The sequence below is a fragment of the Blennius ocellaris genome (assembly GCF_963422515.1).
Source record: "Blennius ocellaris genome assembly, chromosome: 13".
Lineage (NCBI taxonomy): Eukaryota > Metazoa > Chordata > Actinopteri > Blenniiformes > Blenniidae > Blennius > Blennius ocellaris.
The window spans coordinates 6,370,438-6,421,143 of record NC_137662.1 but is presented as its reverse complement, the minus strand read 5'-3'; the positions used below and the strand labels follow the sequence as shown (position 1 = coordinate 6,421,143).

The 50,706-nt window shown below is 40.5% G+C and overlaps 1 protein-coding gene across 1 annotated transcript; it reads right to left on the bottom strand.

Moving 5' to 3' along the window:
• Positions 1 to 1,424: 1,424 nt before the first annotated feature.
• opn3 (opsin 3) lies at positions 1,425 to 9,044 on the bottom strand (the record flags this gene model as incomplete). Its single annotated transcript, XM_080507383.1, has 4 exons — positions 1,425 to 1,700; positions 2,221 to 2,472; positions 6,456 to 6,775; positions 8,726 to 9,044. The coding sequence occupies 4 exons, from the start codon at positions 9,042 to 9,044 to the stop codon at positions 1,425 to 1,427; spliced, it is 1,167 nt and encodes a 388-aa protein (XP_080363509.1).
• Between the last annotated feature and the right edge of the window lie 41,662 nt (positions 9,045 to 50,706).

Genomic DNA, 50,706 nt, shown 5'->3' with positions numbered 1-50,706 from the left:
GATAGTGGAAATGCTGCTCCTGCACATTTGCCCAGGACTGCAGTGACTCCAAGTCCATATCCAAGTTTTATAGTCTATATTGGAATTTTATAGTTGAGATTCACTACGAATAGCATCCAATTGATTATCTGTCCATATGAATGGTCCATGCTCTCGACTGTTATTGTTTATAGCGTATTATTCTCTGCACGCTTGCGTGTGGTTCCATTACAAAAATAATTAACAGCACCAACACGTGGCCTGTCATTCTAACATTGTTTCCTTTTATTTCTTTGTAAAGCACTGTGAATTGCCCTGTGTTTGAATGGCGTCCTCTCAATAAATTTGCCTTGTCTTCAGTGTTTTTGCCAGTGCCCTGTAAACGGACATTGTTTTAAAATTGTTGCAGTGTAAACGCAAAACTTTTCTGAAACAAAAATGCAAAAACGATGTGTTTTCAAATGTTGTCGTGTAAATGGGGCCTTGAACAGTTCGATGCTTTTCAACAGGATTTATTTCATTAAAATGGCACATCGGGGAGTTTTTTTTAAAACATTTCTGTATTTTGCACAAGAACATTTAATTAAAATTGGCTTGTGTCAATCTTTTCATCTCATATCCAACCTTCTTTTTTTTTTTTTTTTTTTTTTTTTAAACCTACAAAAATAACAAACCACTCTCCATTCCATAGTAAGAAAAGGGTTTTTTATCTGCCCTGGAACTCCATCCATCAGGTCTATTCCTAGCTGACAGCCCAGGAGATAATGAAAGGGTTGTCACACCGGAGCACACCGAGGTCCAAGTCTCATCTAATCTAATTACATCCCTGTAGACCTCATACATAAAGATCCCCCAAATGTCATTCTCGAGGGCTGTTCTCATAATATGAAATCTTTAGTCTGGAATGAGATAACTCACACAAGCTAGGTAGCTTAAAATAGGATCTCTTTATTGAATCCATACACAATAATGCCAGTTTGTGCATCATGGTTTATGGCTAAAGAAGCTAAGGCTTATTTTCCATTTTACACTCTTACAGTTGGGTACCAACCAAACAAAAATAAAAACCCTCATGTTAATCCAAACTCAAATCAATAGATGACCCCTAAATACTCAACACAGTCCTGCACTTGTCACATATATTGTATGGCATATCCGACAAAGAAGTGTGAGAAACCCTACAAGCTGTGAAATATGTCTTTAAGTACTGAAATCACCACAGTCGATGTTGGATGACGACGTCACACTGAAACATGCTCAGCTGGGATCTTGAGCTGGCAGCTGGATATTTACACAAAGTTATAACAAATCTGGAACTGTGTTTGGACGAAGTAACATCCGAGGGAAATCAGACGGGATTGTTTTGGCTTGGAATTGCATGTTAAGGTCCTAAGGCATACGGAGTGGCGAAGGGAGTGAGAAACAAGTCCGTTGCCGCCGGCAGATCACTGCGGCCTCACTTGGATGACGTTGAACCGCGTGGAGGACCTCGCCCTGGAGGAGACGTCCAGCTGCTCCAGGTCGTCGCTGGTGATGATGAAGACGATGGAGGAGGAGCTGAAGGTCACCCTCTTTTTGGGCCGGTTCCGGCTGCCGCACGACGCGCCGGACATCACGATGGGACGGATGGGGCGTTCGACCGGGGTTAAGGGGCGTTCCTTGAGGTTGCGCTGCAACCAAGACAGCCTGGAGCAGAGCAGCTGCAGCAGACAGCGGCGGAACTGTGAGAAGATGAGTGGGAGGGGAGAGGAGAGGATAGTGTTTAACACAGCTATGAAATAGCACCCTGTCCTCGTTCACTTGTCCGTCAAAAACAAACTATATCATCCTCTGAGCCTCCAAACTGAGCCTAGTACAAGTGACATTTTCACTCCCACACACACACACACAATTAATACACTCTGTACACAATACAGCTTAGAAAATGCTTCGAGATATAAATGTGTGTAAAATGTCCTCAACATTTATGTGAATTCTCTCCAAAAAAAAAAGGCAAACAGGGCAGCAGAGAAAGAGAACAAACACCCCCTCCAACCACTAAATGAGATGCCATTGATTTGCCCTATTTATTCATATTAAACTGTGGTTCAGTTATGGTCACTGGAGGGAAATAAATCGCCTGATCACACAGGAAGCGACTCTTCACAACTCTCAAGTGAAACACATAATGTATTCTGGATGACAAGTGGAGGTGGCCCACATTAATCCTTGAGCTTTCGCAAAAAAAAGACGAATGCTAACCTTTCTGCTCATGAACACATAGATGAGGGGGTTGTACGCCGTGCTGGACTTGGCAAAGAAGGAAGGGATGATTGCCACAGTGGGAGAGACCATGCTCTTCCTGCCGAAGGCCTCAATCATGGAGACGACGGCGTAGGGCGTCCAGCAAAGCAGGAAGCAGGAGATCATCAGGAGGAACATGACGGCCACCTTCTTCTCATAACGAAGGATCTTTATGATCTGAATCGTCTGGAGGTCCTGGATGGAGCGCAGCTACAAGAAACACAAGAGGCGGAATGGATAGAGTTTGTGTGTAAACGGGCATTCATCGGCTCTTTTTTAAACTACAGCATTGGGCGAGATAAAAGTGGAGCAGCGCTTCTCAAAGTTAATCCAGGTGCAAAGATTCTGCAAGTCTGACAAGGATTTTTGTGAAATAATGGCTGGATGTCCATCTTTACAGCCAATTTGCCTCCAGTGGACAGGTTAGGAATTGCAGTTACCTTCTTAAAAAATGTGTTATTCTGGTTAAAAACTTCAATCTGAAGTTAACTGGAAACTCGAATTGGACTAATAGTCGGCTGGGATTGGCTCCAGTAAACTATCATGTTAAATTGGAATAAATAGTACAGAACATGGATAGATGTTTAGAGTATATGTTAAAATAAAAAATTTTGGGAAAACAAAAGACCATTATATTGATATTCATACAGGAGCCAAATTCTTGTCACAACATTGTTGAGGAGCTCATTGTAAATAGAAGTTTTTTGTTGCGAGAACATGTGCTTATCAAATATTTAATGAAACGTTTGTGGGTTTTGATAACTTTGAAGAATTACTAGGACCATAAACAAACACAAAGTGGGTTCATATTGTTGTTAAGGCGACCTCTGTTGTGCACAATAAGTTAATTCACAAAAAGCACAGACATTTTATCTTTGATCAGGAGAAGTGTCGTACTTTTTTTTTTTGCAGTTGTTGTGCGCAAGGCATTGAAAAAACATCTGTTCCATAAAAACATGGACTTCTGCTCAAAATGCATGGAAAAAGAAAACAAACTAAAGGCACCATGACAGCAGCAGTGAAAATGCTGTGTTTGTACGCCCCCACACAATCACATTTTTTTCCAACTTCTTTCTCTTTATCATTACCAAATGCAGCTTTCAGCAAATAGAAAACACCTTGCATCAAACCTGCTTTTCATTCTTCCACAGCTGTTCTATAATGTCATCTCAAACCGGCTTTTCAGTCAAATCTGATTGCCATCACATTAAGTGTTGTTGCTGCCGTCATTAAGATCCTGATTGGAAGGGCGCCCAGTCGGGCTCTCCAATCAATCCCTGTGGTTGTTTAAGATGCAATGTTTGTGATTCGGAATGAGTTCAACACATTTGTGGGTTGTGAATCTGTTTGTGAATCCGTGAATTAGCAACTATCATCCGTGAGCTGCTTGTGAGATTACATGGGAACATGGAGATGGATCGGTCATACAACTGCGCAATCATTTGGATAGGTAAATAATAGGAGGGTTGTTTTTTTTTAGGTTTATTTCCCTTGTCTTAAGCTGGTATATATCATCTCTCTAAGAGATGACAGCTTAAAAGGAAACAATGTGGTAAATCCTCACTAATCAAGCGGTACAGATGAGAGATCACCTTCAACTTCACTGATGAGAGATTGTCTATTTTCTAGACCCTCTCAAGACGGAAGACAATGGCTGATTTAAAGGTCCCATATTATACACTTACTCAACAGTTTCATGAAGGTGTCAGAGATCCCAAAGTGTATTTCCCCAAATCCAGCCTTGATTCAGAATTTCAGCCAGTCTAAAAGTCCCTCTACTGGGTTCTACTGAGAACAGGCTGTTTCTGTCCATGCCCAATTGGGCTTCTTGGGGAGCCTGTTTGTGTTACCCTTTTCTTTCTTTATTTAGTGTAGTTGTGTGCTTATGATGTGTTCTTTATGTGCATGTGGGTGGGTTGTACGTTGTGTTTAGGCTGAAAACAGAGAGTCGGACCTGGCAACCCTGAAGAAGCTGCCGTGGCTTTCTGTTACCATGGGGACACATATGACTTTAAAAACAAAAACAAAAAACATTATGAAGTGAATTTTGCACAATATAGGACCTTTAAACAATGGAAGCATCTAAAATCAATCATGGATTCTGAGTTTTATTATCTTTTAAGTTATGAGCATCCAAACTTTAACTACTATTCTCTGCAGGTCTTCAGATATCTATGAAGTGGTTATACAGCTATGGCGGAGCAGGGTGTCTGGTGTCAGACCAGAAATACTCTGCAACGTTCAAAGTATTTCTCTTTGAAGATTTTTCCAATGTGTTGGGAGGTGTAAAAACTTTTCTGAGGTGCTTCAAGGAGTTTTGCAGCCCTCTGGCTCAAAGCTCTCGGGGAGTTTTATCTCACACTGTCTACCAGGAGTAAAAATACAACACCCAAAGACATCTGGGTCATTTGATTCCAGATGAGTTGAGTTTGTTTCACACTCATTCACATGTTTGCTTGTTTATGACATCTATGACATGTTCTCACTTTCTCCTGACAGAAGAAGGCTGCACATGATTGTGTTGGACTCATTAGCATGACTATAAATGTTCAGGACTTACTGTATATGAACACAGTTCGTGCACTTGCCCTTGTCACGGTCAGTGATGCCTTCAGGGCACACGTCTCAGTCCAAGCACCAGAAACAATGAACTTTTCAAATGATTTTCACTGTACAAGACAAGTCCTCAGGGCACAGAGGAATATTATGATAATAGAGTCGAAAATTAAAGAAGAGTGAAAGGCAGTACTTGAACCAGTTAAGGTCAAGGACTTTCTTTGTATTAAAACAAAAACCAGAGACTATCTTTTGGTCCAGCCGTCACATAAAACTGTCAGACTTCTCTCCCAAGATAAGTTCTGACGTTAAAAAGTGTCCACTTTTAGGTGGAAAAATTAATGCTGAAGTGGCTGGTGAGACTGAGAAAAGCCAAGCTGAAGAGCTGAAATGTTTAATCATTGTGTCTAAGAAAACACTTGGAAGTGATAACAAGAACTAATTGTGGTTGTACAGTATGTGTGTAAACTGAAATAGAACAACGGCATGAAGATTGAGAGCAGTTCAAGTGTGCGTGAGCCCATAAAGGTGGAAGAAAAATCGATCCAGTGTGTAGAGGAAATTAATTGTCATTTGAAGAACAAATAACAACCGCAGCGAGAATATTATCTATAAAAGTTTGTGAACTGTTTTGACAGAAAAGTACAAATAAAGTGAAAGTTCTGCATCATTTTATTGCAAATCCATGCTATTTAACTGATATCAATTTGGCAAAAATGTTTTTTAAGGAATCACCAACATGCTGTCCTTAACAAGCTATCAACTCAACAAATTATATTTTTTTAATAAATACGTTTCGAATCCATTTTTTTTCTATCTCTGTGTTGCACCAAATGTTGCACAAAAGACATTGTCAGTATGAGTAAGAGCTAAAAAAGAAAAAAAAAGATTGCATTTGTTTGTTATGCATTTGAAAAAGATCTACTCAGCTTGGAGGAGAAATGCTGATGTTATTGTGATGACAGGTGTTTGGCTCCCCATGAATTTTACATGCAGTCTTTAAAATGAGATATTTTCTGTGCTGTGCCACTTTTTACATTGTAGATTCTTTTCTGAATCATACGTGTGTCAACCGAGTGCAACGCAATCATTTCAATACTCTTGCAAATTGATGACGTGCCAAAATGCAGGTGAACTGTTTTTGACGAGTGTGCAATCCGGCACACTTTAGTGAACCGGGACTTCACAGATTCACGTAGCCGGCATGTCGGGGACAAAGTGGACAAAGAGAGTTTGAATGTAGAAATATCAGTTATATTTGATGCAGATGTGAGGAAGCTGTAGGAAAGCCCGAGGAGGCCCGTGGGCCAATATCAACCCATCACCGCTCCAATCTGGCCAAACCAACAAGCAAACTATATTTAAAAAAAAAAAAAAGAATTCTTAAGAGTAGCAGACCCACGTAATGCAACAGCTTCAGAAGTAGTTTGGGGATTTTCACTGTATTTTGCACCAGAAAATGTCATCAAAATGGATTTCACGATGAGATTGTAGTCATTTCCTGTATTAAATGTTCAATTTTGCAAAAATACAGACTTTTTTTTTTTTTTTATCATGGATTGGCAACACAGCAAAGAAAAACATGCACTGGAGGTCCCTGAGCAAGACCCTTGCCCCCAACGCTCTTCATGCCTTACCATTTGCACTGTGTAGAGAATATTGCCGTAGCAATAGATCATGATACCCACAGGCACAAAGAAACATGCCAGCAGGAATAGGAGGATGAAGGAGGCGTCATTAGGGTCCTTGGACGCCCAGTCCAGAGAGCAGCCCAGCCGGTGGATCTCCAGCGTGTAGCGGTTCCACCCGAGCAGCGGCGCCCCTGTCCAGGCCAGCGAGTAAAGCCAGATGTGGGCGATGGCCCGCCATGCCCAGGGGAAGTCCACGACCTGAGCATGTACCACCCGGATGTAGCGCTCATATGCAAGGGCCGCCAGAGTCATGATGGAAACGATGCCTGGCAGCGGAGAGAGACGAACACAAACAAGAGCTGAGTAATGTGCTGCGGGATCTGGGTCATTTACTGCTCAGCACCTCTTTGGACAGAGTTTCATCATATACTCTGAAAACATCTTGAATGCAGAGCATCCTATTCAATCTTTTTTCATCAGAAAAGCCTCGAAAACTCATGGAGCGAGACACTTTACTCCCACGCACGCAGGAACACACACACACACACACACACACACACACACACACACACACACACACACACACACACACACACACACACACACACACACACCTCTAAGAGCTGCTTATTCACTACACAGCCCACTTTTTTCTTCGCAGAGTGAAGAGGCTTGTTTTGAATGCTTGCAACTCTTGTGTTAATTGTTTTGCTCCGTCTTTTATAAATCATGTAATTTGGAAGGCACCTCAGCGAGCCAAATCTACACTGCGCACATTGACTCTGTAGTTTTTAATCGATACCCCGCATAAACCCATACATCTGTCAGTCCAAGTGCACGCTCCAGTGCCCTGCAGGGCTGCTTGCTTTCACCCAGCTGTTTGCAGTTCATTCATGAGCGTTACAAATTCTCAGCACTGATAAACAGGAAGACACGATGCAGACGGCCGTCGTCTCAGGTTGATGTACTGCGCTCGAGCCACAGCGAGCCAGATAGTGTTTCAGCGGCACAGGATGGAGCTCCTGTGGGTCTCTGCACTGGCCACACTGTCTCCAGTCTCCACTGAGTAATACATATTGATAAGTCTCCATCCGGACACACATTCAAAGGAACGAGAGGACACATAATACCGGCAGGATTTATTATACACTTTCAATCATCGCAGTGTGCTTAGCGTCAACAGAAATCTGTGCAGGAAATCTCCAGATATTGCAGCGCGGTGCCAGGGCCACTTTCACGACCTTGACATTTTTTTGCACGTGAAACAGAGGAATGCTAGGTATGCTGCGATTTGTTGTTTGGTAAAAGGTGAGGACGGGAGGGACGAATGGGAGGAAAGGAGAGTGGGAGGGAGGGGCAGGTGACTTCACGGTGACTAAAGCCCTCACACTTCTGCCAGGTACTCAACCGAGCCAAAGCAGCAGGACGCCTCATCCTTCCTGCTCAATGTCACATTCTTTATTGTAAATCACTTTAACTCAAATATAAACTGTACATCACAATGTCAGCTCCAGCTTTGCAGTTATTCCAGCTTGGTATATATCTGCAAGTGCAAACCACCTCTCAATACAGTCGGAAGTAATGGTCAGACCATGTGAAGAACAATGTCAGGTAAAGGACATTGAAGGGAAGCGGCTCATTCTTTGTTTAGTTTGCTGATGAAGCAGCAGAAGCCCTGGAGGCTGCCTGGCATTAATGACTTCATTATCACCAACCAGCCTGTCCTCCTGGAGCTGGGATTCCCGCAGACGTGGGGCCCTAAGAACGACCCTGATAAGTATTCATTCACACCTCACTGCTGAACATGCAGGTAATAAAAGAACAGTCATGGTACAGCAGCACAGGAGAGAGAACAGGCGCACTGGAGGTGGGGAATAAAGACTAGGAGCACTGAACAGAAGCCTACGTAATAAATTAAATAATGACGTTTAAAAAAAAAAAAAAACCTTCAGAATGAACGGAGAAAATGGTCAGTAACGGATGTGCGCGCAAAAAACAATATACATTTGCAATTTTTTTTTTAAAAAGAGGAAGGAAAAATACAGTCTCTCGTATGTTTAATGCATTTTCACCACTGCATTCATAATTGAAATTGTGGATTTGTTTTGCATATTGCGTTTTGATATTTTCTGACTGATGCCATCCAGTGGAACAATCACTTAAGGTCATTGAGGTTAAACTGCTTATTTCTGAGGTTATTATTATTATTAATAATAATAATAATAATAAAAAGTGAAACATTTTAAAAAGTCGCATATATGTCATGTTTCTCTCACCGAAGAGGCTGTTGCTGAAGCCGTCCCAGACGCATGTTGCCTGGCTCCAGATCCAGCCGCCTTTGACGCACGACGCGAAGGTAAAGTTTATCCCGATGACTGAAACCAGCAGGTCGCTCAAACTTATATTGACCAGCAGCAAATTCGTGGGTGTCCGGAGCCGCTTGAATTTACTGTAGAGCAGGATGACCACGACGTTGTTGCAGAAGCCGAACAGTCCGATGGTGCCGATGGTGAAGGCGAGAAGTTTGTACGTGCCCGTCGCGAAGAGGAAATTCTCCGCGCTTCTCTCGGCTCTGGTTTCGTTGGCAGGATTCATCTCGTGGAATCAAACTTGTTTTCCAGCATCGTGCATGATGCGGCGTGGGACTTCTGCTTGGACCGCACGGGCTTTCCGAGCGCGCGCCGCTCATTCAAACGCGCTCCAGACTGCTGGAAGTGGGTCAGTGTACCGGTCGCGTCACGAGGCGTCGGGAGGCGGTGACGACGTGGCGCATCACGCTCACTGCAAAAGTGTGTGTTTGACCTATATGTCGTCCCCCCCACCAAAAAAAGACTTATAACAGCGGAAGAGTTGTATCTATTGGTGAGCATTACGCATCTCTTTAGTAAAACCTCAGTTGTACACACTTTAAAGCAGGGGTGTTAAACATCGGCTAAAATCAGACAGCCAGGTATGAAGGTCATTGTGTCGTTGTTTGAGCTGTTTAAAAAAAAGAAAAAATTAATTAAACACATATGTATATATCCACCGACACATGGGCCCAAACACATCCAATCATACACCCATGTACTGTCCTATTTGCAGTGTTAGAGACACCCATTATACATTATAAATTCACCAAAGATTTAAATCCCTCTACTAGTTTACAATGACCAGTCTGAGCCTTTAAATAAACAGTCTATTTCTATTTTTCCTGCAGGAATGCTATGAGATGCACTGCTATGGCCTATGGGTGACACACAGGCATGTTGCATTGGATGTCTCATGAGAACTCCAGAGGTGAACAGTGACCTCCCACCTTTCACATGCAGAGTAATGCAAGCACACTGTCTGGGATTATTATAATTCATTATCTAGTTTTCCCCCCAAATGCCTCACTTGACATTTTGCGCTGCTCTTCTTCCGCACCCCGCCGTCTCGTTTTGTTCAGAGACAAATGTCACTGCGCTGAGCTTGGATTCCCACAGAAACATCCGTTTTGAGTCTTGACCTCATTTCTGGGTGCCCACAGGTTGATTCAAAATAGCCGAGCTCTTTCAAATCCCATGTGTCTGCCGAGGTTGCGCGCGATGCACACACCATCGAGGAATGTAGTAATTTTACTGAAATTCTCACACTGAGTCACCCGTGTGCCATTCATTCACAGTTTTAAGGCTTTTTTTTTATTCACAGCAAAGAAGAAGCTCTTTGTTCCTCTTGATATGTCCACACCTGCCAGGATTTATGCCCATACTTTCACTGCCATAAATTGCACCCTCCTCTTTACACTCAGGGGCATTTGATGAGGAAATGTGCAAATGCTCGGGGCAGCGGTTTGTTCTCATGGAATACGCTGCTACACATCACAATATTCCTTATGATTAATATTGACTTCTCTTTGTTAACGCTGCTGCTGGTGTGATTATGTTTTGAAAGTTTGACCCATCGATTTATAACCTCATCATTTAGACAAGCAGCGTTTAAAAAAAAAAAAAAATAGACAACAAAATCCAATTAATAAATAGGTCAAAAACATTGTTGTTTACTCAGGAAGGAGGCTATTGGTAATATGTCCTTTGGTGGTGGTGTTCGGGAGTTATCACTCCTTCATGTTGAATTATTGAATGAGCCCACTGGGTCCAGGCCAACGAGCCGGGAGTCCTCCATAAAGCCCCCTGGTGTTATTAACCTTGTATGTCTTATCACACTGTCAAAGACATTAGTAATTCATGTCCACAACAAAGGTTTTAAATGATTTTACAGTATGGAGTGAACAAATATGAGCATTATTTGACTACAAGACACTTTCTGTAATTGTTTCAATAACCTTCCAGGGATATTTTTTATTTGTTTTTTGGTGCGTGTTCAAAATGTGTTCACCAAGAACCATCAGAGTCCACCAAACTTTCATTAAAGTTATGGTTTTAATTCCCGCTGCTGCTACTGTCCAACCGCTGCGCTCCCTCATTGGTCAAGCAGGTGAAAGGAGAATTAAGAAATTTCTCGTTCAATTTCCCATGTAAGCAGACAGAAAATTGATTTTAACACCACCTCATATCAACGTGCAGCCTGGAGGTTGTTGTAAAAAAAAACAAACAAGAAGTATAATTAATGACTTATGAAGTCAGAAAATTAATAAAGCACCATCAGTGTAAGTGGAAACAACAAAATCTGCAAAACCAGAAATGCCAGAATTGCTGAAAATGATGTAGTTTGCATGTCATTCGAGTAGACATCCTTGAAACCGTCTTTCATTGTTGTACAGGCCCACTCAGTATTAGCTGTATGAAAGAAATCTGCCAACACTTCTTTCATCCAGATCATGGTGTCGTAAATATGCACTTTAATTTCAAAGAGAACAAATATCCTGGATTCATTCCTCCATCATTATTGTTCTCCTACTGGAGCGTGTGCAAAACTATTCTCTACAACTGTAGAGAATAGAGTGTATGTTGTACCCAGCGTTACAGAAAGGCATGTTTTCCTCGTTTGCACAGAGGTGGACAGCAGAGCATTTAAAAAAACTCTTGATTCTGGAAGCAGTTTTCAAAAACTGTGAGTTTGTGACTCCAGCAGCAAAACGTGGTGAAACGTAATTTTTCACACAAGATCCGCAGTCATAGGGATTTCAATTTGATCCCAATCCTTAAAACTCTTGTTTTGTGTTTCATCATTTGTATACTTTGATGATACAAATGTAGACAACCCTTAAAATAGTTTAAGGCAGTGATTTTAGCCCATCTCAAACAACCGATGTGCAATTGTGTCTATATCTGTCCAAGCCACTTAAAATGGCTCTTCTTGTATCGGACAGTGAAATGAGTTCATGGACAGCCCCGTGACCACTGATAGCGCTCAATAACTTTCTGACAGTGTCAGAAATCCAATGAGGACAAACTTAATACACCACTCAGCTACAACACACGGTGAATCACCAACCAGTCAAAATACTTTGGAATATGACGCAACAACCAAACAAGTTGAAGGATTGTGATCGAGGAGAAACACAAAAGAGAAGGTTTGTGAAAATTCCAGACAGCACCTCCATTCGTCTTCCTCAGACTCAATGGAGGTTGATATTGTGCAGTGAAATATGCGCCAGTTTTTGAACGTATCGGGCTGCTGAACTCACACGGTCTGTTGGAGCGATTAGTTATGAGGGTAACCTTGAGTTAGAGATACCGAACAACAAATTTAGAAAATCTATAGAAACGGTCAAATGGAGTGGTGGTGCACTACGTCTGAGCTGGGCATGGAGTGTTGTTTTCAAGCAGATACCAAGGCTTTACGGGATAAAGCCTTGCACACGTTCAGTAGATGGACAAAAACAACGTTTGCTTCCAGAGCGTCATGACTCTCAGTCCGTATTCTCCTGGGACTTGGTCGTTGTTTTAGTTAAGAGTTACCCCTAATAGCAACAAACTCCCTCGTCTGTCCATAAGAATGTCTGTGTACTCACCATCTTTAAAGTTTATATTGTTTTCTGTGCGTTGTGTAAACTAGGTCTAAATCTTTTGATTCTCAGTAGATGGAACAAATCTGTCCACAGTAAGTTCACCTTTTTACATTGCACCTTTGGGTATAGTGGAAAAGCTTCACAAACTTCCACAGGCAGGCTGAAAACACCCTCCAAGAGTTCCTATAAAATCGTCACTAAATACATTTCAGTGATTTGATCATCATCCTTTCATTTTCACCATCATATAGGAGAATTTCTAATATGAATGCAAAAATTGGCATATGAAACATTACTTGTTTTAATCTGTATGTACAGTATGTTCCATGCTGCATCCCGGTACATTGTTTTTCCATGTTGTGACAACGCTAATATCATGCCACTTACATAACTTCCCATCTCCCCACTTACTTCCTGTTTTGCCTTCACCTACATAATTAATCTAAATCTTCTTCCTCTTTGTCATTCCCTTGTGATTGTGATGTCCTCTAACTACATAATTATCTTACATGTTCTGTTCAACCGTGCCTCATTGTTATAGTTGACACTTTGGATAATTGTGTTCTGCTAGTTTGTTTTTTTTGGAGTTTTGTGCTCGGCTTTGTTTCCCTGCTGCTACTCCTGGACTCCTGGTTGTCAGGTATTACAACGTAGGCTCTTTTTCTGGCTTTCTGCTTCAAGATAGAAAGGCAGAGCTGTTGATTGTTAGCACCTTCTTGGGAACCATGACTATGAGGTCAAGCATATCCGAGCATTGGCCATGTTGATCAAGCCTCGACTTCGCAAGTATTATCCGACAACCCGCTATAATGTGATTTATGTGATCATTTAAGAAGGGATCAATATCGGAACAGTTAAAGTCATGCGGTTGGAAAATGTGAAATATTTAATTAGCTTATTTAGATTGATGAATTTACTGTCACTGCCATCCTTAATTTAGAATCACAGTGTGTGTGTGTGTGTGTGTGTGTGTGTGTGTGTGTGTGTGTGTGTGTGTGTGTGTGTGTGTGTGTGTGTGTGTGTGTGTGTGTGTGTGTGTGTGTGTGTAGGAGCTGAGCCTTTTCACATTATCTTAAGTAATGAAATGACACCGTACAAACGTGCTGTCAGGAGAGTCAGTTGAGATTGAAATCGTTCATCTGACATGAATGAAATTGCATCAAAGTCTCCATTTGTTAGAAGCATGTGATCCATCGCAAACACGGTCTGCTGGCAGCTGTCTTTATTATGCTAACATAATAAAAAAGGTCGAGACGACCAATGCATCAAGAAACCAACATACAGAGGTCAATTTTGACAATCATTAAACCATTAAACAACAACAACAACAACAACAACAACAACAACAACTACTACTACTACTATCCATCTTCTAAACCTTCTTCATCCAAGTCAGTGTCTCGGGGAGCTGAATCCTTTTGGCGGGGTACATCCTGGACAGGTCACGTTCATAACAGGAGCCACACAGAGAAACACACAGCCACACACACGTTCACACATAAGAGCTATTTACAAAATGTATGACTAATCTTACAATGTCAGAAGAGAGCCATGGAAAGCTTGCTTAGTGGGTCGTCAAAGGTAAAACCCTGCAAATTCCATTTCACATTATATCCTTGCCACCTTCTGTCTGTGTTTACTTGAATAGGATCATTATCATTAGCAGCAAAGACTACAGGTTTACCCACTACTGCTAATGATGTGATTCACATTCAGTGCAAAACATCAATACTATCAAACATTAGGCGTAATTGATTGAAATGACCTCATCTTGTTAAGCTGCTCAGTCTCAACTGTATTGTATATATTGTATGTATGACCTGAGTGGGTCATGATCTGCACATCTCTTCCAGTCAACGCCAAAGCTTTTGGTCTGAAATTTTTTCTTCACTATATATTTTCAATGCTTTAAAAAAAAAAAAAAAACTCTGATCAGAGCTTCTGCAATTGGGCCAAACTCACAATAAATGTACTTCAGTCCTTCTGTCCATCTTTCTTCCTCACCCTGATTGTTTGTCTTTCTTCCTCGACCAATTTAATAAGAGCCCATAAGCATGTTAGATTTTATTGCCTTGAGTCTTATTAAAAGTAATCTCTCAGCATATGAGCCGGGGCTCTTTAGCAAACCACATCAGCTTGTATATACATAATCATCTACTGCTGTCTTCTCCCGTGAGACGCAATTACTGTAGCATTAAACTCGGTGCGCTGGGAACTGGTCCTATAATGAATTTTTAAGTAGCTTTTTCCTGTCACAAACACGTACACGTCAAATGTGACGAAGCTCTGTACTAGATTCTTTGTACATCAGTCATTAACTTCAGCCGGCGCGCTGCTTCTCTTAGTAAATGCCCTCCTGCTTTATGTGATCGAGCCACTGCTCGCCACTGGAGGAGAGGTGATATTCATGCTCCAACAGCCCCTTCAATCACTGCAGCCACTTTTATGCACGACTACACATTTTTACAGTGACGCTTTTTCCCATTTTGCACTCTGGCTGCGAAGGCATTTCAAGGTATTTATTCTTTACAGCAAAGCTTAATCGTTATCTGAAATGGACCGAGCAAAGTGGCACCAGAAAGAGTCCGAGCAACCATTTATCAGTTGTTACCTGTGTGCATACAGCCATAGGGGGGTATTGAGGGTTCGCACAGGTTTGGAATCAGATAATGTGTGAACACTCTTAAGAAACCGTTTTGATGATCATCCCTCCGCAGAGTCGGCTTCAAAAGGCTTGTTTCCCTGAAGCACTCCTCGCTCATTAAACAGGAATCAAGTTTCCATCAAACAAATGCGGCTCACAAAAATAGCACCAGTTACAACATCTAAACACTGTTGTTCTGCAGTTTATAAAAAATATTTCCAAGCTTCCTTTTCATGTCAAAGTTCATAACGTGTGCACTGAGAGCGGTTTAAGGCACAGAGAAACTAAAAGTGAAGTCTGGTTTTGCCACCAGTGAAAGAACCATTTTCAATATTAAAGGTGTATTTCTTCTTTCTGCTGAAATGTGTTCTGCTTTTAAAGCTAAACTTTTAAAGCTAAACAGATACCTACATACCTGTACTTATCATATGTGCTCAGCACTGCCTCCTCCAGAGAAGCAGAGGTACTTGGTTTCTCTATCATTGACATACACTGCATTAATTAAAGGTCCCATATTATACAGTTTTTCAACAATTTCACAAATGCGTCAGAGGACCAACAACACTATATTCAAAGCCTATTGTCTCAAATCCAGGCTTGGTCCTGAATTTCATCCAGTCTAAAAGTTCCTCCAGTGAACTCTACTGAGAACAGTCAGTTTTATCGTCGCCTGCTCCAGTCCATTCCTGAGGAGCAGATCAGTGTTGGGCTACTATATTTGTATATTTTATGCAGTTATGTGCTTATGAGGTGTTCTTTATCACGCATGCAATATACGTTTATGTAAATCTATGGTTTTAATATGAGTTTCTAAGAGATTGAGATCTGAGCTTTTTTTATTGAGATGGCCAGGTTTTACGTTTGTGCTGGAATAAATGAGTCATATCTGCCAACCCTGGAGAAGACAGGGCTTTTACTGAAGTTTACGTTGGATTTATCACTATGGATCATATCAACCATTAATATTTCAACCATAAAAGTTTGAACCACAATCTTACCCAGAAGGTGTACCATTACAAAACCATTATAAAGTGAATTTCACAAGATATGGGAACTTTAAATGCTTTGAGGAAAATGAGGTCACAATACTTTCTACAAACATTACATTCTTAGCAAACAATATAACATGATGATTGAAAGTTAATTTATTGAACTAAAAATAAAAATTAATTTTCAATAAAATAAACTTAATGAAATTAAACTAACAAAAAAAGAAAACATTTTGTTTTGTATTGTTTCTGTAAAGTCATTTCATTTATAGAAACTGCATGTTGTTTGTGAGACAGAGCCAAAGACGAGGATTCTGGGTTTCGAGGTATATTTAGAATAGCAGAGAATACAAGAATAGATCAACTGACTGAGAGCAAGACAGCGGCTCTTGAACAGAACTCTATCTAACTTATTAGTCTTCAGTCTAGTCGTTAATTTATACTGTAGCAACAACCACCCGAATAAAATCCGCTGTCTTGTGATGGCACCCAGCGTTTTGAAGTCTATTATTATCCCAAAGTTCAAATATAGCAGGGTTTGGAGCAAAATCATTGGCATACTTTTAAAGACCCTCTCAGTCTGCCCATTGTTTAAAATCAGCTGTCATAGATGGAAGCAGCTCTGCAGCATCAGCCACAGCCAGGACAAATATGCACAGGAATTTTGACTGACAGCCTAAAGACCCACAGCATGGAGACAGGCCCGATACCACATTTACCACAGAGACGTATCTCTGATGACGAAAAGCCAAAGTCCGGGCATGACAGCCCTCATGGACAGAGGCGTTTACTTTAGTGTGTCAGAAAAGCATTGACATGAACGATGCTGATGTTTGACAGCTGTGTCTGCAGGCATGGTGAGGGACCATGATATAAGAGACGACCGCGGCTGCTTTGAACCTACTGTCTGTGGTTTTTAGTCAAATTCTACTGATGTTGAAAGTTTTTTTTTGTTTGTTTTTAATGACGGGAAGCAATTAAAAATCCAACCGAGCCAACTGTTCTTAGTTGCTTTCCACACAGGGTTTGTTGTCATAGACATCTATAAATGGACCCATAAAGATGTATACTATAGATTATAGAGATAGATTCTATACATAGTCTCATCATTGATGGCCACTGCCTTTTGGACATGATGTATCAGTGAGGACACCATCGACAACACATTTTCACCTGGCGGACATGTGTTTATCATCCTGCATTCTTTTTGACGTTAAAACTGGCTTCTCATAGTACATTACTTGATGAGGATAGTATCGATATCTATACACGTCACAACACAGCTTCTCAGGGCCCATTTACATGGATTTGAAGTGAAAACGCAAAACTTTCGGTTGTGTTTTGGGTTATTGTTTACATGACAACAGTCCTCGGAGCCACTGAAAACGCAACTATTTGGAAACGGCTCCCAATGTGGAATCTTTGGAATAGGCTCCAAACTGTCTGGAAACGCTCGGGGCTTGTCTCCTTGTCGGCGGCGGAAATGCACAATGTATTGTTATCTGCGTGCATGTGTGTAAGGTTTCGTTACAAAAACAAATGACATCACCTACTAGTGGCCTGGCATACCAATTACATCATATTCAGAATGTCATGTAAATGTGCAAACTTTTCTAATAAAAAAAACAACGCAAAAAGGATGCATCGTCACTTGAAACTTTGAGTAAACAGAGCCTCAGTCCAACAAAAATGCTGCATCCTGTTGTTGATATTGGCTACACCTTTCCATGTGAACTTTGCTGGGGGGGAACATTCCTAAACCGTACTTTAAGACACACAGACCTTTTCCCTATGCTTCAGTTCCTCACCCAACAATGAGATCGCTGTCTGCTATCAAAAGCTTTCATGCCAAGCTTACAAATGTATGAGAGTCGTATTAACCTCTTTATCCAGCTCTCAGCAAGAAGCCTATTTTTCAAGATGTGGTATTATCCCCGGAAAGTTGTTGATGCTACAGGACCGGATTCATGTTTAGTCCTTCATTGTGTTCATTCCAGCAGTGAATGGCTTCAGCTTTGCTTGTCAAATAAACCAAATAATGACTTCAGTAGGACCCTGATGAGCTACTTAACCGTTCTTGTCAGATTCTGACTGATTTGTCTGTGAGCCTTCAGAGAGCAAATGAAGCAGATGGAAAAGAGAATGCTGGAGAGCAACCTCATGCACGTGATAAAATGTTTGTGTGATTAAAATCTTTGTTATCTGACGGATCAACATTCATCAAAAGTCTACATCAGATGCATTGATAGCTATATTAAATATAACAATCAGCCCCTGAATGGATCCAATCTTATTTTGCCTAATTTTACAACTGACAGCATAACATCATGTAGGTCCACTTGTACTTAATCAATTCTAAATCTAACATCCACATTCATTATAATATCTCAGAGAAACACTTTGCATGTTTGAGCGAGAACTAAAAAGGGCCAGACAATGTTTCTTCCTATCACCAAGCACAGTAATAATGCTCGTACTTTGTTTAATGTTGTGGACAGACTAACTAATCCCTCTCCACCAGTCGCTCCTGATCTGTTATCTGATGCAGCTTGTAATGATTTTGCATCTCATTTCACCCCAAAAATTACACAGATCATTTTTACAAACGTTTACAAATGTTTACAAATGCTCTAAAGACAGCAATCTGGATGCTTCAGTGATAAATAACTATAAAATCACATAAAACCTGCCTTTCCTCGGTAAGATTATTGAAAAGGTAGTTTTTACACAACTTGATGCTTTTATGGCACAAAACAATTACTTCATTCTTTTCCAGTCTGGATTTAGATCAAACCACAGCACAGAAGCAGCTTTTATTAAAGTGATGAATGACAGCTACATGAGCAGTGACACTTACAGAGTCTCAGTTTTAGTGTTTCTGGATCTTAGTGCTGCTTTCGACGCAATTGAGCAACATGCTCCAGGACTGACTGGAAAAAAATGGGTGGGAATTTCTGGCACTGCACTAAGTTGGTTTAAATCTTACTTGCAATATTGCGACTGTTCTGGGTCAATGAGTATTTATGAATCTGAGCAAATGAAAATCACTTGTGGAGTTCCTCCGGCTTCTTTCATTTAACATGAACATCCCTCTGGCTCAGATCATGGAACATTACATCACTAAACATAATTACGCAGACGACACACAGCTCTATATACCAGTGTCAGTGAATGACCACACTCCCTTATACCAGAGGAGTAAATGCATACATGAAATGAATGAGTGCATGTGTCCAAAACCTTTACCACTCAACTCAGAGAAAACTGAGGGTATTGTTTTTCGACCCAAAAAAGAAAAGGTTAAAGGTAAGTGCTCATCTTGATTCCACAGACATCAAATCAGGCCAGAAATCTGGGTTTCAGAAGAGATTTATTCAGTGTTCTTAGAGTCAAAAGTGAACAAGCTGAAGCAGGTTTTACTTCCTACGCTCCTCACCTGTGCAACGAACTTCCTGACCACCTGAAGACCGCTGACACACTCTTCTTTTAATTCACGTCTTAAAACATTTGAACAGGCTTTCATATAAACAATAGACTTTACTTATTTTATTACATTTATCTTAATAAAGTTCTTACCTTCTTTATTCTCCTTTTTATGCAGTTTCTAATCTATTCAACTCTCATTTAAACAGTGACTGACTTTGAAATCCATCTTCTTTGAAAATTGCTTCTTGAAATTCATTGCAAATGAATTTCTGAAGCGGTACCGTGCTTCTTTCCCTGATTTAATGCTTTTATTACTTATAAAGCTTTAATGTTTTTCTCTTATCAATACATATTCTTCTATTTCTTCGTAGAGCACTGTGAATTGCCTTTTGTTTGAATGGGGCCCTGGCATAAATATGCTGTGATACTTCCAAGGCCCCAGGAGCTGCGGAGTTCATTGCCCGGCGCTGCCGTCATGGCTTGTCGGCCACGATGGCTGACACCTGTGTCGTCTGCTCACCTACATATACTGCTGTAGTGGCCAGCAGTGACCACTTCATGAAGGCTTCCTGGGTTTTACATGGTTTGGTTTTTGGTTGATTTCGTGAATTAATACATATTCAGAGCAGTTTTCATGAATCAATTTCAGTTAACTTGAAATTGTCACGAGAGGTATTTTGTCCATCCTCTGAGCCAGGTTGTGACACTATAGTGTGCAGAGGTGTGACCCAATGGTGTGTTGGTGTTAAAGTGAGATGTGGTGAGGTGTTGTTATTGGTTGACACAGCAGAATTTCCTCTTCACTGAAATCCGATTTTAGGCAACTTGAGTGGCACTAAAGGTGAACACAAACTCTTCAAAAACAGAGAAATGTTATTGTTTTCTCAAGAATAAGAACAAAGTTACCTCTGTCCAGGATACCTGATACTTAACGTAAAACGTACCTGATAAAAACTTAACCACAGGCCTTTCAAATTCAAGCCCGATCATGCAATAGCCGCTGGACTCCACAAGAGAAAACATGAGCTCACAACAAGCTGTGAAAAAGTCCCGAAACAAAGAAAAGAACGACTCTGTGGAGTCCAAACAATAGACAAACACACCATCAAATATATTAATGATCAATAGGTGGAAGGAGAGAAAATCTGAAGGTTTATGTTTCTGTGTTGGCCATATCTCACAACTATTTCTACAAAAATGTTTGTTCACAAATAATTCAGTTAAGTGAGTTGGAGTGTTGTAATGTCTGCCCATTAGTAAAAGCAAAGTTACAATATATTAGTGCAGACTGACTACTTTTTCCAACTTTCATGAAAACTACTTTCTTGTTTAATGATTTTAGTTCTTTAAGACTGACTTCTGACTTCCCATTTTCCCAATGGAAAGTCAGACTTGCCAGTTCTTTATGGATTTCTTGTCTGTTTGCCCTGTTAAAGGTCACAGCACCTTTTCCAGTTGTTTTAAAAAAATGCCTATCTTTCTCCTGGACTAATACCTGCATCCTTCCGATCATTATCTCCTATTCTCAGCAGCTTTGTTCTGTTTTCTGACCTCGTCTCTCACCTGTTATTTGTTTTCATCTTTAGCTTATTTCCTGGTTTAAGTATTGGAGTTTTGACATCAATTCAATTTAATTTGTTTTGACCTTCATCTGCATTTTAGCCCCCCTTGCTTGCAACCTTGATGAAAATTACACCTGTTTGTTGCTGCAAGCTGTTTACTGCCCCTTGCCCTGAGTCTTCAAAAGAGTTTTTGGAGGCAATTGAAGTGCAGTCCTGAACCATACACCATTATTTGCAGTCAAAGGAAATGTTTTGCTATGATTGCTCAGGCATTTATCAGAATCAGAAAGATTTTTTTATTGCCAGGTACATACGGTACTCTTAAATGACATAAATAGCTCAGAAAAACAACAAAGGTGTCGTCACCTTTAATGCTTCTCTCCAGAGCTGACAATGTTTTTCCAAGGCCTGGCAGTTGGTCGTTGAATGCTGTTGGTTTATTTGTGTTTATTATTATTTGTGGGCGGGGCTTAGCCAAAAGTCATTTGGGTGAGAGAATGTTACTGAAGCTGGTTTATGGACAGGAAAAGTAGAACCTTTTTAAATGGTTTGGAAGTTGTTCAATATGTTTTTGTTTTCTTTTTAGAGTCTATTAAGACAAACCTCATATATGACATTCAACAAAATTAAGCTTTTTTAATCTGTTTTGCAGGATGACTTAAATTTTGTCTGCCCAATTCCAATGCTTTCACTATTCTATTATTTTTAGGCACAAAAATAGTCGGGGCAGTGGATCGGACAGCTGACTTGTGTGAAAACATCACATGATTGATTTTTACATGTATACCCATAAGAAAAGGCAGTTAAGCAGTAATATTGTGTTGATTAGACTGCTGCTGCTCAATGACGATGACGAATCCACTCAGGCCCACAGTGACCTCACAAAGCAGTGCAAAGGAAGGGTGTATGTATGTTTTCCAACCAAAAGCATAAGAAATCAGTGTAAAGAAGACAACCTCTGGCTCTAGAGCGGCTCTGCTGCAGACTCACAACGTATGTGAATCACTGATACAGCAGCTGTGTTCAGCATTTATTTACTTTCATTTTTTTCACTCTGCAGAATTAAACCACGTGTGTCAAAACCAGCTTGTCTCAAATGCCCGTGTGTCCGATCATGCCTGCTGTCTGGGGGATTAACAGAGGGGACACAGTGAACCCAGAAGAGGAGGACGGGGGGGGGGGGGGGATTTAAAACTAAGTGTGCTTTTATCTTCTCACATCTGTTCTCACCCTTCTGTCACTGGTACAGAATCACAGCATTTCCCTGCTTGACACTGTTTGAACTTAACAAGTTCAGCATCCTCTAAAAATGTAAAAATCCATTTCTCTTCAGGTAGAAAGGGTTTTTATCATTAACGCAGTGGGCGTCCACCGGTGGAGACATTAATCTTTACATCTCATTCCGCCGCGGTGTCACTGCAATTTGTCCTTTAGGATTTGTCAGAGGAGTGCTTCTGTCAGCGGGAATAAAAATGTGTGAACATCTGAGTCCTGTCGCATCTTTGTCGCTGACATTTAAAAGATGGATTTGAGGTTGACTCGGGGTAAAGCAACGGACATGTCAGAAAAATCTCCAAGTTATATGTAAATGTTGAAACAACTATCATACCATTTTTTCTAGCTAACGCATCTTTTTTTTTTAAAGTTCTTGTAGTGACTCAAAAACAAATATTGGCACATGCAGATTAGGCGTGTGCGGCGAGACCGCGGTGACTTCATGTCAGAATCTTCCGTCTAAATCGTGTAATCGCTTTGTTTTAATGTTTCATGAGACGCTAAGTCCAATTCCTTGTGCAGCTACGAGGACAGACAGAATTACACTCTAATCACCGTGAGCCACAGATTGGTGGCCCAATTCTGCTCCGGCAGAAAAGAAACTTAATTATGGCGAGTGATCATGTCAGCTGAATTCAAGAAATAATCTTTTGAGGGGATTCAGAGGGGTGGGCTCCAGATTAACATGCTAAGCTTTTGTGGTGCATCTCTATTGAGCCATGAATAATTCATTACAGTAGATGTGCGTGAATAAGAATTGCATCTGATCTTAAGTGGCAGAAATGTATACTTCAACATGTGTTAGTGTGCCACGGCGAGACACAAAAGGTTATCCTCGACTCAGACTACTCTGGGAAGCTCGGGATCGGTTACCCTCCCCCTGGAGGTTTGCCTCCTCAGCTGAGGCAGAGATCCAAAGCGTCTGAGTAGCTGGGTTGGTGTCTGGTGTGTGTAACTGTGTCTCGCTGGTGTCTTTCAGCCGGCGGAAGGATTCTGAAATGCTGCACATCGAAAGCATCTCTTATTGATTCCTGGGATGTAAACAACAGATCAGATGACCATGTATGACACAAAATGGAGCAAATGTAAAATAAAAAAAATAAATAAAAAAGGCCCCAGTGAAGTATTGTCACTCTGCATTTAACAGGTTTAAATCTTTATGAAATAGTTTTTGGATCAACTTAGGCTCTGTTTACACAATAAGGTTTCAAGTGAAAATGCATTGTTGTTGCGCTTTCGTTTCTAAAAACGTTCATGTGGACACAGCGACGAAAATAGCAGAAACACTGAAAATGATGTGAGCGCTGTTGGTTGTTTTTGTAATTAAACCTCGCACAGAGAACAATACGCTATGAAGTTCAAAGTTCTTTTACATACACAGAAAATGCAACAAAATATTAACCCCCATTCTTGGTCATTTATTGAAATCTCAAAGACACTAACACTGTGCATGGTGGAGGTTGTTCATGTGGGTATCACTTTCATCATTTTCCTGATGTATTTATTTTACAAGTGGGTCAAGTAGCAAGTGAACATGTATGTTGCAAGGCCAGGCATGGCAGGTTTATTTATAAGGCAATATCCAGGCACAAGACAATTCAAAGTGCTTTCCAGGCAAACATGATTGTGTTGAGATAAACCTTTATGAAATGCTGTCATTGAAATGAATCACCGTGAGCAAGGTTAAGCTGGCAGTACTGAAAACAGGTGCGTACTTTACATAAGGATGGTAAAAATAATCCTTTGTACCATAAAATCTTTATGAGAGGTGCTAACATGTTGAATAGTCAATATTTAGTTCTGTGGAGCGTCGTTAACCACAGAATGGTGTTTGTCCACAGCAGTTTATGATGCAGCGTTTGTGTACATATTTCTTTATTCCTCCAGCTTCATGTTCGGAGTCTCAGTGGCCTTGAGATACGTTTGTGTTTCCAAGGGCTCGAATGGATTTTTTTTTTTTACTTCTTTTTCCCTTTTGCACACACACACACACACACTCCTAACCTCGATCTCCCCGAATGGACTTACTTTGAAAGTTGTAAAATCTGTGCATCAACGCAGGCTTTCTGTGTGCGTCTCTCATTTCTGTTGATCTCTCATTTGAGCGCTGACTCTGTCCCGCTTCGTCTCAAATGTTTTGCCCACCTTTGTCTCAGGAGTTTTCTTTTTCTAAGCACAACCTTACAAAAGCTTTGAAGTTGAGGGAGAATAAAGCGCACACACACTTCCCAACAGTGGCTGACTCACGTATCAGCAAAAGTGCCATCGATTCAGCTTTATCTTTGCTATTAGTTGGGTGTGCAGACGCTGTCTTCATATGCTGCGCCCGTGGACATTAAAAGCGCTCACCACACAGTGGGACCCGTCGGTGTCAGCCGTCTATTTTCTGCTTGACTCAATCAGCCTCATCCTCACCTTACCGCTGTAGAATCTCCTGCCAGCCCGCTTGCTACACCAGAGCTGCTGTTTATCTCTCGGCTGACTTCTTCTGTGGTGGTCATCATTATATAAGAAGCATCTTTGCTGACACCGTCTCCTCACCTCACTTTGAAGCGCGCGCTGCGAGCAAAACACCAAGTGTCAGCCTTCATGTCCTTCCATGTCATCCAGAGAAATGCTGATTCAAAGGCCTTCACTGTCCTCACTCCTCATCACGCTAATTGGATGGATTTACCCAGCAAAACATGGACACGTTCATGTTTAAGTTCTTAAGTTCAGAGAAGGGGTGCTGCCGTGTGGGCTATTAAAGGTTGAAACTTTGTGCAGGGCATCTACAGGAAGCTCCCCTGAGAACCACCAGCTATTTAAAACCGATTTATTGCAATTTCACAATTGGTCTGAATAATTGATGTCCTTCCTAATTACTTTCTGTCCTGTGGTACAGGAAATCACGTCACACAGGTCGTTATGACCGGTCATACATCACGCTAATTCCAGGAGTGTTGTGCTTCACCCTGTTCCAGGAGATTCGCGGAAGATGGCTATTTGGAGAAAAAGTAGTGTCTCCATTAACATGAGTGGAAATATTAGGCAATTGGACTGATTCATGGCCTAATTAGCTTGTAATAGCCATGAATCGAACATACAGAATGAATTGTTGGTGTAATGCACAGTGCGTGTTTTATCTGGAGTGAGACAGAATCACTGCAATAAACATGATGATGAATCTGCTTCAAATGTGAAAAGGGTAAAAGGAACGGTGTGATGCTTTGGCGAAGATCATTTTCACAGGGATCCCAGCACATACGTCCCATCACATCATTAACACATTGTTTGCAGTATTTTCCGTCCGTAACGCAGCACATGCAAAATCATATACATAGTGTTAATGAGAAAACATGCCTGAAAGGTGATTTGCTTGAAATAGTGAGGCTGGGGAATTAATTTTCCGTCGTGATCATATTTCAACAATTTACATTTTATGAGGTCCTTAAAACCTTGAAATAACATGCATATATGACCAAAGATGGCTTCAAAACACGTTATATATAACCTGTGCTGTGTAACAATATAAAAAGCTCTTATGGAAAAGTTCCCTGATTTTGTTGACTCATACGTTCAAGCTGAATCAACACACGATTCCGCCTCGACAGCATCAATGTTGTTTTTACGTCATACTGATAAACGGATTCATTGACTTACTGGATTCTTCAGGTTGTTGTTGTTTGCTTTTAGCTTAGCGTAAATCAAAAAATGTGATTCCACACAGTTAAAAAGGTAAGCTTGCTGAACAAAACACAGGTTTTGGGTTGCCATGTTGTTCCCATGTTGTTTTTGCATTTATTTTGTCACAGTGAAACCTGAATATAATGCAACTTTACTGACAAGGACTTTTAGTCAAATTAATCTAAAACAGATATTAGTAGATGGTTGTTATTCTAAGTCTGTTTGAAATCCTGTTAGATGGAATACTTGCGGTTTGTGCCCCAAACACTTCTGGTTTTTAAAATGAATGGACATACAAAAGATACTAACATGTCGATATTTACAGTATCTACACAGTAGTAAGTGTAGTAAACTACATAATGTTCACAGATGTGCCACAGTCATGATGGATCAGTCCCAATGTGACCATGATTGCTGAATTTGCAGCGCTAAAGCACACAAGAAAAAGAGAGTCCTTGCTGATTGTGTTTAACTTTGCTTCCCCGTCTTCTCATTTCCTCTCCGGCAACACCTCTCTCGGAGGACACACTCCTCTCTTTGACTGATACACTTTCAAAAAAGAAATTTGTTTTGTTTTTATCTTCTTCTGTGATCTCTGTTCTATTTGTGATCGTCTCAAATGAATACTCGGCGCTCCCACCGATAAACAACATTGACTGAGTAGCGTGTGTACTCCATACAAATGCTCTTTTATTACAGGATAACACAAGTATTTGTCTCGGTTGAGTGCAGATTTATTAAGGCGCATTGTCCTGCAGTGTCGTCATGTCCCTGCGAAGGACCTCACACCCTTCACTGCTGTGAAAACTCATAATTATGAGATCCACTGCAGGTTAGAGGAAACAATGTCCTGTGATGAGGAAGAGGCTCGTGCCATTCTCTGAGCTCAGAGTGATCACAGCCAAGCCTATAGTTTATCTGTGCAATTACATCTGCTGATCCTCCAGTAGAGAACCCTGTATTTACAAGCCGCGGTAAACATCACATAGTCACGTCTCCTATAGACAAGCAAGCGGGTGTAAAAACTGTGTTTACCAGGAGTCACAACTTTCTGAGCACACTTCCAGAGTTGACTGAGGGCTAACATGCCCATTAGATTGCTTTCCAGATGACAGTGTTTAAAAATCACTCATTTTGAAATGAAAAACTTTGTTAGAACAACTTCTGTCAGTTGATTCTTTTTAGTGTTCGGTATGTTTGTGTTTGGCGGCACAAAAACATCCAACAATCACAACTATACTCACACATCCTAATATATTTACAATAACATAATCAACACATAAGTGATAACTAATGTTTGCAGGATCTATAAGGCAATTCTGCCTTATAAGATAGGGATTAACCCAACAATGTTATGAAAGAGAATAAAAACACAAAGCTTTAGTTTCCCGGCCAACCCACGAGGTTATATTAGATGTTATTCATAATCACACATAGAAAGGATATTTTGGAATCTTAGACAAATAGTCATCAAATATGTTTTATTAGAGTCAATTTCTATCAAATAACTTTCTTTTGTCTTCCAGTAAAACTTGTCCATTGTCTGATGATTTTTATCGTATTTGAGGCGATTCGCCGATCCTGGCGCCAGGAGAAAAACCTCTTTGCAGGTGTCTCTTCTCAAGTGAGAGCAATGATGACTTTAATTCTGGCTTAAAGTGGCTATACGTGCAATCACATGGAGTAAGACCGATGAGAATGTCAATTGAATACATTATAAATGCTTTTAACTACACAAAAGGTGCATCACAATGCAGAACCAAATATCCATAAGAGCTCTGCTCTGCACTACCGGCGCTGCATGAGGGAGTCCCAAGACAAAAGGTCAGAGCAGACAAAATGACAGGCTGCTGTAGCAACCGGGACTGCAAAATCATGGATTAAGTGTTCGTCAGTGTCAGATAATGCAGCGCTTCTGTATTTTATTTCCTGCCGGGACTGTCGGGGGTGGGGAGAAGGAAGGAAGAGGACAATTAGAAATGATGGTGAAGGAGGAAGTGATGCACCAGAGTTTTAAAAGTCAAGTAAATGTCATGTGGTGTCTGGAACAGGGCCAGTATTGACACAGGAGCTGCTCTTGGAATATCTGATCACGCTTCTGGAGAGTACCGTGCAGGAACTCTGAACCGGGTCAAGAAAAAATGATTTCGAGGATTTCATGAAGCAATGAGTGTCTTTGTTAGTGTCGATTTCGTCATCTCAAAAATTTGAGAAGAATTACAGAAGGCTGAAACATGAAGACGTACAGTACGCTCCCAGAGACCGGTCCAGTGCGTTTACCTTCAACAGCCGAAGTGAACGCCACACCGCTACCTGATATGACATCGTCTCCTCGCTGCAGGGAAGCTGTCGACAGCTGATGAACAGAACCCTGGGCGCACGTTTCCAATCCCACTCAGCAGCTCCCCCGTGGGCTCTGAAAACGTACAGGTGGAGGTGAAAGCAGATCACGCTGTCGGAGAAAAGTGACAATTACCAGACTATCTGGTCCTCTCCGAGCCGCCGTCACTGTCTGGATCATTTCACAGTGAGAACAGACTGGCTGGTGAGCTTCCAGGTGGATGGAGGTCAGGTGGAGGGTGCGGCGGACACAACCGCCCTTTGTACTATTCAAACATTTTCTTTTTCTCATAGAAAAGTGGAGAAAATACCGATCAATCTTTGATGACTCATAATCTCACGTTACATGGATTAAAAAAAGCTCCCTGAATGCTATTAGAGGTGCATTGAAAGAAACTGCACACCGCAGGGCTGAATGAAACACATTAATCTGAGTGGCAGAGCCCACACACGACGATATCCCTTTACCTCCAGCGGGCACTGCTGGGTGCTTTCAGAGATACACCCTGAGAGGAAAACAGCTGAGCTCACACTGAAGGAGGTAAAGAAATGCTGAGCAGGGTCCAGATACCATACAGCACATTTGGAGCCCTTTATCTGTGATTGCACGTCGCAATCTGATGACAGCCTCGCTGAATGATGAGCAAACAGTTTAGTAAAAAAGACGGAAGATGAAGGAACTTCAGTACTTCCAAGTACAGCAAAAAAAAAAAAAAAAAAAAATTGGGTTGGATAAAGTGTCCTTTCGAGAGGTAAATAAACAAAAGTTGCCGTCAAAATAAAGTACACAAAATTTCCTTTTAACCATATACTGAACTGCTTCATTATTTCTATCATTGCTGTTAAAAAATGAAGAATTCTGTTGGTGGCTGGTAAAAAGCCTCGCATAACAGAACCCAATGCAGACGGCAATAACAAGGAACGCGTACAAGACTGAGAAAATAACAACATATGTTATTTTAATGAAAGATTTGTTTAAGTGAGAGAAACTACTGAGCTTCTCTCCTTCCTCACTCACCATGTTTCATTATCATATACTGTATGAACATTTTCTCTCTCTCTCTCTCTCTCTCTCTCTCTCTCTCTCTCTCTCTCTCTCTCTCTCTCTCTCTCTCTCTCTCTCTCTCTCTCTCTCTCTCAATGTTCTCTACTTGCTCATATGGAATTCTTGGTTTCTCTCCAGAAAAGTTCATGGAATTTAATTAAATCTTGGATTTAAAAATGGATTGACACGACACAGGCCGGACTTCTGCTTTACAAATCTGGTTATACAACAGTACATAGGTGTATGTTAATGTATTCACGTATTTATTTGTGTTCATGTCCATACTCAGCAATTTACCCTCCATTTCTTCCTCCTCTATTTTTGAATGGGAAAAAAAGATTAAATATAAATAAATAAATAAATAAATAAATAAATAAATAAATAAATAAATAAATAAATAAATAAATAAATAAATAAATAAATAAATAAATAAATAAATTTGTGAAGGTGAACATATGTAAAATAGTAACAAAATTGGATGTTCGGTCTTATTTCTGTCTGTGAAAAGCAAAAAAAAAAAGTACAAATAAAAAGTGAGTGGAATTTTTCAAGAAAATTATTTCAATTTGAGGTTCCAATAATTGTTTTATAGAATCAGTTGAGAGGACTCATGCTGCACTATGTGCCTGTCAGCCATTCAGACCAGAGGATTTCAACCCGAGTGATGACACTGCAACCTACTTTTGTGACTTCGTGCAATGTCACAAGTGAGGCTGTGACCTTTATATGAGGTGGTGCTTCATTTTATTTTTGTATTTTTGTATTTTTTTTTTTTTAGATTTGGCATGTCTCAACGCATCAGCTGTTTAAAGGTTTTATTGCTCAGTCACTAAAGGGCAATAGCTTCCAATTCAACATGCGACAATGTGAAGTGTCACATCTTACTTTCTATAATGTCAAACATGAATCTAACTTCTTCCCTGGCATTAGAGAACAGAGGCATACTCAGGTTAGGAATAATATGCATCCCATGTGCAGGTCCAGAGTTCTTGAGAACTTGAGAGTGTCAAAGTTAGATGAACCACATCTATCCATTCACCTTCTATCCTGTTTTATCCAATCCATGGCCGAAAGGTTCTGGAGGCCATTTCATCTCACCGTGGGTAAAGGCAGCACAGATTCTGAACACGTCGACAATCTATCAAAGAGGAACCATTGAGAGACAACCCACAGCAGCTCACGGTCATAGTTTTGGACAGCTTATTAACCGCAAATACACGTTTCTGGAAACTAGCGAATTTAGTTGATATCCGTTACATGATTTAAAAACTTGTACCTGGTACACGAAGGCACCATTTACGCAACGTTACAAGTGAAAATGCAGCTTTGTTGCGTTTTCGTTTCACATTTACAAAGTTCTGAAAACGATGTCGGTTTCCATGGCAATGGCTCAGCTTGATGGTAGGTCCTGTGATGACAGAATCATTATGCTTTGTTTGAGACTCGGGGCCATTTGTTTTTCTGAGTGGTTTGCGATGTCATTCATTTTTGACATTTCTGCTTAAACTATTTATGGATCTGTCGGTTTTCCAATTTCCTCATTCCTTAATGATTTTTGGAGTCTTCAACATGTACAAAATAAATTAAAAAATTAAGCATTAATTACATCTCCTCTGTTACCCCAAAACTATGGAACGCCCTCCCTGACCACCTGAGGGCTTTACAAATGACTGATACTTTTAAACACAAACTATAACCTACTTTTTTTTAAAGTCTATTTTTAATAGTGTTTTATGTGTCCCTTTTTGAACTTTGAACTTTATTTGTCGCCCTTACCTACCCTTTTCTTTTAATTAGCTGTAGCACTTTGAGATTGTTTAAATGTAAAGTGCGTTCCAAATGAAATGTGTTATTATTATTATAATTAGTATTATAATAATAATGTATAATTAGAGCAGGGACCTATAATTAGGTCCATGCTCTACTTGAAAGTGTGCAAATGATTAACTATATTAATTATGATTAAACAACTCACCTGGCTGTCCTCAAAACCTTCTGAAGCTCTCTGTTTCTTATTTCCTAAACTGCCGACAAATTGTTGTTGTTATTGAAGTGACAGAGCCACTTTCTATTTATTTCCCTGATGTACGAAGCAGGGAGAAAAGTGCAATACTTTTTAATGGTAAAACAGTTCAATTGACTCATTGAGTCTGTGGCCACGTGTGTCAGACGCCTCAAAACCTGTTGTAAGGGCTTTTTTTGTATTTAAATAAAATATTAATAAAAATAAACAAAATGTCCCAGCTTCACAAACTGCCTCTTGTCATAAAGGTTTTTAAATGAGTTTGTCTCATCTACAACACATTACAGACAACAATGAGTGTTTTGAAATTCCCATCATGGCCCTTTTCACAATTTCCATGTCAAAGTTATTACACATTTTCTCTTCAACTGCAATTTGCAGTATTAATGATTTGTTTTTCTTCCACTGCTGTGGGGAATATTGAGCTGTGGTCTGTTTCTATGAGATTATCGTTCCAGTTCTGAATTGGATCATGGATTTCTTTCCTGCCACATTTGGTCCAAAATTGACAAAAGAGTAATTAAAAATAATAACTATAAGTACTTGAGGATAATGATGTCCTGAGCCATTTTTAATTATGTTATTTAATTGATCCCATATTCCTTTGTTATTGTTTATTACTTCACAATAGTATTCCTTTCTATTTTAATCCTGTCAATCTGGATGAATTTATTTTTGGTATTTTTCTATATCTAAAATCGCTTCATGTACTTTGTCAACATTACTTTCTGATTCTACATCCCACTTTTGCGCAATGTGTTGCTTCCCTTATTTCTCGATGCACAGCAGCGTCTCCTGAAGTAACAGTGATCTGCTGTGTGTGTCTGTGCCGTCACTTCCACTGTCTCACAAGCCAAACACGGCTCAGATTACTGAAATACTGATATGATCCAGTGTTCAGAAGTATATTTTGGGTGTGAAGCTAGTATTTCCCCGAACCTATTTCTGCCTTCCTGTCACGGTATTGGCCTGAGAGAACAATATTCCCCCTTTGACTCGATAACTCCAGCTGGTGAATTATTTAGCAGCGTGATGTATTTTACACTGAGCTGGAAGGCCATGGTACTATGATGATGTGAGCTCTCAAATAATGGTGATAATTACTTGATGGTTTTGATGACGTGTGGTCAAAATAGAGCAGTGTGTCACTCAGCCTAATACATCAGACTAAACAAAATAAGCTGAAGCCTGAAATACAGACTAAGAATAACTTGGCAAAGAACGTTTTTTTTTAATGAGGATATTTTACAGTAAAACTCACATTCAAAGAAAAGAAAGGCAGTTGGATTTAGAAAAAAAACTTTTTTTTTGAGATTTCATAATTATTTTCAGTATTGAATGATCTGTTTGTATGCAATCCTTCCTAAAAGGCTTCGTAATTAGTTTCCACCAAGGCAAAGCTAACAATAGTCCTATAGTTAAAACTAATGTGCAAAAATTAGCGGATTTCTTCAACGGGGCAACGCTTCGAAATGGAAAAAGCAAAACCTTTGTTGTGTTGTAGGTGTTTGTTTTCATGACAATATTACAAACGGCTCCCAAGGGGAAACTTTTCCAAAATGCTTGCGGCCTCTCTTGTTGTAGACGACAGAAACTACACCGTTTTTAGAACACTGCCATGTAAACATGAAACTTTTCTGACACACAAACACAAAACCTACAGAGTTTCCACTTGAAATGTTCTCGTGTAAAAAGGCAAATTTGATTAGCAATACAATGTTTTGTGTTGTCCGGACTAAAAGTCAACCTTGTTTAGTTGCTTCGCTGCTCATACAAGCTTATTAAGAAGAAACTTACGTATGGAAATATATCAGTGAACGTGGACTCAATGGATGATGGTAACGATAATCTATTTATCTATGTTTTTGGTATATTTACACAGTTACAATAGACACAGTTTATGTATAAATGTACTCTTGCCCCTGCCTACATTGTACCTGACACACTCGATAATCCTCACCGAAGCCTGCTGACTTCACATAATGACAAGAAAATGGAGAAACAAGTGCGGCCGAATTTGTTTTCTGTGTGGAAATGCTGCCGTCACTTTGGATGATAAGGTGAGTTCAGTCTATCAGGGAGAATGTGGTTAATTAGTTTTCCAGTCAATACACAATTATGCAGACAAAGTGACATTTGCTTTCATTAAAAATGTCATTGATTAAACTGAGAATGAAGGCATCATTCACCTCCAAAGTGAATGTAAGTGACCCTTTTCTTTCCCTGCCGGTTCACATGAATATCTTAAGTGTGGAGGTTTTCATATCTGAGGTGTGAACGAAGCCACATTTGAGTAGTACAAATGTTAGTCTGTTTAAAACATTTTCTCCTCACTTCAAGGCTCGAAACAAGAACGCTTTAAGAAATATGTCGTCGATCAACTAAAGAAGAGGGTCGGAGGTCAGGGTGTCGAGCATGGACTGTGTCTGGAAGGGGAAACCAAGGCAGGTACAAGTCTGTGGGCTCATCTCATCTTTAATGCATTATCCGCCGCTTTCTGCGCGAGCGGGGCTGACTCAGAGCCATGTTTGAAGTCTCCTAACCTCATTAGGAATCGACTCGCTTGACGAAGAATTAGGTCTCGTCCCGCTCGCGTCTGCGTGGAGTGAAACCCACGAGGAGCCTGTTTGGATGCTTCTTTGATGTTTGTGTCGGGGGGATCGTGTGTTTTTCTCACCAGCAGAAAGATCCAATGGGATCCAATGGGATGTTCATTTACTGGAAATAATATAAAACCATTGTAACGGCTTATTCTGGCAGCTTTTTTTTCATGATACATAAACAGTTGATTGATAATATATATTTGTTCCACAGGGCTTTTATGTATGACGTTTACATGCTTCCTTGGGTTTTCTTTAGGTACCTCATCTTTCCCCAACTATCAAAACACACACTTATCAGGGTAATTGCAGACTTCCAGGTGTTGTTTACACCACAATGTTTCAAGTGAAAAAGCATTGTTTTGCATTTACACAGAGACATTTTGAAACTAATGTAGTTAGTGTGCTACGCCATGAGTTGGCACTGCTGGCTGTTGTTGTAATAAGACCACACAGATTTGCATCTGCAAAAACCAAACTATTTACCATGGCCGTGGTGCCCTTGTGCAGTAACAGCGTGTCAGAAAAGTAGCATTTTGGAAAAATTGTGTCTTCCCTTATTAACATGGTGTTGGAGCCTTTCTAGTAAGTTTTGTCTTGTCCTACGTCGGAGCATTTTTGAAAAGTTCCACCTTTGGGAGCGTCATAAGGTGACTGTCATTCTTTGTGGTTGTAGAAAAGATAGTGTGGTTCTGAATTTTTTTATACAATTTCACAAAATGCAAGTCAAGAAACAGAGACCATGACTGTAATTGTCTATGTGACTTTATCAGTTCAAGCTGAAGGGACAGTGTTTTGAAACAGCCGAAGAAATTGCAGAACATGTTTGAGAGGATTGGAACAAAGGACTTCTAAGGGAAGTGGCTGGCAGAAGGTTGTGAGTTCGTGTCCAGTTTGGATTTTGTTGCTCTGCCTGCATTGGTTTATTCCCCCAAAGAACGTGCGAGGCCAAGTTTACACATACACATTAACAAAACTGATATTTCCCCTTCTACGCTTTCAAAAATAACATTGTTCATACCAGATTGTTAAAAAAATAAAAAATGAATACAGACCTTCATAAAAACCTCATTAAGAGCTACTATCACCATGCCAAACCTAAAAACGGCCGTGTAACGACAAGCATAAAGCCAAGCTCGCCAATCAGAATCCTGGAAAGCTCCTCCAAATGTGCTGTTAGAATACAAAAAAAATTGAATACAAGACAATATTTACTGGGAATCCTGTCAATCAAAGCATAGGAACATATTGGCAGTATTTTTAGAACTGTAACTGTAAACACAGGTCACACGCACACGAAGCTGATGATGCTTCTGTCTCAAACTGTGACGTTAAACTCTGTCTGCTCGCAAGCGTCGTCATACAGAGTTTTTCCAAATCCTCACTTTGTTCTGAGTTTTCAGTTTTCTGTGACTTGCAGCTTCGTTTACGTGTAAACAAAAAGCCCAAACGCATTGAAACGCATTTCATTTTCCTTTTCTGTGTGTTTTCCCTGTGATGGACTCATGACCCGTCCTGAGTCGGCTCCGGCGCCAAGCAGCTGGCGGGAGCGCCGGGAGTCGTGTGTGGCTGCACAGGGAATCAATTTTATTATTTCATTTGCGCAGTCCCACAACTTTCTGATTGCACCTTGTAATTGAGGGCTGGACAAAATTGAAGAAACATCTGTTGATATAATGCAATCTGGCTCAACGCCACTTATTTTCCAGCCGTGGATGAAGCACAATCTGTACTGGATTGTACTTCATGAAGTCGCCAGTGAGTCTTTTTTTTTACCTGCTTTATTATGTTTAAGGTTGGAGGGCTGGAGTCTATCAGGTGATGTTCTGCCAAAAACAAGGCCTACCCAGTCCATCACTAGTGAATCATTGAGCCGTTGTCCTGCATTAAATGTCCTCTCAGTGGAACGGTATCAAACAGGTGCTTCCCTCTCGTTGTACAAACAGGCCAGGAGCAGGTGCAGGCTTGAACTTGCGCACTACTTATTGTTGTGAGAATATATTTCCTTTAGCTGCAGAGAATGGATAGCTGTTCATGCAGAAAATTGCCTGTCTGTGTTAAAGATAAATGTTGAAGACTAATGGCAGCAATCTCGGAGCTATGGAAAAAAAATGACAAAGCAATTTTTTCTTTTCTTTTTGAAAACAGCCCTTCCACCAAGCACAATTATAGATCATCTTAAATTAAGGATGAAAATCTCTTCACATATGGTAGAAAAAAGAAGATCTTCCATCTCTAAACCAACTTAGACATTCACCTCATAATGGCTTTGACCTCACATCCCTGGGAAATGTGCTTTACGATTGTTGGAAGGATAAGATGTCTCGCTGTGATGATCACGTTAAATGCCATACAGCTTGATTGGTGCATCGAATATATTTCAGAACTGGAGAAGATAGTCTAGGCAGCGCGCTTCAAACAATCTGCAGGGATCCCTCCGTTCACCTCCTTGCAAAATGGAGCTCTCTTCCGAAACAAAGGTTGCGTGGAAGTCTCATTTAAGAATGTGTAAAAGATTGGAGGACGTGCCACCGCTGCAGGCTTGCTGCTGATTAGAAATGAGAAACACTGTGTGAGGCTTGTTAGTTCCAGCTCACCGGCTGCTTTGAAGGCTTTATTGGCGCCATCAACCGGTACAGGTACTCACTGACAAATAAATCAATATTTCTCTGTGGCAAAGAACAGAGCCGAAAGCACGATGAATACACTTCTGATGCAATCAATTTCCCACATGGATCCTCTCATGAGCTATTGATTATAGACAATGCAGGTCATTCTTTTATTAATGCTTTTTGGGTTACAGATCAACCTCCTTCGTGCCTGTGTGGAATGGTGGCAGAAAGTCACACAGGAGGTTTTCCTTGTTGACAAGAGGTCCGATAGATGGAATAGACAGCTGCATAAAGCTAAGATCAATTCTTTGTCATTGTCTTACTGTTCATGTGTAAGAATCAGTGAGCAATGGAGGCAGAAAACCATCCTTTTCTACAACGGTTTGGATTTAGGAAACTTTGTGATGTGTGATGCCAAAGACTTGCTTTCTAACCTGATTGCATTGTTGAGTTAACTTATCGTGAAGACGGGAAAAAGTGTCTGGCCGCCGGCTTCAGATGGATATAAAGTGTCAGACTGGGATGAACCTTTATGTTTTAAATCACATCCTTGAGAATAATCTCAATTTATTCAGATAATAAACTATTTTCAACCTCGTATCATCAAAGTTTTGCGTTCTTAAGTTTATAAACAGCAGGAACAATGTTGTTTTCATGCCAGGCCTTGGGTTGGCAACTGTTGGTTGTGATTGTAATGAAGCCACACTCACTTACCGAGAGAACAATACGCTCTGAACATTAACAATGGGTGTACATGGGCATTTGTATGGACAGGCGACAAAGTTGGATTGTTATTCTGGGTGCTTCAACTACAAAACAACCAAGTCCCAGGAGAATATGGACTGAGAGTCACGACACTCTGGAGGCAAACAATTATGTTATTGTCCATCTACTCACACATGTGCGTAGCCTAATAGCCTAATTTTACACATGCTACTGAAAGAAATTAAAGCAAACTTTCCTGTTTACACAGTTAATAACTGGGGGGGAAAAGCACCATATAAAATATGTAAATGACATTCTGACATTTTCCAGAGATGCACTTAAACACCTTCCAAGGGTGGAGCGAGATGTTTAGCAGCCCAAAAGATAATTATGAAAATAGAGCCAGAAGTGTGTTATTTTCAGCTCAGCTAAAAACAAATCGGCATTCTCGCACCTCCAAGGTTCATAATTAACAGATTCCATGTTTGTTTTATCTGCATAAACATTTAAATTGGGGCAGAACAAGCTGTTTTCTTGCTCGTAGCAATCTGTGGCTGCGTCATCAATGTGGTGCTGTAAATGGAAAAGCACAAGCTAAAAAAACTAAATTAGATTAAATAAAGCTCCAGGAAAACCAATAAATAAAAAAAAACTTTTACAATTGCAGGCTATTCATAGTTTATGCTATAATTTTTATATAAGGAAACATCATTTTACAAACTGACATCCAACGTTGATTCTGGCTGGAAACTGCTTTTCAGAACAAGCGATGACTGTTGACGACCCTTTTCAACGTGATTATTCTGCCTGTGACTGATGTCGAGTCGTCGGCTCTCTGACACGCTGAAGATCTGCAGGCACGGACACGTGCAGCCACGTGTAATGAGCCCATGACAACGTCACATCTCCTCCTCTTAAGTCGTCGTATCTCCAACCTTTTGATCTCTATGGAGCAGATCATTAGTGCCGAGCCTTTTAAAGCTCCTCATTGCACCGCAGCTCCTTTGTGCCATTCTCTTGACATGTCGTGGCGATGCTCTTCACAATGTGTACGCCTCCATTGGTGTGTGTGAATGGGTGAATGTGATGAACGACGTAAAGCGCTTTGGGGGAGCTGACGCAGCTGTAAGGCACAATATAAGTGAAATCCATTTACTATTTATGTCTAAAAAAAGCAACACCAGACACTTAATCCTGAATGAATTCATGAGGTTTTGTGTCCTGAGTGAAATGTGTTTACCCTGATTTCACATCAGAAAAAAAAAAACATCCTGCCAGTTGTGCGGCTTTGTGACCGGCAGCAGTGTTTGAGCTGTCAGTTTTTAACAACACCCCCACTGCAATACTGAATCGGCTGCAACGAATACTGGTGCAAATTTCATCGAGTCCAATTAATAAGATCAAACACACATAACATTCTCCTACGCCTTGAAGGTAAGAAAGAAAAATACTGACCTCAAATTCAGAAAAAAAGTTCCTGACTATATCGTTACATTTTCCCCCTTGAAATATCATTTCCACTACTGCCTACACAAATTATATTTATGTGTATTTATTTTATCTGAGGACACATGTACACTATCATTTATTCATCTTCACGTGTTGAACTCATCTTCTGAGCTAAATTAAACAAGTAAATTTAACTGAAACCGAGAGATGGAAAATTTGTTATATTGAAATGTTACCAGTGAAAATATGCTTTTTATTGTGTTGGAACTTTAGGTGATCTTAATTCCTTTTTTAGGGAATCTCCAAAATGTGGACATCGCCCGTGTTCTCTTGCATACCGGCAATGTTGCTGGTTGGCTGAACACTTACAATTACCATATTGATCCGAACACCTCCCAACAAGAAACCGTTGTGGAAACAAATGAACCTGAGCAGTACCTTTCAGATCAAAGCATAAACTGATTATCTGACAAACAAACACAAGAATAAGAAAATTAACGACAGATCCAGGAATGAATGAGTTTAAAGTTTAAATTCTAATGAGTGACAAGCATATAAATCCTATGTAGTCAAACATTGTTATTGTTGATCGCGGAGCACATTTTCAGAACAACTTTTTACTCCACAGTTCTCCAACATTTCCGAAAAGCTGCATTTTGCAAGATTGAGGCTTTAAAACTGAACAATGGTAACAAAGCTAACAGTCGAAAGACCAATGTTACTTCATTAGACACCTTAACTTAATGAGTGAGCACCAAAGCCCGATTGTTAGAAAGGGTTTGTGCAACAGTGCAGATGACTGGATAAGTTAGAGTTCACGTTATTTATTGGTTATCATGCTCTCACTTTAGTGATTCAGTTCAACTGAGATCAAAGTGCTGCATGAGGCTCCTTAACTAAAATGAGATTGAAACCTTTGGTCCACACAATCAATCCATCCATCCATCCATCCATCCATCCATCCATATATAAATCCTTCATTCATACCCTAATGGGAAGAGACTGGAATACCTAGAGAAATCCCACGCATGCACATGGAGAAAATGCAAACTCCACAAATCCTGGAATCCTGAAATTGAACGAGGTTCTTCTGCTGGGCGAGTGTGCAAACCACCACCCCACCATATTGACAACATTTGTGGAGTATAAACAGATGAGAAAACTTTGGTTTCAGTGCTCAGAGCCACTATAAACACAACTTACTGACAATGGCTTCAGAGGTGGATCTTTTTGAAAACGCTTTCACGCCATCTCTATGTAAATGGGGGAAATGCAACGCTTGTTTTCCCCCATTTACGCACATCATGGCTGTAGTGAATAGTTCTTCTGTGTGTACCCGAGTGGATGGACAATAACGACAATGTTTCCTCCAGAGTGACATGACTCCTCGTTCATGTTCTCCTGGGACTTGGTAGTTTTATAGTTGAGTAGTTTTATAGTTATTTGAATACAAATATCTATGTACTTTCCATTGTCAGTATTGTATTGTTCTCTGTGCACCTGTGTGTGTGTTTCTTTTCAGTAGATAAACGAACAACAGCATCAACTCATGGCCCAACAAGAAAACAACATTGTTTTGAGCATTTCTGCTATTTCAGCATAAACAGACATCGATTTTAAAACATAGTCGTATGAATGCAAAATTTTCTTAAATGTAAAGACATAAACAATGCCTAAATAACACTCAGCAAGAAATCCCGCTGCAGCTGCACTGTGCAAAGCATTTAACTAAAAAAAAAACAAATCCCTGAAGTTTGGGTTTCCTTTGATTTCCTGAGCGAAGTGAGAACCACGTCTGTGTACCAGTCAGTATGTCAGGCGGGTTCATTGAAATGCAGATTACACAGCCATTATTTATTGTCTGCAGTCTATATAAATTGTACTGCTGTTCAAAAAAACCTTCCTACTCGGCGTTTGTGTTTTCTCTCTATGAAACTGCTGTTGAAGTCTGTCAGACAATGTTATTCGCAAATGCCATTGCATTTTTTGTTTTGCGAAAAGCTCAAGGCTGCTCCGGTTCTGTCATATCAGGTGAATAAAGAAGAAAAAAACAAAGGATTTTTCCTTTTTATTTATCAGTCTTGTGACACCTTTCCTGTGTTGCAGTTAAAAGGTGAGACTGATAGACTTTCCCTTGGTTCATCCACTGGTTAAACTGCTCTTCATACGGGAGTGATGTTGTATAAGGTGTAACATTGATCTTTTCATTGCAGTGCCCATGTTGGATGTATATGTCACATTGTTTAACCATTACCTTGAATAACAGTGATCAAATACCGCGTGGATCATCCGTACCATCAGGGCTCACTTCTGCAGTGGTTCGGGGGTCATTTGTTGCAAATCAGATTATTATTAATTACGATGGCGAAAGTTGTGCTTGACACTCCCGGAGGTGTCTGCATTGTCATTCTAATCACGTCTGATAGGCTCGAGTGGGAGAACACATTCATCCCTGTGTGATGACGCGTCTGTATCACTGTGTGGGATGTAATAACTGTCCCGGTGCACTTAGATTTGAGATGTGGAATTATGCACATTTGCGATGTGAAGTCTCGCCTACATGTGCATTTGCATTGTCAAAAAGAAATAAAAACAAAAAAAACCCAACATAATTGGACATGTCAACACAATCTCACGCTGTCTGTCACAGACAGAAACAGCTGACGTGTGACTGGATGTTGGGAGAAGAATTTTAGCTTTTTTTAAAGCCAGCGGCAGGTTGTGTTGAACTCCCACGTTGCTTTCAAGCCTGGCGGAGGCAGCAGACAACCTGCACGGGATAATTAGTCTGCACAAATAGCAACTGACACAGTGGGACGAGATCAGTGTTGTCCTTTGCTCTGTTTTCAGGGTGATGTATCGTGGTAGAGGTCTGCAGTGTGACAGATACAAGAGAGGGAAGGCTGCAGCAGGAACAGTCGGGGCTATGCAAAAAGAAATAAAACACATGTTTCTTGTAATAAATTGATTATAAGTGACGTGGAGACAAACTAACATTTCAACAAGGTTTTTTTTTGTCTGTTATTGACCCTCTTTATTTCACAACAATCTGTTATACATGTTGTCACTTCCATGTTTGTTTGTTTGCAATTGTCATGGAATGATTGTATCGAGCTCAAGCACAAAGTGAAATGTGGCGTCATGAAGCTGGACGTGTTGGTGGATAAGTTATCACACATGTCAGACTATTATAACAAAAATGCATTTGAAAGAAAGAACAAGGACAAAAAATGAAGCAAAATGGAGATAATTGGTCGTGAAGTCAAAGTCTGATGTACAACACATATAACATGATCAAATCTGCAAATGAAAGTTGTGGGGAGCCGAATAGGAAAATTCTTCCCACCACAATAACAGCGTCTCTGTTGATTTGCACTTTTTCAAGCTTGTTTTCAGTCAAAGTGATTCATCTAAATGAATCTAGGGATGTTGCACGGATGACATTTTTTTTTAAGGTACAAGTACAAGTACCAGTAAAAGAACCTTTTACTACCCTCAGTAGTCGTCAGGATGTATCGGACCTTATATTAGTATCAGTGAACTCCTTCATCAATCAAATAGTATGAACTCCTGGGTAAGCTGGCAGACGTACCAGATATTCCACATTCCGGAATTCAAACACACTAAATGGACAGACTGTGTTATTTTGTGTTATTTTTCCTTCAGCAGATCAGGCCCAATGTGTATAGAACTGGTGGAGTAGAGTGTATCAAAGATCTCGCTGGAAAAAGTTGTACTTTGTATCCCAACAGAGCTCAACCTCCCACACTTTCAGAACGCCTGAGGCTTTATTGTTGAGTTTAAAGTTGTTTTTTCCCCAAGAAACACTCCGTTTCCCCTTTGCGGTTTTCATCCATGCTGCAACCGTCTATAAATGCTTTTTCAGTCACGTGACAGCCCACATTTGCTTAGCATGCACCAGTCGGTATCGGCCAACGCAGGATACACGAGGGGCCCAATCTGTTCCACAGGAAGCTTTACAGCAAAAAGCCATCAAAGGTGAACTGCAGTCAGTGAAGCGTGCCATCCGGCTGCTGTGCAACACCTCAGCCTGGTGCTATCAGTCCAGTCACACATTCAGGAGAGAGGAAAAGTCTCCAAATAGGAGGGAGAATTTAGGAAGTTGGTGAAAATAAGACGATTTAGTGGGAGGGCTTCTTCCCCTCCTGCAAACCTGCATGATAGCTGCACCATCGGCTGAAATTAGAATTAAAGCTGCTTAGACGCTAAGCTGCTCACTTGTATTTTCTCTGCAGAAAAGAAAAGTTTTAAAAGTGATACGGAGAGAAAAGGAAACCTACTTTATCAAGTCCTCCGAAACTTGTGTTACATTTTGTGTTAGAGATTATTGAAAGAATTGAATTTCATGAAAAAATGACGATAAGAAAGGTGTTATGAACTAAACTCTTGCTTTTTTCATGGCTAACATTGTGATAAAGGTTCTGTGTAGACAGGTTCATGTTAATGTGAACATGTGCATCGTCTATCATTGCTGGATTGGTACAAGATTAATGAGGCACTTTTCCCCTGGTAATCAGGATATGATATTGAAGCAGCAATATCACTAATTTCATAATGAATCAATTCAGAATGAGTCACAGTTAGGCATGTCTTTATGATATATTATCCACAGTAATCAAAATGTAGGTTATCTTCGCTCAAATAAACACTGTGGCAGAATTAATCCCATGTTTCACTTTATCAAAGGTGATGCACACTGGTGTTTAGACAAATCATGGATACAAGCATATTTGTTTTATATCTATTTGTTGTGATCCTCTCAAGCCTCTGTTCCCTTTTTCTCTTGCTTTATTTCTCCTTTTATTTCTGCATTTGTTCTCAGCAGGCAGTCCATCGATTGGACTTCACTCAATGTCCAGACGCTTTAATGCAAAACCGTCTCCTTGAATCTGCTGAGGCTGCTGCGCTGTGATGTATAACACTGATCACTTGGATCACAGCCACATGCATATATGTGGTCATAAATCTTCTGCATATCTAACATGCAACGTGTTCATTCACAGTGTGAGAATAAACAGTGTCAAAGAAGATAGAGTGATGGAGGAGTGCACAGGTCTTTTCGCAGATGGTCTCTGGCAGCAGAGAGGCATGAGTTTATGTGGGAAATGGGCAGCAGAGAAGGGATTGTGTGTGTGGAGAGAATATTTCAAGGACAAGGTCAGAGAGGAAGACACAGCAGGAGGAGAAAGAGGTGGAGGGGAAAAACAGTTTGACAAATTGAACAAAGTGGCTCACGGTGACTGTGATGTGCATGTAAACAACTGTTGTCCTGATGCCACTAAGATCATCAGCCCCATGCAAAGGTGCCACGCTGGCAGGTACATTGTCAACACTTGGCCGTGTGGATATTTTTCCATCAGCCCCACGAGCTTCATCTCGCATGTCAGTTTTGCTGAGGATGTAGGTGGGAGGAAGCAGTCGGCGACGGCGGGACAGGTTGTCCATCTGCATTCATTCCCTCTCCTTTTCCAGCTTTTGTGCCGAGCCCTCCGTCTCATTTGTCTCACGGGCTTTGATTTCATTCCCTCCTTTCTCCTCCCATGATCCTCCTCCTCCATCACGCTCAAGTGGAGGTGCTTACCAGCGAGGGCAGAGGGAAGCTCAGCTGAAACAAATGAGAGGCAGACACCTGACGTCGCTGGCTGCTTCACACTGCTAATGAGCACACACAGTGCAAGTCGTGGACCGCTCATTCTAATCGCAACCAGAAACAGAGTTGGGGTGGGGGGGACTTTAATTATTTATTTCACCTTGACATTTAATGCTTTGAAGCTGAGGTGTCTGACTAATTTCTGCTTATGGGCCACAGCCAAGTTACCATAGTAATGCTGTGGCTGGTGACGTGCCCAGGTGTGTGATGGCTTGAGTGGCAGGTGCGTCAAGCCTCACGTCAATCTGACAGACAGGAGCTGTCCAATTCAGCACCACCTGGTGAGGATGGCTTCGAGGTGGCGTTGACTCAGCAACGTGCATCTTATTCTTGCACGGACTAGGATGATGTGGTGACAGACCCTGTCCTGTGTTTGATTGGTTGTGCACCGAATAAGCGTAATGGGTACATTTAAATGTTTTTTTTGTGGGCCGCACCTGTTTGTTTCATTTGGCCGTGCAGTCACGGGCATCTTTCAGTTAAACTTCCCCTGTTCCCTGTGTGCTTTTTTCTTTTTGGACAGGTGGACGAGGCTTTTTGGGAAGAGAAAACAGAGAAAATAAACCAAATGTTTAAAAAGTTCTGCTCTTGTCTCCCGTGTCCTAAAATATGTGTCCCCCCCCCTCTCTGGGGTCGTACGAACAACCATCATTTTAAATATGCTACATGTCAAAAATGAAATCCAACCAGTCACTGTTCTTTTTTATTGTCAGCAGAAGCCTGTTCCATCTCAAAAAGCCTGATTTCTGCAGACTTCCATGTCCACGTTTTCACAAACTTCTGGTATTTGCCTGCATCGATGCGAAACCCATTCTATGGCTTTCTCTGCTGCATGACTGATGCTATGAGCCGTGTCACTGCTTTCTGGATCTCTTGTAGCATCATGACCTTTGTACCGACCAAATAAATGTGTTTTATTTTGTCAAAATTTATTTTATTTGTTCGGAACCTTGTATGGTTTTATGTGGGATAATTGATGGAAATTCATCTTGTACTAAATTGGCATATTTATCTATGTAAGAATTAGAAACTTACTTTCATTGAACACTTGCAGTACTAATTGTTGTTTTTCCACTTTGCAAGGCCATGCTACATGACGGATTGAACCCTCTCCTGGGTCACTTTTGCCCCTCGGGCTGCATTTTTGAACACCCTGCTTTAAACTAACAGGATTGCTGTTGTGTCCTTGTGAAAGGGACATGTTCTCATACTTTGTCAACAGATATAGGTTATTGCAATGTTAATGATGTCTGGAGCAGACATGCCATCAACCTATCAGAGGCACCAATGAGCTCAGCATCCACATTGCTTATAAAACATGTGTCCTCCGATGTGAATTAGTACTCCACAATGTTGTTTTCCTGGACTTCATACACTCATTCTCTTTGCGGGATTTTGCATTGACTTAAACACATTTCTTGCAGACTCTGACCTTGGCCACAACTTCTACTTTTCTAACCTTAACTTTAAAATATAACTAAGCTTTTAGTCAAACCTTCAAACATCAAACAAGTCAGCAGATCAAATGTCTTAGATTTTTGTTCTAATTATACAGAGAAATCATCAATATTTGAATTTAGTAACAGTAAGAGTAACACAGGCTCACACTATATTGTATTTCTAATTCAATTGAAACTATTAAACACTGTGTGAATCAAAGGGGCACAAATGATAAATGTGTTTATTTAGTCGGAATATAAACGGCGGTATTATCAGTTGTAATTTAACTGAACTCATCAACAGTCACATTTTCAAATCATAATTGAAATGTGACAAATAATTTAGACAAAAGAAAGGAGGCAGAAAATGAAAATGGGCAGCGAACAGAGGGAGATGGTACTTCAGGGTACGTGCTGCTGCTTCCCGCCGCTGCTCTTCCAGATCAATACAGGCCACTTCTCCGCCTGCAGTCTAATTGAGATGTGGTGAAATGACGAGAGCAAAGCTCCGCTCACCCCGAGGAGGCTCTCGGCTGCAGTTTGTCTCAAGTGTTTATCATTTCAACCCGTTCTGTCTCACCTTCTGTGAGCTATGCGTCAAAGGATTAGATACGGTTTTACTAGTTTTTCCCTAGCAAGATTCGTTTCCTTAAATCACTCACAGATTGCCTCTTACAAAGTCCCCAGACCCCTTCACTCAACTGGTTTGCCAAAACATTACCGTGAAGCCAAACACTGGCGAAAACACCTGCTCTCACTAACATCCAGAAGCAGAAACGTTTGTAATGAAAGCAATGGGAAATAGTCCGATATACTATATTGGCCCAATATTGCTTGAAGTGAAGCCACAGTTTAATTTCTAAATATGTACAGAAAAACATTTTTTGCTATGATACTAAAAGCATGGTTACCATTATTTACAATTCTGTTTCTCTTTGCAGATGTGAGATATCTGGAGTTTAGGCTACCAAACGTGTAAAAGCCTTGAAAAGTTTTTGAGAAATTGCTCTCCCGGGACAACTAATATGTTTTGGTGCAGCTATAAAATCGAGATATATTTATGTCCACCTTCGACAAATCATTGTGGAATTTATAGTGGCCTTCACACGCTCCTCCTGACGTAAGCTAAACGAATGGACTGACTACGGCTGCTTCGGGGGAGTGAAAGAGGAGACTTCAACAGTATGAACTTGTTTTTTTAATGGCATGGCTGTGGGTGACTTCACTATGCATATCTAATTACACTTCAACAACTCAATGAATCTTTCAACCGGGAACGAGGTGACGCCACAAATGGGCTCAGGCATTAAGGACTCCTTGTTCTGTGGCCAATTCCACCCTCTTAGTGCAGGAGTGAGAGCTGTTATCATGCTCACACATCTGTCAAAACGCTGTCGAAACTTTGAATCTTCACCTTTTATGATGATACAATTCCAACAACAACAACTAAAATTAAAATTGTAGCAGCCTTGCCTCCCTTTGAGACTATCCCCTGTTCTGATATGGGCTTCATGGAATCCCGTGTAGCATTTGCATGTTCTCCCTATGTGTATCTTTGCTCCAGGTGCTCTGCAGCAGTCCGTACGTGCGTGATCATCTGTCTTTCTGTGACCTGCCCAGGGTGTGCCATGCTTTTGCCCACAGTCAGCAGATAATGGCGCCATTGGATGGACTTCACACCACGACTTGAGTATTTTTTCAGAACCAGTAGTTTCTTTTCACTTCAGTTGGCTGCACCTTGGCAAAGCAAAAACGTTACACTGGAACTGTTTATTCTAATGCATTGTTTAATTAGATGCCTCAGTGTCAAGCCAGTTTATTTCTGAAGTTATTGTAGCTTTACTTCTTTCACTTAATTTCTACGCTTTGATTATTTTCGAGGGAGTTTTAGCTCAGCGGATGAGCTCTGCTTTGAAGCAGTAAAAGCCAATTCCCTTTGAAGTGTCAATTAGTTCCTCTAACTATCCAACAACTGTGTGCAGATCTTTGACCTGTGCTGGTGGACTCATCATTCCCAAATTACCTCTGTTCAGACGAGTCCCCCACAGAGACGAACTGATTAAACGATCTCATCTCTTCCTGCAGCTCTCTGGGCTGAACGGTGACAGACCATTAAAGCCTTTGTTTCAGTCTATGAAAGTTTCGGAAGTTACTCTGTCTGTTTTTAACCACTTTGAATGTCTCTCGCTTCTTGTTTTGATCAGAGGATAAAAACCCTCCCTGACAGAATAAGTAGTGGCGAGCAGATGTGGGTCTGACACAGCATGAACGCTGTGCGGCTGTAAACACTGATTATTTTGAAACAGCATTTCATATCCAAGAGCTTTTAAACTATAGTCCTCTTCCATTTTCAATTTCTTGACGTTATGAAAGGCTTAGATTTTTTTTTTTTATGTATATACAGTATATATATATAGCCACAACCCTACTGTTTAATAAATAATTGCTCACAGTGTTGACAGAGTTGAGATGCAAGCTATTTAATGTGACCTTAATTTTCTGGCTCTTTGCGTTCACTCAGACATTTTCCCACCAATCCCTGAGCGCTCCCCAATTGAACTGGCGTACAAGTGATCTGTCAAGGGTGTTGTTCACACCTAAAGAAAGCCTTTTCTTTAAACAAAAATGTTTTCCAATGGAAATCCTGATGAGAATGTTGTGATTGGTGAGGGGCAATCACTCAATGTAATCATCACAGTGAATGCAATGTTGGTTGAACCCTTCAAATAGCACGTTATCTAGCATGGCTCCAGGACAGTGGTTTACAATCTTTTTCTTTAGGAATGCAGATTTTTTTATGATTGCAGCAACCCCTCACTACACCATGCACAATTTCAAAATTCAGTTGAAGGAACCTCATGACATGGAAAATACAGTCTTTTGGACCCAAATTATATGAATTCATTTATTTATTAGTTCCCTCTTAAGCATCCAGACTGCTCGGTGGTCTGGGACGCTTCGTCTACTACATGCTCCCAGAACAAAAACACTGTGAAGCAGAATTTCATTTCTGTGCTCCTCACTCGTGGAACAAACTGGACCAAACACCTGAAGTCTGGTCAAACTGTTTGTTTAAATCAGGGCTGAAAACAACATTGTTCACTACAGCATGATTTTAGTACATTACTCCTTTTTATGATTAGAATTTCTCAGAGTTCAAAATGCACGTTGTGAAGCGCTTTCAATTGCCTCGTGTATGAACAGTGCCACAGTATATAAATAAAGTTCTGTAACAATGATTTTTTTTTTCTCTGACGATAAACTCTTTGGGTTTACAAACCGCCACAGGATGTTTGATGGACCGGTGCCACTTCAGCTTTCAGGTCTGATTTTGTCCATTGCCTCGATGAAGGTGCCTCTGTTGGGTGTTCATTTTGTTTTTCTTTTTGACGGATTTATCTTTCTCAGTGGCCTGACACACTGACATTTTTTTCTCTGCTGACTTTGCAAGCTCACCTTTGTGTAAATTGGAGACAGGATGTTCACGTTCAACACATCATTATCCTAAAATAGAATAGACTAGAATAGAATAGTCCTTTATTGTCACTCTACAGCAATGTTAGAACACAGTGTTGGCAGCAGTGAAATGTCAGTAATGAGAAAAACACACAATAGTAGACAATATAAGACCGTGAGGAGGTCAAATATGAAGTATTACATATAAAAATCCAAGACGAGGACGAACAAATCTAAGTATTTACAAAAGTAGTGCAGTCTCCTCATGATACTTTTACTTGACTTTTAAATTGTGATTTTTAAAACATTTTTAAACAAGTGATACAATGCAAACATTTAAACATAGTAGTTTTGTTATGTAAATTAATTAAATGCTGACACCCCTTCTTTCAAAATCATACCCCTGACAATCCAGAGGTCTTCCTGAAAGAAAGAAAAAAAAGTCTTTTGTAAATGTTTGTATTGGATTTTAAAAAAAATCCAGTTAAATGTGTTTAATATCATATGTACATAATTATTCACTTTGACACACCTTTGGCACAGCCTCTCTGAATGTGACCCACAAGTTTGTCCGACGTGTCTTTGGGCAGTTTGACTTCTTCCTCGCTGCAGCGCCTCTCAGGCTCCCTCAGTGCACAGAGATTATAAAAATCCTGTCAGAGATGTTCAATCATTCACTCTTAGTTCCTGGCCACTCAGACATTTACACAATTCTCCAGAAACCTCCTCTGATGTGTATCTCGGCTGTGTGCTTCGGGTCGTTGTCCTGCTGAAAGATAAACCATCGGCCCAGGTCCAGAGCACTCAGGAGCAGGTTTTCATTTAGGATGTCTCTCTACATTGCAGAATTCATCTTTCATCTCTCTCGTGATTAGTCTGCCGGTTCCTGCCGCTGAAAAACCTCCCTACAGCCTGATGCTGCCACCGCCGTGCTTCACTGTCGGGACAGTATTAGCCTGGCGGGCGGTCATGCACCTTTTACTAAGGAGTGGCCTGCTCCTGTTGGTGGTTTTCTTTGTATTGGCGAAAATCTGGGGGTTTTCAAACATTGTTATTCTTCAGGGAAGTTCCAATATTTAATTTCAAAGCTTTTATCTGCCGACACTGATATCTGTGTCGATACTTTTATGCATCACTGCTTTCTCACAAAAATCAATCCTTCTCATATCTGCGGAGGAGACACTAATGCATGCCTTTATGTCTAGAGGGCTAAACAAACGGCATGCTGTCCTCTCTACTCTATCAAGAAGTAGCAGAAAACCGCTCATTTGAAAAATCCGAACTCATGCAGCTGACCTTTGAGTTACAATGATCAGAAAATGAGGGGAAAAAACCTCTAAATGAGAGTATACATTATCCCAATATTAAAGGTTTTACAAGTGATTTTGACTTGAAGATGAATTAAAGCCTCCAAGAAGGG